Source organism: Tachypleus tridentatus, chromosome 13 (assembly GCF_004210375.1).
Source record: "Tachypleus tridentatus isolate NWPU-2018 chromosome 13, ASM421037v1, whole genome shotgun sequence".
NCBI classification, from domain to species: domain Eukaryota; kingdom Metazoa; phylum Arthropoda; class Merostomata; order Xiphosura; family Limulidae; genus Tachypleus; species Tachypleus tridentatus.
Window position 1 is genome coordinate 91,281,276 of NC_134837.1, and position 54,396 is coordinate 91,335,671.

A 54,396-nucleotide genomic window follows, 5' to 3' on the forward strand; every position below is an offset into this window, starting at 1 on the left:
CTCTGTCTCATAGCATTTTATTTTGTCCTTATACAGTGAAATCATTGAGCACAACAATTTTATTATACTTTCAGAGTGGTGAAGTCTTATTTTAAATTTATCGTGTAGTATTAAACGTTGAATTTATTTATTTAATACATCTGTGTGAAAACTTACACGAGTGTCGTACTACTCTTGATCGAATTCAAACATGAATATGTAAAAAAAAATGAATCATTGTAAGTTTTCTGAACATTACTGTAAACATAAGTAAGATGTGTACAAAATATTTAATTATATTATACATTCATTGAATAGCCATTATTAAAAATTTATTTCTCCTTTAAAAACTGTTTTTTCGTTTAAGAAATGATTTCACGTTTTCTTACACTCTTGTGTGATCTAACTGGGCAAACAAACAGATGACAGGAAATTTCGCCGAAGGGTGAAGTAGAGGGATGTTAGGGTAGAGCTCCAAATATTTTCTCTTTCTAAATTTAGAGTATTTCATATGACGCATTCCCAGTATCCTGTTGTTCTAGAAAAGAGAACAGGCGTAGAGGTGGGGAAAAATGTTCAAAAAATTATCTCTCTTCGTCGTCAGATCATGCTACGCAATACTTCCTTAAGTACTGCTACTTGCTAGTTGATAATTTTGTGGCTCAACTTAAATTGTTCAAGTTTTTATTCCAATAATTATCAATGATACTGACTACTTCTACAAGGAGGAATGCGTCTTAATTTAAAATGTTTCGGTATTGATGGATGTGTTAAATTTTAAACAATGTTTAACCATAATCTACTTCAGTTTTTGTAATATAAGTAAGATTTGTATGTAACTACATAATTAGAGACCTGTCGCTATGTCTGTAACTAACCAAAGCCTGACTAAGGAGTACTCGACTGGCTGCCTGCAGTTGGTTCGACGGAGCTGAAATTCTAGGATTGGCAGAAGACGACGAAAGCAGTATATATTTAGCACTCGAACATTTAAAGAGTTTACAAAATAATTTGTGTTCGTAGACTGTGTGAAGAATCATAACTATTACATTACTTTTGATCTAAGCTTTTAGTTTATGCTTCAACAATAAGGCTTTGATTATAAGAAAAAATTTTTTAAAGTTTATGAGTACTCGACCAAATGAGAAAAATATGAAAGTTTTGGAATGTTTAGGCGTCTTGTTTATGACTCAAATTTAGCAAGATAGTGAACATATTTTAAAAAGTAGGCCTAGTCCGCTATCTTCTGATGGCTTTTTTTTGTTCTAGTCTTAAGTTTAAGTTAACAAATCTTTAAAACTTCGGTGCCATTCAGTTTTTATCAAATCAAAATGGTTGTTCAGGAAAATTTATCAGATAAGAGAGTAAAATCTCCAACAAAAGGAGAAAAGAAGCATCGTCTGAAGCAGCGCTTTGAAGTAATGAAAAAATTGGGACAGGGGACTTACGGAAAAGTTCAATTAGCAGTTAACAAAGAGACTGGACAAGAGGTAAGTTCGAAATGACATCATGTATCATTAAAAACACAACTGAAAATGGTTTACGTAAACTAAAATTATAATTTGGAAAATATTATAATTTTACTCATTTTGATCAGTAATTTCAGCTTTTATATTTTAAAATGTTGTGATATAATAATTTAATATACATATGCTTATATCAGGCATATAATTGTGAGGTAACCACGAACGTTTTATAGCAAAATTTAAGCTTGTAAAACTTGAAGTTCAACAAAGGTACTTATTTCAACAAAGTTAGGTTGAAATACACCAAAAAGGAACGTTTGTATTAAGTTGCCTGTATCAGAGAAATTGATACTTAAAATTGTGACAAAAACAAACAACGTATGAGTTTGTGTATGTGTTTAGTAATTAGAATAGTTTTCACTTACGGTGCTAATGCTAATGGATACACCGCCTAATAACGTGTATTAACCACTACTATCCTTGTCATGTAATAATTGCAATTAATATGTAATACTGAAAGCTTAAAACTGTTAAAATTGATCAGATAAACGCAGTTAAAACTTAAAAAATCATGTCTTTAATATTAATTATTCTTAACGGTTACCATCTGTTTGTATACATTCAAGAATGGAATTAAAAAGTGAAATAAAATGATTAACATTTTTTATTAACAGACTGGGTGTTGTTTTTTTAAATCCCAGCGCCTATTAACAATCACTATAAACAGTTTCCTATTTGTAAGATCGAGTTACTTCATGTTTAAAAAGTTGGCAAATATCAAATAGCAATTAGAATGAACTAAAATAGAATAAGACGAGTTGTGAAGTCGTGTTTATGCAAAATAAAACGGTTTACTACAGTTATGTGTGGACTCAGCAGATAGTTTGGTGTGGCTTTGCTATAAGAAAACACGCACACACACAATTGTGTGACATGTAACCTAGTTATTCATCATAACACGTGCTTTAATACACTTATGTGTAATAAGTAATTACTGTTCAATTTAATTATCGGTATAAAGATCTATATTAATGTAAACTTTTGTGGATATACCTTTCTTAATCATTTTACGAATGGATAAAAAAAAAAAAAAAGGGACGTTCTTTCTTAGAGGTTTAAGTCGGGTAAAGAATGAGGCTCTTGAAATTAAATAGAAAAAAACAACTCCTTGTGTGTTTACGTTGGAGATATTCTTGTGTTCTAAACAATGCGTCATTGTTCTGTAAGTTCCTTGGTAATTTTTATACCTTTTTTGGACAAAATATCTGTGAGCTGTCTGTCATCTTGTTCTCTAGGCACCGGAATATCGGTTTCGTAACTTGTATCTGTTACGTCACCGCACATAGCTGACCACAAACCACTACAATCTGAAGTTAGCGTGTAAGAGAACATTACGTCATAAGAACTGTCAGTAGTTGTGTAAAGAAAACAGGATCTGTTACTAAATAACAAGTGAAGAGCTTATATAGTTATATCAATTCTGTGTGATATGCTAGCCCGTTAGAAAAGTCATCTTAAAAGATCAAAAGAGATGTTTAAAATGTGTTGAATATGACGTTGGAATGTTTACAAATAAACTATTTTTGTAAAGGGTTTATAAGCGAGTTGAGCTGTGATAAAGGATTCTAGAATGTTACATGGCATAATCTCTAGCTAGTGATACATGTCGACCTACGCATTAGGTCGTTACTTAAAACGTTTCTAATTAACCAAAACATCGTATTTTAATTTTTAAGATTATTTATATGTAAAATATTTTAACGGGAAAAATTACATGTCTATAGTTTTCTCGTAATACGAAAATACAATGATTTTAATGTCTTAACAAACTAAGTGTTTCCATGTTTGTCAAATACAGTTGTAATTCAGCTTAGGTGAGAACCGCGCATTTATAAAACAAAACAAAAAACATATTTTATGTTTAATATTAAGATATTTTTTGACATTTCTTATGCTTATTGTTAAACTTTGTACCATATGAGCTTTATACATTAAAGCTTGGAAAAAACCTTGAATGGGTAATAAAAGAAACTATTAGCAATGCACAAAGTTTCGACAAGCTTTTATCATTTTCAGGTACTTGACAAAAGTAGCCCCGAGGGATATTAGTAGCTGGATGACCAAGAGGATTAGTACATCTATTATCTCTTCCTCCCTGCATGACGTTATAGTATAATGCCAAGTAGTGGATGGTCATAAATGGTATACGTGTGAGAGTTTAGAAATAAACACCACTATCACTTGACTGTTGTCATAGTTGCTAAAACCTCGCAGATATTTTATGGATATGGATGTCCGTATATTTAACAAAACAGGCCGGTTTTGGTACAAATTACACTAAGTAACAAAAATTTTGTTCCTGGATAGTATGTGTTATTTCCCAATTGCTTATGTTGTAAAAGTACATAAAATGGTCATTATTCCTTTTAAACTTTGTTTCTATGACCTGGATAATGAAATTTAAAAATTAACCCATTTTCTATGTAAAAACGGGCAAATTTGCACATTTTCATTTACATAAGATCTGAATAAAACAGCATATGAATCAAGATTTACATGCATTTATATTAAAGTTATACAAAAATGAACAAAAATGTTTAGAAGTGAGTAGTTTTTCGATACTTGCGACTATAATCTAAATCACTTTCACGTATCAGCCCTCAAATATAGTTTCCCGTCATGTTTTCGTTATGCGCCACTCGGTAGTGGCGTACAAAGTCCAGTATATTTTGGTGGAAGCGCTCGCCTTGCTCCTTTGAGTATGCTCCCATGTACTCCTTGAATTTATCAAGATGAGCGTCAAAGATATGGACTTTTAGGGACATCCTGCAGCCCATTTTGCCGTAGTTCTTCACCAAAGCCTCAACCAGTTCCACATAATTTTCGGCCTTATGATTGCCCAAGAGGCCCCGAACCACTGTGACAAAGCTGCTCTAAGCTTTTTTTCTTCTTCTTCATGCTGAACTTCTTGGGGAATTCTATGCGCTTCAGGATCTTCTTTATCTGTGGTCCAACGAAGGCACCAGCTTCGACCTTTGCCTCAGACAGCTTAGGGAAGAAGCCTCGGAGATACTTGAAGGCTGCAGACTCCTTATCAAAAGTTGTAACAAATTGTTTCATAAGACCCAATTTTATGTGCAATGGTGGGAACAACACCTTCTGGAAATCCACTGGTAGCTCACACTTGACATTGTGCCTCCCCACAGAGAACTCAGTTTGTTGTGGCCAGTGTTTCCTGTTGTAGTGCGCTGCGGTGTCCCTGCTGTCTCAAAGGCAAAGATAACAGAGAAACTTGTTTAAGCCTCTTTAGATAGATTTATGTGTTCACTTAGGCAGCTAGAACTAAACTAAGTGGTGAGCACCTGTATATTTATTACAATAGAAAGTTCTAGAAAATTCTCGCAAGTTCTACAACATTCTAGAAAATTCTCTATCAGCTACTCAGCACTGAATCTACCTGGAATGTTCTGGAAAATGGGTAAATTTGAAAATTTCATTACCCAGGTCACAAAAGCAAAGTTTGAAGAGAAAAATAGGTATTTTCCATTTACTTTAGGCATAAGCAATTGGGAAATAACACTTTCTACCCATGAACAAGAAAAAGTAAAGATTTTGTTACATAGTGTTATATGTTGAGTTAAGTGTGACCTAACTTTAGGTAGCAGTGCAGTGTAATTAAAGTAGATGTTAATGAAGAAAAGGTATCTTATTATCATTAATTAATTTATCATATCATCCAAAAGATAACTTTTATTAAGATTTTTTCTGAATTATATTTTTTAACTTTGGAGAAGTATCATATAAAAGAATTAGCTTGGCGTAGTTATACATAAATGTTATGGACATAGTAATTAGTACTGTTTATTTTGAATTTCGCGCGAAGCTAGTGACTATCTTCCACCTTGACTTTTTTGCTGGAAACATCTTTGAAAAGTCAGATGTTGTTGTGAGCTGTGACCTCTTCATAGGGTTGCTCTCTCTGAGTGGTTTCGCAATGATGTCGTTCTGACTTACACGGTGATGCTCCTTCCAAGTGGTTGGTTTCTGAGTGATGTCGTTCTGACCTACACGGTGATGCTCCTTCCAAGTGGTTGGTTTCTGAGTGATGTCGTTCTGACCTACACAGTGACCCCTTCAGGGTGATGCGATTCTTACCTAACCCAGACAGTATTTTCAATTTTTTTTATAAGTTTGGTCTGTTTTGAATTTCGCACAAAGCGACATGAGGGTTATCTACGCTAACCGTCCCTAATTTAGCAGTGTAAGACTAGAGGGAAGGCAGCTACTCATCACCATCCACCGCCAACTTTTGGGCTACTCTTTTACCAACAGATAGTGGAATTGACCGTCACATTATAATGCCCCCACGACTAAAAGGGCCAGCATATTTGGTGTGACGGGGATTCGAACCCGCAACCCTCAGATTACAAGTCGAGTGCCTTAACCACCTGGCCATGCCGGACCATATGTTATTTAAAAATTGTAGAAGCAAAAAATATAAACGATAAAATTGCTTATTTATGTATGATCTTTAAAGATTATGTGATATTTCTGTCATCTGGTGAATAGCAAGTTCGAAAGTTAGGTCATAACTAAAAAGAAGCAAATAAAAAATAAAGTTCCATATAAAGAAATGTTAAAGTTCTGATTGTTCCAAAAATAAAAATATTGTAAAGAAAAGAACATTACAGATCACTGATCGTTTCTAATAGCCCCAAATTGTGCTGCATTTGAGCAGACGTTAAACAAACCAACAATCATTAAAGCTAAGATAACATTACGAATGGACGAACTTGGGTTGACATGAAGCTGGGAATAATCTTACATGCAAATATTGTTTGTGTGTGTTTTAGTTATTACAAGGTCATTACAAAATCGTGTAGTGTGTCGTGTTTACACTTAGTACACGTAATTTGTAGAAAGCGTCGAATATCTTGCTTACGAACTTGATCTAAAAATAACACCTTTTATATTGCGCGTTACCACATGATTTCTCTATTGTAACTATTACTGCAGGCACGCGTTACTAAAGCTGTTAGTATTTTAGATACTTAACGTAATAAGTATGAAAGAAGGCTCATATTGAGTACAATCACTTATCTTAGTGTTTTGTATTACAGTAGACTACTGCACAGACGTGGAACTCAACTGAATATTCAAGTTTAATTGGGGAGAGAGGTGGGGATTTGTTGTCACATTAAACTAAAGTTTAGTGCCCCTATTACATTTTATGTTTTTGTTTTGTGAAGAAAAAAAGGAAAAAAAAAAAAGAAAGCCATCACATAAATGTTATATTTTACTGCGTTTTATTCTGCAACCAATCTCGATACTCCATAGTTTGGGAACTGTAGAACGAGTAATCTGAGTACGGTCATGTGGATAGCTTGCTTGAATTGTGTATTTAAGAGTTCATTGTTTGCTTTTCGCAGCTGTAAAAACCTCGGAATTTTCGTTGAGTGTAAGTGGGGTGTAAGAGCGATTGTTAAATCTTACTATATGGTCAGAAGAGAGTTAGATGTGTTTGTTGTTCATTGGCTGCATTTTTTTCCAAATTAAAAGCAATTATGAATAGATTACATATCATATATGGTGCGACAATTTCGAAACAATTAAACAAATGTACGGTAGTAACTTTGGAGCTATAAATTGTGATCTATAAAAAATAACCTTTTCTTCTTTTTTTACAGTAAAATTTTCTGACAATTTAGTTTAAGTGATTGTAAGAAAGAAAAACAACTCGTTTTACACAACGCTATGGAAAAAAATGTAATTTTTGTAAAACTTTAAATTAGTACAAAATTTCTCGCATCATGCGACATTTATGAATTTCGAAGAAAATTGTACTGAAAACATCTTACACAGATTTTATTATGCACCAGTTTGATTGAAAAAAATAGTTTAGGAGACTTATACTCTGTGGCACTGATAATGACAATTTATATATAGATATGTACAGAGTATTGATATTCAACAGTCAAGTAAAATGAAAACAGAACTAAAAAGGACTGATGATATTTTCTTATGAACAAGTTCAAACAAAAATCAAAATGCAGATTTTTTTTTTTTTTGATATATTGGTGGTGGGCGGTCATGACTGTTTGCCTTCTCTCTAGTCTTACACTGCTATATTAGGGACGGATAGCAGATAGCCTTCGTGTAACTTTGTGCGAAATTCAAAAACATAAAGAGTATCATATTTATGATATTTGTCAACAAGATTGATACACACAGTTTTCTTTTTTAATATACAAACAATGATTTATATGCAGAACTTTTCCAAACTTACAAATAATATTGAAGCTTCTATCTGATCTAGAACTACCTTTATCCTGTCAAAGGCTCACGATGAGTGAATAACTTCGAGTTGATATCAGTACAGTTCACTTAACGGGGAGCCAGCTAGCTCTTCCCTGATAACACTTAAGTTGTTCACAACTGAAAGTAGAAAATGTCTTCGAAAAAGACTAACAACCGATGTTAATCTGCTGAAGTTAAATAGTTTGTGATGTTCGAAATCTGTGAACGTTCCTAGTCAAATATATGAAGTTCTCGTTTAATAAGCTTTACTCACAGTTGCAGCTTCTGAAGTTTATAGTACACCAACAGTGGAAAAACAATAATACATACTGTCTCTTGGTGCCTCGCGTTGGTTTAAAACTGTTATGCGAATTTCTGGAAATTTCAACTGGCACAACAATACTGACGATACGTTAGTGGTTACGTAAAACATATATTGTTGATTCTTGCACTCAACAATCTTCTACAAATTTAGTGAATAGGCAGGAATTTTGCAATACCGATATAACAGTATATGTTACATGCATTTATAAAAATATATGTAGCTGAAACAAACATCTATATTAAAATAACTATATAACAATACATCCATCACAATATGTAAAGCACAAATATCTGTGCCTGTTTATTATCTAACTATTCCTAGATCACTGGGTCAATCTTGTTCCAAACTATCATCCCATAAAATTTGATTAAGAAGTATTATCGGGATTTACAACATTCTATCCCCCAGTATTGATGTGAGCATTTATTAACTTTGACATAAGTTAACATTAACTACATTCATAGATGTTGCAACGTCCTTACACCATAAACAAAAAAATAGTTTCTGTTTAACAACATACACACGGTGAGGGTTTGTTTTTGTTTGTTTGTGAATTTAGCTCAAAGCTACATGAGGGCTATCTGCGCTAGCCATCCCTAATTTAGTGAGGGAAGGCAGCAAGTCATGATCACCCACTCCCAACTCTTGCGCTGCTCTTTTACCAACAAGTAGTGGGATTGACCATCACATTATAACACCCCATGGCTGAAAGGGCGAGCAGAATTTGTGTGACAAAGATTTGAACCTGTGCCTCTCAGATTGCGAATTGAGCGCCCTAACCACCTGACCATGTCGGGCCTCATAATGAGAGGAGGGGGGCAAACAAACGTCTTATACATATCTCAGAGTATGCTAGCACTATCTCTGTGGAGAAATGCATTGAAAACTAGCCGCCACTATTTGAATACCACATAAACTCGACTGAATCCACTACCAGGCGGATTTGGGAGCCGTTTGTTGAGTTATACTCACGTCCTACTTTGGTCAGTGACTTTTCAATTTTAGCCCATTTCTGCGGTCAAGGACTGTCAGTTAATCACACGAAACACTATTGAAGGATATTAAGATCTGTGTGTTGAAAGTGAGTAACAGAAGCAACCCTATCGCCACTACTTTTTCCACTACCTTTTCCTACAAAGTCATCCTGATCGTACCCCAGTATATATTATATTTTAAGTAAATACATATTGAGTTCTTAGAGCTTATACAAAACCTTTAATAAGGTAACAATGAATACTGTAATGATTTATAAACAGATTATGTGAAGGTTAGGATTTCTGTATTATTTATTATAGCATCCATCCCCATATTTTTTTCAACTTCACAACCTGAATAAAGGACGAGTACCTCAACTTGTCTAATGTAAACCATTCTTTGATAATAGTTTGAACTTTTATGATGTGTGTCCTCTTTAACTCACGAATTGCTGGGTCAAGTATCACCTAGGAAGTGGCATAATGGAGGAGATGGGAACTGCCTATGTTAACGCGAGGGGAATCCTTGTGTCTTCCCCGTACTAGTATTTGTTAAAATTCAGTGATATGTCAAGTAAACTCGAGCAACCTCGGTGATCACATGATTTAACCCTAAAGTGTATTTAATGGAAGTATTTAGCAATCTTGTTGTAGAAATAGTTTTCAAATATAATTTATGTCTTACAGTTCTCAAAATTTAGTTTTATAGTAATTGCTTAAAATTTCATTTATACGTAAAGATTCATGAAGCAAGACTTCTTTCTTTCTAGATGACCTGTACATAGTTCTTGAGAAGTGCTGGCCGAACAGATTTTGATAAAATTTCATAAACTCTCCCACCATTTGCCTAATCAAATTGAAATGGTATGCACTGGGACACATTTTATGCAGTGTTGGGGTGACAACGTATATGGTCGATCTCTTCATTCAGTCGTGTCTTTGGGTGCAGCTCCATGCTAATGTAGCGTGCGTCTATGGCCGATAGTAAGAAATAATAAATATACACGAAATTCTGTGAGTATCAATAACTAACACACGACCCTTATCATGAATGTCTATTCCTTATCACTACACCAACACATTTGCTTAGGATATTGTTAATGTTTGCATTAAACTACAGTCTGCATGAACTACAAACAGTCAGGTATTGACACAGTAAGGTTGTGGTTGACGTTGTTTAGCATTAAATAACTTGGAATTAAAGTATATGTTGGTGGAAGAAAGGGTCTTAATTCTATCATTATCATGTATTTTAAGTTTGTTAGTATCACCTTAAATACTTTTTACTTGAAATACAACATTGAAGAAGTTTATTTGGCAGAATGCATGGAAACTATAGATGTATATCTGAATGCTGTGTAAACTCTGGATAATATTGAATTTTTGATAACTTGTAATTTAGAAATATTGGATTTGTTCACTTTAGACAAGCATATTTAAATACGAATCTGATATACGCTTTAAAAACTTTTTGACAGGTAACACCACTGATGTTGACAGCTAGGCTTCTTACAAAGTTAATTCTTCTCCAAACTTTATTCTTGATGCTGATTATATGCTTTACCCAAATGCATATCATGTCATAACTAAATGCAATAAATGTAGCTTATATTTTTTACTGGAGTATGGTGTTTTATAAATATACTTGTAGTACCTAATGCTACTGTGTGGAGCAAGGTTCCATACAGATATAATTGTGGTATCTGATGTGGCTGTATGGAACAGGGCTCCATATATCTTTAATAATCCTGCTCCTGAAGGGGCTGTCTGGAGCAGGACTTCATACAGATTTAATTGTGGTATTTGATCTGCCTGTATGTTGCAGTGTTTCATATGGATGGCACTGTGATAGATACAATTGCCTAGTGCAGCGTTACACACAAGTATACTTGTGGTAGCTGATCTGGCTGTCTGGAACAGGGCTCCATATAGTTTTAATAGTCCTGCTTCTGAAGGGGTTGTCTGGAGCAAGATTTCATATAGATTTAATTGTGGTATTTGATCTGGCTGTCTGGAACAGGGTTACACACAAATATAATTGGAGAGTATTTTAAATTTTGTTGATCTGGTGAAACCAGATAACCCTGCCATCTACAGTTAAGAAGTAATCAGGTATTAATTTGTTGGGGTAGCTGCATTATGTACATATACTTTAACAGTTTTTGATTCTTCCAAATAGCCACATCTTCTTAAAATTTAGTAACAATATGCAAGAAGTGTCCAAGGTACTCCTCAGACAGCCACATTATCTGCAAGTTTAGAAGAATGCAATTGTGAAATCAAGTAATAGTAAAATGCTAACATACATAATAGGTAAAATTGGGCTAACTACTCCAGTCTCTGGTAGCTCCAGTTGAGACATTGGATAAATTATGCCATTGTGTCTGAACATTATTGAAAGTTGTCCTAATTAAGAATGCATGTTATATATTGTATTTTGTAAAAAAATATCTTGTAATAGTGTCTGTGAGCTTAATTAGGTAATCTGTGCTTTATCTTAAGTTTTCTGATGTCGTATTGAATTTTAGTTAATTTGTTATTCAATTATAGAAATGTCAGTAATATATAATATATTATCTAAACAATATGCATGAGAAGTTGGTCTGCAACTTTCAGGTTCTGAGATCCTGTGGAATCTGATAATATTGGTTTGTTTTCAAGTGTCTGTAATCTAATCAACCAGTATGTGGGGGTGAAAAAGATTATCTGCTCTATAGATAGTTTGCAAATATTCCCTATTGTATCAAAAGTTGTAGTGTGTTCAGAGGAATTAGTGTTTTTAAATTTGTAACAAGAGTTGTAGTGTATTCAGGCCAGTTAGTTTGGTTTGGTTTAAATTTTGTGCAATGCTACACAAGGGCTATATGCGTTAGTCCACACTAATTTAGTTGTGAAAGACTAGAGGGAAGGGAGCTATTCATCATCACTCACTGCCAACTCTTGGGCTACTCTTTCACCAAAGAATAGTGGGATTGATAGTAGTATTATAAAGCCCCCATGACTGAAAGAGCAAATCTATTTGGTGGGACGGGATTTGAATCCAAGACACTAATTTTGAGAGCTGTGACAAGAGTTATAAAGTTATACTTTATATAGTTACAATAACCTTGCTGACAATTAGGTTGAAAATAATGCAGATTTAAAATAATGTTGCACATAATAGGTCGTCATATCCAAAATGGAATTAGAAGAAACAGGATGCTTTTAGAGTTGAGAATGAGCATGCAACAACAATCTTGATATTGAGAATGAAGGTTCAATTTAGAAGGACTACAACAAAATATATGAAATGAAAGCAAAGTTATCTTGTGTTTACCATGGCACATAAAGTTGTGTCGGATGAACAGATCATTACTGTTACAGCTAAAATTATGTAAGAAAGCTGCCCATACCCAGTTTTGCCTGTTTTGGTTCCTAGAATGTGGTTATGTAACTTAGCAGTGTTAATTAATAAAGCTACAGTGAAAAATTATTCACTAAGAGGTATTTGATAAAATTGTCAGAAGAATCTACATATTATTAATAGATATTAAATGATGCCGAACCCTGTTTTTTGTTGTTGTTGTTTTCAACTTACCCTATATAATATATGGAATGTCTCACCTGTCTACAATTGTGTTAAGAATATTTTTATTTTGAATTAATTTATCCCTGCATATGTATATTTAGGATAAAGAAAATGTATTTTGCTATTTTCTATTCATTGTATTTTTAAGTATGGAAATAACTTTTTCTTTTACTTCTCTGGTGTGTAGTAGAATATTCGTGTCATCTAAGCCTAATATAAAGATGCCTAAATTCATATAAAGAAGGAAAAAACTATTGCCACATAAACGAAACTTACTTAAATCTGATGCTCTAACAGGGATTTAAAACTCAAGTTTATAAAACACCAGTCTAGTAAAATGAACAACAAAAACTGTTATAGCGTTATGTGATACATACATAACCCTTGTGTGTCGTGGCAGAGCATATTTACCTTGATAGAAGTTTTGCTCTGTTGTTTGTAAAGGTATACATTTATTTATATTTATTAAGGGCAGAAAGTGACGACAGCTTTCAAGATTGATCATTTATGTGAATTGAGAATGCATTTAAGAAAGTTTAATGTTGTATAGAAATAATTTCCTCTTTTTTTATTTCAAAATACACATCTTCGGTTATAACATATGGAAGATGTGGTTTTGTATGAAAGGATTGTTAAAAGAAAAAGTTGGATGCACAAGTCTACACATTTAGGTTTACATCACGTGGTCAATGTGAGAAATTAAACCAAACATGGTATTCCTTGTAAATACGAAATTTTGCAGATTATCAGTAACAAAGGTTTGGCATACAAAATATCAGATTTTTAAATTAATTATTTGCTCATGCATTTTTTCTTTTCAGATGTTTACTATCCAACATGTAAAGTAATTTTGATTTTAAGACTAAAAATACTTTTATACATAAACAAATTGCCAAATTCCACTTGTGAAATATCTAATTTCCTGTACGAATGTGATCCATTTGACCGACCTCATAACCACCATAAAAATTAGAAAATAGGTATAAATTATAACACACTACCACAAATTTTATACGAAATAGTATAAATCTCGTAACGTTATATGTACGTATATATATACACGTACATAGTTTATTTATTATTTTTATTTTGTTAATCTTTCAGCCGTTTCCGACAAACATAACAGAAGTTGCACGCGACACGTGCAGCTTCGTGTTACCATATCCTTGACAAAGTGCAACTGTCTTAGCTTTCCATGATGACGATAAACCTAGCTGAAATAAATATGTATTTCAAAGACAGCTGATCTGGGAATTAAAACTTTAATTAATATGAGATACAGAACAACGTTTTGACCTTTGGTCATCTTCAGGTTAATAAGATAGTTGATTGGCACATGTTTTAGGGATTGGTAAAGGCAAGTTAGGATACTTAATAATAGATACCTTAAACAAAGAGTGATAACATTTCCACAGATTACTATAACGATAGGATAGTGGAATTTTAGAGATGAATTACTACCTTTAGATCGAGAAAGAAAAAAAATGGTTTATTTATTACCCGATCCGTTATGACGAGAAACCCACTTGAAGTTAAAATATATTCTCAAGACGACTGATATGGGTGCTAAAATTTTGATTAAAACAAAGTACAAAACAACGTTTCGACCTTCTTACGTCATCTTCAGGTTAAAAAAGAGAGTTTGCAGCTGACCTTTGGCGGGCACGTGTCTAGGGGTTAAGAATGTAAACGGATACGAGATTGTAGGTGACGTTACAGTTATGTGTTAGATTATTAATATAGGTATAAAAGGTGTTCCTTTATATTGGTTCAATTTTGGTTTGAGTTCTTGTATAAGTAGGATTTCTTTGTTTGTATTTGTTTCCCTACTTAATATGTTGATGTTTTCTATGGTTATTTTGTGCTTATTCGATTTGCATTGTTCAAACATGTGCGAAGGTTTTGTTTTCTTCTTGTTCTTTAATATGGTTTTCTTTTTCTACTTGTTTCTCCAATATAGAAGTCGTGGCAGTTGTCGCATTGTATTTTGTAAATAATTTTGGTGTTATTGTTGTCCGTGTAGTTTTTATATAGTATGTAATTTAGTTTTGTGTCTAGTTTTTGAATTGATTTAGTATTTACTGAAATGTTGTTTTGTTGTAAGTTTTTTATCTAGATGTTACGTTTCTAGCGCTAATATATGGTGTGCAACAGTGTGAGATTGTATAGCTGTTTCATTCACTCTATTATTGTTTGTTTGTTGTTGACTGTGTTGTTGATCTAGGCGTGTGTGTGTGTGTATAATGTTTTCAACAGTTTTAGCTTTGTTCTGGTGAACCGCTATTTTAAACAATACAATCACATTTTAGTTATAATATATTACGTATATATACGTGTGTTATTATTATTATTATTTACAAATAAATTCTTAAATTTTAGTTAATATTCTTAAAATATAAACAATAGATAAATAAATTTAAAAAGCTTTTGTTTGTTTGGAAATTTCGCACAAAGCTACTCGAGGGCTATCTGTGCTAGCCGTCCCTAATTTAGCAGTGTAAGACCAGAGGGAAGGCAGCTAGTCATCACCACCCACCACCTACTCTTGGGCTACTCTTTTAGCAACGAATAGTGGGATTGACCGTCACATTATACACCCCTACCTCTAGGAGGGCGAGCATGTTTGGCGCGACGCGGGCGCGAACCCGCGACACTCGGATTACGAGTCGCACGCCTTACGCGCTTGGCTATGCCGGGCCCTTAATTTTAACTAAAGCTGCGTTCAACCTAAAACGTGACACACAAAAATCGATATTTTTATTGATGTTAAGAAATTAACTAATACGTGATATTAAAATTTGAGCTATTATCTACAGATTTATAGCAAGAGCATTGATATACACTTATATATATATGAAAAATACGTAAATAATATTTTGAAATTAAGTTATAAACGTGATGGCATGCTCTATGACCCGTAGTGATAGGGTATTAACCTTGGTTTACAGCATTTCATCAGTGTTATAACTTAAATACGCAACATTTCTTGTTTACAGTCATGGATTAGGGAACGTGCTCAATTTTATCGTTCAGTAATTCGAGTTATAGGGCTTATTGTTGTTTCGTATGTAACTTCTGATCAAAGGATCTTGTGCAGTTAGGGCAAAACTAAAAATTAATTAACATTTTTTTCTTACATAGCCGTCCCCCAGTGGCTCAGCGGTATGTCTGCGGACTTACAACGCTAAAAACCGGGTTTCGATACCGTAGTGGGCAGAGCACAGATAGCCCATTGTGTAGCTTTGTGCTTAATTAAAAAAACAAACAATTTTACATAGCTACGGTTTTGGCCAAAATGTTTCTACTCTTCTGTGTTGATGTTATTATCTACATGCATGAGGTAACTATTGAGTAAATGCCCGAGTAGTAAAAGAGAAGTCAGCTTATGATCAGACAAACACAATACAAGTTATTTTGTTCTTTATAAGTCGTTTTCAGCACTTGTGTGTCAAAGCCCACATACACAGCAGTTTTGGGCTACTCTATTACCAATGAACAGTGGGATTGATCGTAACTTATAACGCCCCCACGGCTGAAAGGGCGAGCATGTTTGGTGCGACCAGGATTCGAACCAGCGACCATTAAATTACGAGTCGAACGCCTTAACCCACCTGGCCATGCCGGGCAGAATTTATTGATTGATAAGAATAAAGTCAAGTATTTATAAAAAATACCAGAAAATTTTCATTTTTTAGTTATTTGATTAAAAAAGTGAGAATTCTTAATTTGTTTGGAATTAATCACAAAGCTACGCAATGAGCTGTTTGTGCTCTGTCGAAACCTAGTTTCTAGCAGTGTGAGTCCGCAGACATTCCGCTGTATCACTGGGGGACGACAGTGTGTAGTTAACGAAATAAAAAAAAAACCGTTATTAATGGATTTAGGGGAGTTACTGACAATTATTGAAAGTAGGAATAATTAATTTAAATATATGAATAAAGCAAGCTATGTATGTAGTAAAACCAAGGGAAATAATCCACAGTGAGTACAGCTTACCGTGAGTTATTACGAATAGGCCGTTTTTACTTAATAATGTGTTGTTTTATCAGTTGGTTACTGTAACTGTTAGCGATATTTGCTGCCAGAATATGTTCAAATGTTTGGTTAGTCCAAGAGGTTTGGACTAGTCGTTATTCGTAAGAATAAGCCAACAATGCGAGATCATCTTTGTGATAAAAAATAATAAAAAGATACAGTTATCAGAAATAGGTGTATTAAGTTTTCCATCTAACACTGTCAACGAAAGAAGAACGCAAGAAAGAATATAGTAAATCTTACTTGTGTGTGGGTCATATAATCAATTTTCTAAATATTTCTGTCGAATAAAGGGTGGGCAAAAGAAGATCCAAAATTGTGGTTTAAACAATAGATGATATATTATAAACAAAATAAATCAACTTGGCATTATCACACTAGACGAGCGGTAAAACTTAATGTAATTCATCACACCATGTTTTTAGCATATCTGTATAATGATTCTAAAGTGCATCAGTAGACAAACTGAGAATAAATTCAATTTCACAACAGCTGAATAGAAGGATGCTTTCAAAAATAAATATTTATTTACAACTAAACAGAAGTAGCTTTATGCTTTGTGAGAGATAAAAGTAAGGATCCATTGCCCGTGGGCACTGGTGCTTTCGCGACTCTGTACATTTGTTAAGTGAAGATGTACAAGTTTATATATTATGCTGAAATTTGGAGTGATAATTTTGTTTGATTTTTAATAATTTTAAGTTCTTGTTTTGTTACTACCAGTTTTCTGTATGTTATCTCAAGTAATTACCCGTAATTAATATTTCTTTATTACCCAGATAAGTTCGGTCATCGCTATGAGAAGTCGTGAAAGGCTGTAGTTATGTTTATACCCCCTCTATGAGAGTGGATTAATAAAGAAGAAAAAAAAAAAAGGTGCTTACGTTGAAAGCGCCAATTCAGCGTCCACAACTGCACCTAGCATGTTTGATATTTGGACTTGCTGCAGCGAATTAACAATCGTATATCCATAAGTATGCACACTAAGCTTTTCACTTTATATTCAAACCTCTGAGAAAAATTGTACGTGTACCTTTTCTGTTGTTGCTGGATAAAGATTTCGGATTCTGAAATATTTGATAATTTTCAGAAAACTTCACGTATTCTATAATCAAATGTAGGCGAAGATAGCGAATGAAAATGTTCAGACCTGTTCTAGACATACATAACTTTCAGAATAAAGCAAATCATTTGCCAGTTTTCATTCTGTAAAAGAATAATATTCGTGGCTATTTTATGTATAATGAGCAAAATGTAAACAGCAAAACTACAGTAGTTTTGTTCCTGCTCAATTGTGGTATTGTGTGATACTAATTTAATTAGAAAACGATCTTAATAGTAAAAATCACAATAATACATTTAATAAATTTGATTAATAAAATTTTTAAAAATTGATGTATTGGATATTCGAAAGGATACTGTTATACTACGTCTGATAACCTGAACAGGGTTAAATATCCTCTTCGACAGGCTTAGTTTGTTTTTCAAGACAGTGCCGTCTTATATTTAGCATTCTTACGTAGTGTACGTGTATTTGCAACTACTGGCTACTGAAGTGAGTTTTCCAAAAATAGTTCGTGAAAAAGCCAGTGACACCACAGCAACTATTTTCTGTTTGTTAAATTTCGTGGCAAAGTAGTTGCTTATATACGTTAGTGAAAGGTACAAGTACTTCTGAACGGTTATTTTGAATGCACATTTCGCTAAATTTCGATTGGATAATTTCTTTTGTTTTTTAATTTCACGCAAAACTACTTAAGGACTATCAGCGCTAGCCATCCCTAATTTAGCAGTGAAAGACTAGAGGGAATGCAGCTTGTCATCACTACCCACTGCCAACTCTGGGGCTTCTCTCTTACCAACGAATAGTGGGATTGAACGTCACATTACAATGCCCCCCCGGCTTAAAGGGCGAGCATATTTGGTGTGACTTAGATTCGTACCTGCGACTGACCTTCTGATTATGAGTTGAGTGCCATAACCACCTGACTATGCTGGCCTATTTCAATTGGAAAGGAAGGTATTAAATATTGAGGAACAAAGTAATGCAGGACCTTCGGTCTGTGCTGTAGCAGTTGATTCATGAACCGATCTCAGTATCTGTTTTTACTTAAAATTTACCAATACAATACACGCTACGCTGATGATGATAAGTAAAATTCGTTTGATTGAGAAATTAAGGAATGACATTCTGACGTTATATCTCTGATTTTGATTAATTCAACTGCATAAAACAAAGATCATGGTTATGTTCCTGGTACAACTGGACATGCTATAATTTAACACATTTCAAATAAGTTGTGTTTTATGTCGTTATTCTTTTTTTGGTAGGACCTTTCCAGTGAATTTTATTCCAAGGCCAGTTCATGTGGGTTGTAGACTGACCAGACTAGTTTATTTTGTCCTTTCATGTCATAAATTCTTGTGAATCTACCTTACAAATGACATCAACTATTTTAAAACAAATCAGTTTTCATGTACAAATGAGCAGGATAGCTAACATAGATCAAAATTCTTCTCGAAAATACGATAACAAATCCAACCATCTATCTTGGGGATAATTCCCATTATCTCTTTGAATATCTTTCAGTTCACTCTGCTCTTGAAACAATTCTACTTTCCACAACCATATGGTATTTATAAATCTGTTATCAAATGTACAAGATGTTAAATGACATTGTTACAACTTTCTAGGTGTTCTAGGCCTATCTCACTAACATTTTAATCAGAACGTTGTCATTAAAACCTGCTTTGCAACTTTCTCTAGCCAATATTTAAATACAGCATTAAAAGTTTAGTTTATAACAGTACCTGAGCTATGCTTATGATCCTATGCATAACCTTTCAAAGATGCTGACACTTGTTTGGATATCAGAATATAAACTTAGTGTTAGTTGGGACAACAATGAACTCCATGGATGATTGTGATTGTTCCATAAATTTCATTAAACATCTGTTTGGCTATAACCATCTCTGATATTTTTAAATACTCATCAAACCTTCCCATGGGCTTTACCAATCATATTGCATCTACCAACACTGAAAACAATTTATTCTAAAGGTAAACCACATTAGTCAAAAATAAAATTACCTAATTTACAAAAAAGCTTCTAAATCTCTCTTTCTCTTGTCCTACCACTCATAGAATTAAAGTTTTAAAAAATCATATTTATATGGAATATATCCCTCTTTATAATTTAAAACATTTCAACCAGATCTTTTCTAACCCTCCTCTTCTCAAGAAAATAAATTAAAGGACTGTAACCTGTTCTCTTATGGCAACTTTTCTATTCCAAGGATCATTCTAGTGGACCTTCTTTGAACCCTTTCCACCAACACAAATCCTATCTCAGTTATAGTCCCCAAGAATGAACACAATACCCTAAATGAGGCTTAATCAAGAATCATTAACCTCTTTTGACTTGTATTCAGTATTCCTGTAGATATGATCCAATATTTTTAAAGTAGCCCACATGCATCACCTTGAACATAGCATAATTAAATGTCATTTACTATTTATTTACCAAATAACCAAACTACTGACTTTCTGTTGCACTATTTAGTTATTTCAATGTGCTTGATGATTTATATTTTTGATTGTACAATGTAAAAATTTGATGAAATCAGATTATCTTTATAAAATAAGTAAAGGACTCTATTGATTTAATTGCTCTGTTGTTGCTATTTGTTTTACATTTTTGTGTGATACCTGTATGTTAATAGAAACATGATAAACAACCAAGACATGGATACGCAAGCACTTTGGTGCATAAGTAGTTTAGAAAAATTTGTTTGGTAATTCTGGAGTCAAAATGTGAATGTTGGTCAAGTCGTGCATGGGCAGTTTAGTAAATCCAAGAGGTTAGTATGGTAATAAGTGAAATGGAATGTGTCTGGAGATAATGGATTAAATTCCATACACACCTGTCTATCAAACACCAGCTAAAGTAGATGAAGAGTGATACAAATAAATGAATCAGCTAATACTGATTAAATACATATTTGTATTAATTCTCCAGTCATCAAAGTATCAATTTAAGCAAATACACTTTTTTCTCTTTGACACTGATGAACTCTTTGTGTTATATGTGGTTGGTTTAGTATGCTCTGCTTCTTGTGTCATTGAACATTATAAAAGTGAAAATATATATTTATATTCTATGTACATCTTTGAGTTGGTTATTGTTATTAATAGAGATGTAAGTACACTTCATACCATCTTTAAAAAATTGGGACTAAATTTTTTTTACAAAGATAAAAAGAACTTAGTTCTCAAATTACCAGCTAATTTTTATAAAATTCACAACTGGTGGTGTTCATGTTAAGAGAAATCATTCATTCTGTACGTAAGGTACATGGGAACTCCCAGCAGTAATTAATGGGATTAACTACCATATTGGTGGCACTTTTAACTTTTTTTTGTAACCTGGTTGTTATTACAGACCTTAAGTAACAAAGTCTTAGACTCAACTGTGGATTAAGACATGGGCTTACTAGGATGAAGCCCAGGGCCTCACACTAATTAAGGAGCCTCAAGCTATGACTATAAATGTATTGCATGTAGAGGTTCTGTATCTATGGAATGTCTATAAGTTGAAAAGCCTAGGACCAATAAAACCCTTAATCCAGCTTTGCTTAGACTTATAGCACTTTGGTTCATAAATTGTTTTTTAATTTATCTAAAAAGTAGATGGGACAATAAGAACCCCCATCCATAATTCTGTGGTTAACTTGGCTAAAATTTAAGAGTTTTTTAAATTTTTTAATGAAACATGGATGTGAACCTTAAGAAGAAGGTATAGTCAGATTTTGTAATTAATCAAGCTTATATTTAAGTAGTCACATGTAATTAAATTGGAAGCAAGGTGCATTTTAATTAACAGTGGAGAACTTTATTTATTTTTCTAAATATCTCTCTTTGTTACTTGCTGTCTAGGTGGCTATTAAAACTATCAAAAAGTCAAAAATTGAAAGTGAACAGGATCTAATCCGGATTAGGAGAGAAATTCAGATTATGTCTTCAATACAACACCCTCACATTATACATATATATGAAGGTAAGTCTGAGTTTGGTATCAGCAACATCACATAATACCATACATTAAGATAAATCTGGGTTTGGTACCAGCACCATCACATACACATTTCCTATGTTGAAATGTTTTATTTCTTTATACATTGCTTATATATTTTTAACTCCTATGTGTGACTGTTTTATCAATGGTTGATAAATATATTTCTACATGAAAAATGCTACACTAAGAACACTGAAGTTTCTGGGTTTTTTTTTCTGACATAATAAATAGAAATGTAAATGGAACAGGACAGCAAAAAGCAGTGAGACTGGACAAGCTGACTGAAATAGCTTGCTATGACACTCACCAGAGGATGGGAGGGTGGGGTTACAAATGTGATAGCCTGGTTTGATACTAAGTTGCCCAGTTACAGCTCTGATAATGAAGAGCTAATTTATTTCTATTTATTCTGTAAAATTTTATTATCTACTAGAAAGGAAAAGGGATATTGGGATGGGAATCAGTCTTCCTAGACACAGACAGAATTCTGTATCACATAAATACAACAAGACAAAATAACAAAGGAAACACTGAATTACCACCCAGATTTGGATGAAAACCTTAAAATGAGGTATACTAGATTTCAACACTGACTGTTCCAAGTGACATGTACCTTAACTGTTACTGATTTATAAAAGCATCTGTTGTGTCATTTCTTGAGATGGGCTTGCCCCTTCCTTGAGGGGTCAGATACTGGACTAAAGTAGTACAAGTTTCTCACAGTTAGTATATGCAGCCTTTACTAGACTAAAAAGATTAGTACAAGTTTGCAACATTCATTTTTAAAAAAATGTCATTCTGCATTTAAAAAAACTTCCATGGACATTTAGAAATATTTATCTGAATAAATACAACAAAAGATTTATTCTAAATTAGCTGGTGAGAGGACCTCTGAGGGAAGGTTCTGTTCTTTTAGTTTACCTCCTGTAGGATCTAAACATCCACCCACGTGTTTGCCGTGAGTAGTGACTTGTAAAGGGGAGGAGAGGATCCTGGTGGTTGAGGGGTCCAATCCTAACACACCACTTTAGCCTTGAATTCCTGTAGACAGGCAGCCTTGGGGTGGCCCTCAGAGAGTCAGTCAGCTGGTCTACTTGGGCTAGGGTCAACCAGGTACCAATCTTGGATGTTTTCATCAGGTGTTGTGGACATTATATCTGATGATGGTGTTTGAGTAGAGTGCTCACAAAACCCTGATGTTGCTGCAGTGTCCTTATTTGGCATTGTAGTGCATCCCCTCATAGGGCTTCATGGTGGGTAGGGTCAGTGGGCATCTAAACATTCTTTTTTTTATCATGGATCCTCCAAATAAAAACTTAAATAAAATAGTGGAAAACCAGTCCATATGTAAACAACCATGTCTTGAAGATTCTGGGCAGCAATCTTCAACATCTGTAACACCTGTACCTCATTTTCTTATATTACACTCTCTTTCAGACAAACCTTTAGGGCAAATGTCTCCATTTTTTATTCAGAAGTGACTAGAGGGACTTGCTGGCTCTCCAAATTCAGTCAGAAAGCTTTGCTCTGGTGACATATTGGTGGAAACATCCACATCTAAACACAGTGAACTCCACTCACATTTAAAGGTGATTGGGGATATACCTATTGAGGTTATGCCCCATGCTACTTTGAATTTCTCACAAGGAGTTATTGTTGAGAAGGATTTAAAGAATATCCTTGACTCGGAGATTCTCTCTGGTTTCTTCACTCAAGGAGTTTCTGCCGTGAGGTGTCTCTCCATTCGCAAAGATAGAATTATGATGCCGACCAATGTCTTCATTTTAACATTTACATCACTGCATCCACCTGCCACCATCTAAACATGTTATTTTATTTTCAAGGTACGGCCATACATTCCAAACCCTTTCAGATGATTCCAGTGTTAATGGTTCAGTCACTCGAAGACATCATGTCATGGTTCCTTGACATGTGCTCGTTGCAGTGGCAAGGACCACAATATCTGTAAGTATCAAACAGACCCTCATTGCATTAATTGCAATGGCTCTCACCCATCTTTCTTTTATTCTTGCCCTAAATGGTTGGAAGAAAAATAGGTGAAACGTTTGAAGACAATTCAAAACATTATTTACCTGAGGCTTGAAAGTTTCTGTCCACCACTTCATCTCGGATGTATGCTGCTGCACTGTGTTCCACTGCTACAGTGGGAGTACAGACGGATTTCTCTGTGCCTCCAAAAGAATCATTCTTAAACCATATGAAAAGTCTTTTGACTTCCATGGTTAAAAATGTTGATGAATTAATGTCAACACTCATCTCTTTGCCTAACATTCATTCCAGCAAACCCAAAGATCCACTTCCTTTGGTTCTGGGTACATCTTCTTCTCCTGCCCCAAGATGCAAAACAGTCATTTGTTCATGTCCTCAGTCGCTGAAATCCAACAACAAAGACCTGCCCAATTGACCCAGGCAAGGATCCATGGAGATCAACAGACCTCCCTTGAATAAATAAAAAGTCATGGTAATAAACAGAAGGGCTCTCCACCCAATTTGCCTACACATAAATAAAAATGGTCATCTTGATACAATGGAACTGTCAAGGTTTACGTTGTAATCTGGATGACATCAAAACACTGATTGCTTCCTATGATCCTGTATGTCTTTTCTTACAGGTAACATTTCTGAAACCTGCTGATACAGTCACCTTTTGGCAGTTTTCATTCTACAGAAATGACAGGCTGTGTGATGGACAATTGCATGGAGGGGTGGCACTGTAGGTTGATCAGCATGTGCTCACTCTGTCTTTGCCATTCGACACACCCTTGGAGGCTGTGTTTCCTTGGGTTGTACCATCATTGTTTGTTCTCTCTACCTGCTGCCTGGAGAGACTTTGATGCTCTCACTGAACAGTTGCTGTCTCCCTTTTTAATCCTGGGGGACTTTAATGGACATAATCCCATCTGGGGAAGTGTTGATATTGATGGGAGGGGTCACTCCGTAGAGAGTTTGCTCTCTGATCACAATTTTTTCTCTTCAGTACTGGTTCTTATACTTATATTCATGCACCTAGTCAGTCCTTTACTGCTATTGATCTCTGAATATTCTCCCACTTTTCATGGAGGGTTGACAATAATAATAACCCATGAAGCAGTGATCATTTTCCTATATAATTTTGAGAGAGATTGGCCATGGTCAATGGAATCTGGATCAAGCCAACTGGCCATCTTTCATTGCCCTCGCAGAACTTGATCCCGCCATCGTCTAAAAGCCATCAGTATATGAGTGCATGGCAGCAGTAACTGACTGTATTATACAGGTAGCTGCTCAATGTATTCCTGAAACTACAACATGTTTTCCATGATATCCTCATCCATGGTGGAATTCTGCCTTCCATATGTCACGGAAGGCTCAAAAACAGGCCTGGGATACTTTTTGTATGTATCCCACACTCTCGAACCATGTTGCTTTCCAGCAGGCCAGTGCACATACTCTGTGGGTAAGATGTCAAAGCCAGAAGGAATCTTGGATTAAGTTTACAACCAGCATATCTTCAATCACCAGTTCCAAAGTCATATGTGACAATATTCAAAAGGTCAGTGAGCTATATAATTTTGCTCCCTCTCTCGATCTTGCTCTCTGATGGCCAGGAAGTAGCTGATACCAGGAGTATTGCCGATACTCTAGGTGAAAGCTTTTGCCAGGTATCTAGCACTTTTGCTTCATCCTACACCTTCTTAGCCATCAAGACTTGGGCAGAGTGATCACCTCTTTCCTTTTGAGCTGATTGTCTCTGTGACTATAATTGCCCCTTTACACTGGTGGAACTCAAACTAGCTCTTCATTAGTCAGACCTGATGAAGTACATTACAAGATGGTGTGCCATCTATCTCCTGCTTCTCTTGCTATTCTTCTGATTGTTTTTAACCAGATCTGGCAGGAGAATGTTTTTACTGATACCTAGCACCAGGCTATTGTTCTACCTTTCTCTAAGCCTGGGAAGGATTCCAGGATTCCTTCAAACCACCATCCAGTTGCTTTGACGAGCTGTCTCTGTAAGACCTTGGAAAGGATGGTTAATGCTCGTCTTTTTGGTTCCTCAAATCAAACAACCTCCTCTCGTCCACCCAGTATAGGTTCCAACGACAGTGTTCCACCATGGACCACCTGATTTGACTTGAAATGTCAATCAGAGAAGCCTTTCTTAAACGACAATATCTTGTATCAATATTCTTTGACATTGAGAAGGCTTATGATACTACATGGAGGTATAGCATTTTGGGAGACCTCCATTTATATGGGCTACGTGGTCATTTACCCTGTTTTTATTTTAAAAATTTTTAATGGACAGACGATTCCAAGTTCATGTGGGTTTGATGCTTTCCTGTTCTCTTCTACAAGAACTTGGAGTCCTTCAGGACTGTTGTTTGAGTGTCACCCTTTTCAGTGTAAAGATTAAGTTGTCCTAACTATACTACTAATTGGCCACAGTTTTTTAACTCGTTTTTTTAATTTGCGACTGATGCCCCAATGTGTTGTCTGTGTGACACTCAGGTCACACTAAGCCACATTTTAATGTCTTGCCGTCGTTACGCCTCTCAACAATAGCACCATTTTAAGCATGTTCCGAAGTTTATCCATAATGTTAGACAGTGTTACTGGCAATGGTGACACTGTCCACCTTACAAATATTTTTAGTGTTTTGAAGGCCATTAATCTTTTTAATCAACAATAGCACCATTTTAAGCATGTTCCGAAGTTTATCCATAATGTTAGACAGTGTTACTGGCAATGGTGACACTGTCCACCTTACAAATATTTTTAGTGTTTTGAAGGCCATTAATCTTTTTAATGCTATTTAAGTTTTTAATTTATAAATTAGATCTCTTAATGTGATTCCCTTTCGAGAATTAAGGTACATCTAATTATATCTGAAATTAGAAAATGGCCATAATGTCAAATAACTCGAAACCAGGACTGGAAAGGCCAACTTCAGGTGACAAAAGCTGATTTTTGAACTTACACATTACTTATCCTGGTGAGTTATGATAATTACAATTATGTTACAGAAAGCCCTTTACAACTTGTATTACTGTAGTTTTTTCTCTTACTGCTGTAGACTAGATATAAAAAGTGGATTTAATGCTATTTATGTTTTTAATTCCAAAATTACACTTTGTTTTGTTTTACCTTAATTTCCTTTTATGAATTTTACTTTAATTTTAACTTTTTACCAAAAATTTTATGCAGATAGCCTAGTTGCTTTGCACCATAAAACACCAAACCAACCAACCAATCTAAACTAGCCATGAATAATGTGTGTTTCAATTGTTACAACTGTTCTTTAGCAATAGTTTGTGAGCCTGAATAGCCCTTGGTGTGGATGCCTTTACATGGTGAGGGGGACCTCCCATAGAGGGTTCTGTCTTTTCTCTTTACCTCCTGTGGGATCTAAACATCCAATCACATGTGTGCTGTGTATGGCAACCTATGAATAGGAAAAGAAGATTCTGGTGGTTAATGGATCCAACCCCAACACACCACTTTGGCCTTGAATTCCTGTAGATGATTGGTTTTGGGGTGCTCTACCTATCTGGTCCTTTGGAGCTAGAGTCAACCATGTACCAGTATTGGATATTCTCAACAGGAGTTGTGGAACTTGTGTCTGATGCGGGTGTTTGGGTATAATGTCTACAAAATCCAAGTGTTGCTGCTGAGCCTCTTGCTTTCAGCTTTGTGGCTTATCACTTTGTATGGCTCCATGGTGGGTGGGTGTCAATAGGCTTTGAACTTTTCTCTTTCTCATGGCTTTTTATACTTGTCACCCACTCACTGATAAGGTTAAGTAACCCTTGATTGGTAAGCAACCATGCTTTAAGGGCTTTAATACTCTATTCTAAGCTACAGTTGATAATGTTTCTTGATTTTTAATTTTACATTTGCTATCTGAAAAGTCCCTTGATCAGATATTGCCATTTTTGTATACAGAAGGGATTGAAAGGGCTCACTGGCTTTCCCAAATCTGTACAAAAATTAAGATCTGGAGACATTCTGATTGAAACATCAAAATCAAAACATGCCAAGCTTCTCTTGAAGTCCAAGACCTTGGGGAATTTGTATTTTCAGATTACTTTCTATGCTAACATGAATATATTTAGAGGAGTTATTGCTAAGAGGGATCCTCTTAACATCCCTTAGACATAGATTCTCTTTGGTCTCTCCAGTCAAGGAGGCTTGGCTGTGTGACATATCTCGTTTTGACGATCACTCCTCTACATCCTTTACATCTGTGAAGACAGGTTACTTACATTTTAAGGTTCATCCCTATATTCCTTATCCACTCCAGCATTTCCAGTGCCAGCAGTTTTGTTCCTGCAAGTCCTCTTGTCTTTGCTCATTGTGCTATACCTTATGTGGTGGCAAGGACCACAAGGCAGATTTATGTGACCAGGAGCCTTATTGTATCAACTGTGATGGCTCCTACTCTTCATGTTCCAGTTCTCATCCTGAATGGATTGAGGAAAAAAAAGATACAAAACCATGAAGACTGTCAACAACATGTTCCATTATGAGTCATGGAAACTTGTCTTCCATGCCAACAAACACATGAGCTGTTGCCCTCCACTGTACCACCTTGGTGGATGTGAACACTGACCTTTCCATGCCTCCTGAGGAGTCTTTTTCCTCCTATCTTCAGAGTTTGTTGCCCTCTGTGTAAAAAGGGAATTGACAGGTCCACATTAATTCCTGTCTCTGTATCTAATTCTGTTTATGGTGGCTGCTTGGGTCCCTCTCCAGTGGCCCAGAGGTGCAAAACCATAAAACAGTCACACCCACAGACACTAGATTCACCATCTTCTGACAGAGACCTGCCCAAGGTAAAGCAACATTGTCACAAGCCAAAGGACTCTTCGCTTTCATCCCTTACTAAATAACAATGCTCACACTGACACAGTGGAAATGTCAAGACCTACATTCAACTTGGATTAAATTAAGGTCCTGATTGATTTATGTCATCAAGTCTTTTTCACCTTACAGGAATCTTTCCACCATCCTGATGCTGCTGTCATTCCTTTAGCAGTTTACCCTCTAGAAAAGACAGGATGTGTGATGGTCAAACTCATGGTGGTGTGGTTTTGCTGGTCATGCAGTGTGTGCCCTTCACACCTTTGTCACTAGTCATTCCACTTGAAGCTGTGGCAATTTATCTCTCTTTGGGTCATACTATTACAGTTCATTCCATCTACCTCTCTCCAGGAGAAACTTGTAATCAGTTAGATTTAGATGTTTTTTTAGATCAGTTTCCATCTTCTATTCTCATCTTGGGTGATTTTAATGGACATGCCCCTCATCCAGGTGGTGCTGATATTGATTGAAATGGTAGTTCTCTCTATTAAATTATAGTTCTTTCATCCACATAGTAAGTCTTTTACTGCTATAGATCTACCTATCTGCTCACTCTCACTTTATTCTCATTTTTCTTGGAATGTGGAGAGTGACCCACATGGCAATGTAAGTTTCCCATCATCTTGAAAGAAACTGGCCATGATTCAAACCACCCAAACTGCGTGCCACAGTGGAAGTTGGACCAGGCCATCTGGTACTCTTTCACTATTCTCTCAGAACTTGATCCTACCATCATCTGTCTGCCATCTGTTGATAACTGCATAGGAGCAGTAACTGGCTGTATAGTCCAGGAAGCTGCTCATTCTATTCCTGTGACCTTAACATGTTTTATACATGTTACATATTATAATTTATCTCAGATGAGTCTTCAGTCTATTACATTATGTATTAAGATTTCAAATTGTTTGAGTTTTAACTTGGATTTCTAACTAATCTTTATCATTCAACTCTGATTGGCTAGTAGAGACACTAAAGTATTCCTGTAATGCTTCCTCTGACAACAGATCATCATTAATTAATATTTCAACAACATGCTTTTTTCAATCATTTTTTTCATTGATTTTTTTAACCTCTAGTTCCAAAATCTAGGTAATTTCAAGCAGTTCACTTTTGTTATATTTTTCTAGTTGTTTTGGGGAGGGAAATTCAATAAAACCTTGATAATGAGACATGATCAAATCTTATAGGCATTGGTAAATATAAATCAAATTATGATTTGAATTTAGAATGAATTTTGTCTGTTATTCAGGTCTAAGACACGAGCCCCCAATTTGTTATGTTACATATTATAATTTATCTCAGACAAGTCTCTGATTTATTAGATTATATATTAAGATTACAAGTTAATAGAAATTTTAATTTTAATTCAGAAGTTTGTTGAATGTCATTGTGTATCAAATTTATTGTATTTGCCAACAAGATAGACATCCACAATTTTCTTTCTTAACACAAATAGATTTTAATATAAAAACAACAATACAATGTCTAATAATAATTATTGCAAATGTTGATTTGTATACAAGGGTTTTACAAACTTACATGTACATATTCCTTCATTTACACCAACAAATTATCACAACTGCTTTTAAAACATTTTCACTCAACCACTGGAACAAAGACCTCAAACAAGCAAAATTGACACTGATACATGAAACAACAACATAACATTACACTGCAGTTTATCATTTATCTCTGACATCACTTCAGAAATAATAAACACTTGAAGAAAACTTGCCATTAAACATAAACTTCTGTATGACTTCAAATTCACCCTAAAACCTAGCTCAAAACTAAAATCATATTTAAAAAAATTACATAAAAATCACACAATAGCAACATCATATATAAGCCAGAATTCTACATCAGAGTAACCAGTAGAAAATTGGATACATACAAACAATACCATGTTTATCACCATTACAACTAAAAAAAACCTCAGTATATCTGTACAGAACACTAATTTTAAACAAAAATCCAAACACCAATAAATGCAAAATAAAGGAAGCTGTCTTAATTGAACAAAGTAGCTCATTCCTAAACAAAAATCCCAGGGTACCAAGATACTTTACTAAGCTATGAAGTAATCTCCAGTCATGTGATCCTTTTTTTTCTGTACTGTATGTATCTGTGTGTGTGTGTATATATGATATATATATGGACCACTTTGTTACTGTTTGATATCTGATTCAGTGATATGGTCCATTTTGTTACTTCTCTTTGCTGATTTAGTTAATTTATTATTGTATATTAGCACTTTTAAAATATGGGCTATTTTCTTATTGATTGTTAGCTGATTTAGTGATATGGACGAATTTATTAGCTACTTTAGTGATGTTGACTGCTTTGTTATTGTTTGATAACTGTTATAGTGATATGAACCATTTTACTGTTCCTTAAGTACTATAGCAATGGAGAACACTGTTACTGTTTTTTGGCTGATTTAATGATATGAACCACTTTATTAATTATTTTTACTGGCTCCTTTAATGATGTGGATCACTTTGTTAATGTTTACCAACTGCGTCAATTGTGTTTACAACTTTGTTATTATTTGTTACCTGTTTAGAATAGTTAGCAACTTTGCTATTTTTATGTTAGTTGATTTAGTGATGTGTAGCACTTTTTTATTGCTTGTTAGCTGCCTTAATGATATTGCAACTTTACTATCATTTCTTACCTAAGTTAGTGATGTGGACCATATTGTTATTGTTTGTTAGCTGTGATAGTGATGTGAGCCACTTTACTGTTTAATAACTTATTTAATGATGTGGACCACTTTATAACTGTTTATTAGTTAGTTTAATGATGTGAGTTACTTTGGCTGTTTCTTAACTACTTTAGCAATGTGGACCACTTTTCTACTATTTAGTTACTGATTTAATAACTTGGACCTCTTTTGGTAGATGATTTAGTGATATGAACCATTTTACTTTTTCTTAACTGTTTTAATGATGTGAACAATCCTATTATGTTTTTTTTAGTTGCATTAAAGACGGCAGCAACTTTGTTTCTGTATTTTAGCCACTTAAGTGAAATTGGGTACTTTGTTTATTAAGTGCTTCAGGGAAGTGAACCTTTATTTTATTGTTTTATAGTTGATTTAGTGATGTTTGACCACTTTGATAGTTGGTTTAGTGATGTGATCCACTTTGTTACTAGTTGGTATTAATTTATATATATGCAAAAACAGCTCGTTTGGGTTGAGAAAATATTTTACATAGAAGAGCGAACAACGTTTCGACCTTCTTCGGTCATCATTAGGTTCACAAAGGTTTTTTTGCATATATATTTCTCTACAAGTGGGTTTTCTCGACATCACTGGTATTAATTTAGTTATGTGGACCACTTTATTACTGTTTAGTATCTGTTTTTTTTGTTTTAGTGACATGGATCACTTTGTTACTGATTGGTAGCTGATTTAGTGATGAGGAATTCTTTATTACTATTTGATATCTGGTTTAGTGACATGGATCACTTTGTTACTGATTGGTAGCTGATTTAGTGATGAGGAATTCTTTATTACTATTTGATATCTGGTTTAGTGACATGGATCACTTTGTTACTGATTGGTAGCTGATTTAGTGATGAGGAATTCTTTATTACTATTTGATATCTGGTTTAGTGACATGGATCACTTTGTTACTGATTGGTAGCTGATTTAGTGATGAGGAATTCTTTATTACTATTTGATATCTGGTTTTGTGATATGGATCATTTTGTTGCTCTTTAGTATGTGCTTTAGTGATTTGTACTGCTGTCTTACTCACTAGTAACTGTTTTGGGGATGTGAACCATTTTATTACTGTTTTATAACTTATTCAGTTATTGGGACCATGTTTATACTGTTTGATAGATTATTTAGTGATGTAGGCTACTGTGTTATGCATTGGTAAATGATTTAGTGATGTGGACAAATTGTGTTATTGTTAGTTAGTGCATTAATAATGTGGACCACTTTTTTAACTGTTTTGTAGCTGATTTAATAATATGTGTCATATTGGTATTGTTTGGTAGATGATTTAGTGATGTGGGCAAGTGCTAGATGATAGAAAGTAGGATAATGTTACTCCTTTTTATTAATGTTACATCATTTATGGGAAAAGTTTGGGAAAGTCTGATAAAAGATACCTTAACCCTTCAATGGCAGCCTTCATCAGTTGATGCAGCCACCTACAACATTCCTACTGTTTAAGGATTAAAAAGGTTACTGCTTATACAGATGAGAATAAGACTGTAGATTTGGCATATCTGGATTTTCAGAAAGCTTGCGAGCATATTGCCACATAAAAAAGCTTGTAAAAAGATTATACGTATGAGGGATAAGTTAGATAATTAAGTAGAAGAGTGGCTGAATAGAAGAAAGCAGAGGGTTGTTATAATTGGCGTTCAGTCAAACTGGATTAATGTCATAAAGTGTGGTACCTCAGAGCTCAGTCTTAAAACCTTTGCTCATTTTGATTTAGCTCAATGATGTAGATTAAAAAGTAGTCAGTAAATTACATAAAGTTTGTAATGATATTAAGGTTCTGAGTGTTGCTTGGCTGTAAAAAGGATACTGCTTATTTACAGAAAGATTTAAATCATTTTGTGAATTGAATATAATTGGCAGGTGGGTTTTAATTGTAATGCAAGTTAATGCATCAGAGTTACTATAATTTGAATTATAAGTATCATTTGGATGGGAATAACCTTAACAATGTTACAAAATAAAAGGATCTTTGTGTAATGGTAGATCAGTCTCATAAATCATCCAAGCAGTGTACTGTTGCCAGTTGTCGGACAAATAGGATTTTAGGTTGTATCTATGAAAATATTAAATGTAATTCAAAGGAAGTTAATATTTCATTGTATAGGTCACTGGTTAGGCCACGTTTTAAGTATTGTGTTCAGTCATGGTATACTTACTTTAGAAAGGACATTAAATTGTTGGAAATGGTTCAGAGGTGAACTACTAGAATGATATCGGAGAAGGAGGGGTTGTTGTACTAGGATAGGTTAAGATATCTTTATTTTCTTTTGAAAAAAAGAAGAGTTAGAGGGGATCTCACTGAGGTGTTTAAAATTACTAAGGAAATTTATAGTATTAATGCATTATTTTTTCCATACTTAATGGTAAGAATGACAGGACTAGGGGACACATATAAATTTTGGCAGATTAGGAACCAGCTTGAGCTATGACAGTTGTATCTTTCTAATTGGGTAGTTGGCCTTTGGAATGAATTTACCTTGTATGTTGTGGAAACATTAAATTTAAGTGAATTTTATGAATTACAAGGGCTGGATTTGAGGCTTTATTATTTTTTCAATAGTTTTAGTTTAGTTTAAAGCAGTGATTCCCAACCTGGGGTTCCCTGACCCCAGGGTCTGCTTTGTAAAGGTGATACCATCTAATTAATGGAGGAAGTTTTTTTAACACTGCTGTTTTTAATTGCACACTCAATTATACATGCCTTTTATTTGATAAAAAAAAAGAAAACAACTTAATTATTAGTTAATAAAAAACAGTTTGTTTGGAAGACAGAATCTTTCAAAATATGGGTTCTGTGAGGAAAACAATAATACTAGGAGGGGTCCTTGGTATTAAAATGGTCAAGAACCAATGGTTTAGAGGATAAGACAGCCTATGTGGACCAATAGGTCCCTTCTTGTCCCTAAGCATTATGTTATGTTACCATTTGTTAGCTACTTCAGTGATGTAGACCTCTTTGTTACTGTTTACAGCTGTTTTAGTGATGTGGGCATGTTTTATGAATGTAAACCTGTAATGCCCATGCATAAGTGAGAAAATTAAAAAGCTGTACTGTAGGGTGAAGTTCTGGCCAAAAATGTATTTTAGATGTTTAGAGTTGGAGTTAATGTACTTTTCAACACTGCACAGCCTAGTGATTGTAGATGGCTGAGCAGTTACACAATTTGCATTGAAAATTATTTTTACTGGATGATTCACACACAATGCATGGATATTTCTTTATCCATTCTGGATTGAACTTAGTATTATACTTTGCAGCACTTTGATATCTTGTCAGTGTGAGTTGTTTTGATGTTGATGGATCGATACCATACTGCTTACACTTGTTCACTAGATTGACAACACACACGTGATTATATGTGATGGCTCGTTTCGTTGATTATCAAGCAAACATAGAACAAATTACTCAATGTGATATTCGTGTGTAACAACTACAGATCTATTTTATACTTGTCCTTTATACTTGCTACCCGCTGTATATACTTAAAGAAAAATACTAGGACCATTGTAACAATTTTTTGAAGGTAATTAGTTGTTTAATACCATATGATGAAAAACAAAAAATTAAACTGATAATCATTAGATCTTTTAGCAGCCAAATGTGACAACTTTATATATCTTCAAAATGCACGAGTTTCACACAGTGTGCATGACAGTTGATAGGTATAATATTTGTGGTTTTTATTTGGGAACTCAGGACTCATGCACTTTTGTGGAAGAAAGGAGTGAAAGTGTGCAATTTGTTTATAGAGCTTGCAGGTTGAAGAAGAAATTTGAGGCTATTCTAAGCAGAGTACATTGCAGGTATTAGATAAGAGATGAGTAAACTGTGGGAAATGCCACAGGATTTGAAAAGGAAGTTAAGCTTTTATATGCAAAAGATACAGCTAGTATTTACTTTTAGGTATTACAATATACAGTGGAACCCCTCTAAGCGGCCACCCCTCACATTCGGTCACCCCTTGAAATCGGTCATTCAATCACAGTTCCTTTTTTTGTTTATATAATCCCTAATTATGTACAGTGGAACCCCTCTAATCAGGCCAGTTTGTCTCAGTCCAAAAGGTGGCTGCTTTAGAGGGGTTCCACTGTATACTTAAAGGGATAAAAGTAGTGGATATAATTGTAATGAGAAGATTATATTAAATAAGAGATTTCAACATTTAGCTTGTGCAGATGAGAAGCTATTGGAGGGATGGAAAACAGACATGGAAATGGTAAACTTATGAAGGTTATAGTTATAGGTGGATTTCTGTGTGTTTTTTTAAAGCAGTAGATAGGAGAGTCTGTAGGGCAAATTTGAAGAAAAGGTTTAGATTATATTATCAAGGATCAGGAGTGGAGGATATAACTGACTGAGCAAGTGATACAGTAAATTGTATTAACAGATGATCTAACTGATAAGTACAAGGAATTAATAAAGACATTTAAAGTAAAGAGCCATAATAGCTTAATTCTGTCAAAGATACTATTGAGACTTATTGGTAGGTATTAATCTATTAGTAGGTTACCAGAACTGAATACTAGATGTAGGTTAATATGCAACAATGAATGGGTTTTGCTGGTAAACTTTGTAGGATCAGTTCAGTGAAAAAAGATAACGTTTTTAGAATGGATGACTTACATTTAAATAGGGTAAGACCTGGCTTGTTTCCAAGGGTTAACTCATTTGTGAGGCAATTTTATACTAGGACTGACAGTTATGAGATTTGGAATAAATAAACTAAATGAAGAAAGAGCAAGATGTAGAAAAAGTTATAATGTAGGAACAAAGCACACAAGTAGTAGGCTAAAAGCTAGGCTACACTGTTACTATTGTGAGGAGAGAAATGTGACAAAACAAATTAATTTAGAATACTAGCTGGGGCAGGATTTTGATTTAATGGGATTAACTTTGTTACACATGCACAATTTTGATGCTGATATTTCTTTGAAATACAGAGTTATGAATTATTTAACTGAAATAGAGTACTAAAATGAAGGAGAGAAATGGTTTGTTATGTAAATGGGAGTTGAACCCTGTTCAAATTTAGGATATCAAAACTAGTAGGAAGGAGGCTGAATCTGTTTGGGTTTCTGTCAGTGGCTAGAAGGGGAGGAGACAATTAATTGGAATTTATTACATACCACAGGATAAAACTGATGAAATTAATGAACAAATTTGAACAGTGGGTAGGTGCTCTATGATTGAGAATTGGCTAGTGTTACTCCTCTTTTTAATGGAGATGAAAACATTGTCCCAATAACTGTAGACCTGATAGTCTTATAATATTGAAGAGAAAAGTTTTTGAAAGTCTGAAAAAATATGCTTTGTAAAGTCATTTAATGAAATTTAAAATTTTATTTGATAATCAGCATAATTTCACTAAGGGAAAATCATGCCTTACTAACTTTTTGACATTTTTTTAAATAAGTGCAATGCTATGCATGTGAGATATCACAATTTGAATTATGAGTATAAATTTTATGAGAATAACTTTAACAGAAAAAGACCTTGGTCTTTTGGTTCATTAATCTCTTAAGCCATCTAAGCAATGTATTGTTGCTAGTTGTAGGCCAAATAGGATTTTAGATTGTATCAACAGAAATTTTGAATATAAGTTTAAAGAGATGATATTCGACTTGCTTTGAGGGTCTTATTTATGTAGTTTAGATTAGTGGATGCGGTGGCACAGATGGACCAACAGGTCAGTTTTTGTCTTTAAGTCATATATGTTAACTGCTTTAGTGATGTGAACCACTTTGTTATTGTTTGTTAACTCGTTTAGTAATTTAGACCACATTGTAACTGTTTATAGGTAATTTAGTTATGTGAATCACTTTATTACTATTCATTAAACATTCTAATGATGTGGACTATTTTGTTACTGTTTAGTAGTTGCTCTAATAATACGGTTACTTTGTTACTATTTGTTATCTGCTATAGTGACATAGGCACTTTATGTGAGCTGATTTAATTACATCAACTGCTTTTTTCGTTTTAGTGTTTGAAAACAAGGATAAAATAGTCCTAGTCATGCAATATGCAAGTGGAGGAGAACTGTATGATTTTCTCAGTGAGAAAAAAGTCCTTTCTGATTCAGAAGCTCGCCGAATATTTCGCCAGGTTGCCACTGCTGTGTACTACTGTCATAAAGTGAGTTAAATAGTATATTTCAAGACAGCTCTGTATGTGTTTCTTTATTTATTAAGGTGAATTTGTGTCATCAATATATCCTGAGTAATTGAGATTATATGTTTAGTTTTATTTATTTTAAGATCCTTCTAAATCAAATGAGATATTATAAGATTGCAGTAAATAAATTGTAGTTTTTTTATGAACTTGATGGAAAGTCTACTGGTTTTTAATTTTTATAATTTCATCTTTTCTATTGAATATATTATAATTTCTTAAACAGGTATTCAACAAATTTACTAAGATTTATTGGCTAAAATGTAGACTACAGCAAAGAATAAAGTGTTTTTTTTTTTTTTTTTTCAAAGTTGTTGATCAGAAGTAATTTGTAATGAGTTAGGGCTAGTATGATGCCATAACTTTTAAGTGATTCCAAGTTTGTCAGTGACGTTACAGAACTTTAGGTTCTCTAGTTAAATTCATTAATAGTAGTACTTCTAAAAATATTTAAAGAAAGCTAGAGTAGTGTTTTGCATAAACATACTGTGAACATTTTTAATGACTTTTAAGAGGTATAATTAAAGTATATTGTTTATTGTGCCTTCTTTGATGAAGTAACTTCTAGTAGACATATATTTATTCTAAATCTTTAAAACTGGGACCATATTTGGGATTATTGTATTTTATCATTTATATTAATAATTGTTGTTAGGCTTCCCTATTATGGTCATTCTTTTCATTTCATAGTAAAATCTGATCTTTAATAGACTAATATTTGAGTTAAATAGTTAGAGTTAGAACTAAATATGTGTTTTATTTGATTAGTTGTTTGATGTACTACTACATAACTGGTGTTAAGCTTATTTAATTTGATTTTTTTCTTTGTTTCAGAGTAAAATCTGTCACAGAGATTTAAAGCTAGAAAATGTTTTACTAGATGAAAAAGGAAATGCAAAGGTACAGTGTTATAATATTTTTAGATTTTTTCAAATACACAAGTTATTAGATATTTACTAGCTATAGCTGATATACCAAAACTCATTACTATCAAGAAAAATTGATACATTTTAAGGTAATCTTTAATTTTAGTGGTAATTATAGCAATTTTCTTATCGTGAATATGTTAAGCAAAAACATTTTAGAGGAAAAAAAATCCAGGTTGTGAACTATAGACCGTGTATGAGTGAGAGTCAGAACACAAGACTACCTTTATATACATATAAATCAATCCAGTGTAGTAAAGTAATTTAAGATTTCACTAAATTTCCTGTATATTTGAATGTGTTTAGTGTTACGCAGTTTTTTAAACAATATATTTTAATATATTAATTAATACATTTTCATAACTATGTTGTGTTAAAGTATTTATTATTAAGTTTAAATTAATGGTGCAAGCTGTTTGTTATTACTTTGGTATGTGGAGAGACACTTAAGTTCTCTTGTGGACAATTTTCAGGTTCATTTTGAGTTCTGGAAAGATTGTAATGCAAAATGTATTTCATTCCTTTATTGTTTCTTAACTGCCATCAAGTTGTCAAAACTTGTAATTAAAATTTATTGATCTGGCTGTTATACAGAAACAAACAAATATTGAAACATTAGTCTCTGATAAAATGTTTTTTTCATTTAAATCTTTTTGTCTATTTTTTTTCAAATTTCTCATTATCTCTAGATTGCTGACTTTGGTTTATCCAATGTTTTTGATGAACGTCACCTGTTGAACACTTTTTGTGGTAGTCCTCTGTATGCTTCTCCAGAAATTGTCAAAGGCACACCTTATTATGGATCTGAGGTAACCTAAAGAAAAGTCTAAATGACTCTGAGAAAATATACATGTGAAAAAACAACTCCTAAATTAATTTATAAGATTAAGGCTTGTAATCATGTGTATCTTTCAATTAATGTTGGATAATACTGTGTTAAATAATAATTTAACTTAACATTACCTTATATGTTTTATCTAATTGAATAAAACCTACACTAGTTGGCTACTTATAAGTAGCAATGTTTATGTTTACTTATATAATATCTGTTGTTGTGGCTTATTACACATAATTAATTGTTGTTTAGGACAACTTAGAATTGTTGATTGATTTGAAGTAAATTCATAAAAATATGCAATTTGAAATTACCATTGCAGAAAATTGTTTGTTAGTAAGTTTACCTCAATTTTAATATAGTTCAATTACTAAATTAAACTACATAAATTAAGTAAACTGTATATTGGTACTTGTAAACTGTTTTTCTGTAGGTTGATTGTTGGAGCATGGGAGTTCTTCTCTATACTTTGGTTTATGGAGCCATGCCTTTTGACGGAAGCAACTTCAAACGACTTGTCAGGCAGATATCAGAAGGGGATTATTATGAACCAAAGAAAAAGTCTGGTATGAAACTAAATTAAATTGCAAATCACCAACTTCCTCAAACAGTTATTTGTTTTATTCTTTTGTGAGATACTGAATTTGGCAAACTATTAACCATAAGCACCCTAACTCATAGTGTAGGCATGACATTGTATAATATATTTAGAAATCCTCTGAAATAAACATGTCTTTTTGTGATTTAGTCATTGTATGGTCTCATCCTCTTTACCAGAAAACATTGAATTTAAAGTTTAATATCATTATTCTTAATTATTCTTTTTATTCAAAAGCTGGAATTTATAACCAAAGTTTAAATTAATAAACTTCAACAGTGTGAAGTCTTGAACAAAATATGTAAGTCCTGGAGCTATAGAATTTTAAATAAATGTTTATAATTCCTATAACTGTAGAAATTTGAACAAAATATTTATAATATGTAGTTGTGTAATTTGAATAACATGTTTATAATGGCTGTAGCTGTGAAAGTTTGAACAAAGCTGTACTACTTTTTGATTCTTTGAAAGCCTTAGTGCTGCTATAGTTTGTTTTTTTAAATTTTGGTAATTGTAACCAATTATCAATACAACTTTCTCCTAAGATTATTTTTGTCTTTATGTATGTTCAATGTATTCAACTTTGTAAGTATCCTTAAATATAAACATAAAAGGATACCAACCACATTTTAAGATAGTTACTAAAGTTTTGTTTTGTTTTTTGTATGAGAATTAATAATATTTTATATATTTAATAGATGTCAGTAAATATTATTGAATAGTTCTTTACAAATAGTGTTAGTTGATACCTTTCTCTAAGCCATAGCTGCAAAACATACACTTAAAAAAACAAAAAACATTTAAATTTATTTCTTTTTTTTCATTCTGTCATAAGAAGTTAGCATTACTGTAGGGCAAACTGCCACTTTCATGCCCTAGTCAGAAAATAGCAGTCTGAAGATGTTACTAAAAATAAGCAAGTTCACAAATCCTATCTAGAACTGTGATGAAATTGACATTAATTTGAACTATAAGTAGATAAATATACTGAATTTTTAGCATTAGTAGTTGAGTCTATCACAGCTCATTGTTTGGCACTGCATTTAGAGAAGAATTACATTATTTATTGTTGAAGATATCTTAAATAAACAAGTGCAATAACCATTTGATGGTGTTCACCAATGTTATCACCACTTCAGTTAATGAATGTTGATTGGAACTAATCATTCAACATGAACAGCCCAAGTTATGAAGTGTATGTTTTATTTTTACAAAAAGATGAACCTGTCATAAGGCATTCATTTTAAAAGTGTATTACTAGCAACTGTTCAAATTATTTGGTTAGTAGTAAGTTTGACTGGAAGGCATGGTAAATGTCTATGACAGATTTAGAATTTTTAAAAATACTCTGTGTTTTAGTCATTCTAAAACATATTGCTGTAGCAACATATTAAGTAATGAGTTAATTCTAAAGTGCACTGTTGCTAATAGCATATTGGTAGTGACTTAATCTGAAGACATAATGTTGCTAGTAGCACACTGGTACTGACTTAATTCTGAAACATACTGCTACTAGTTAGCAAAATATTATTAAATTTAGAAGTGAGGAGTCTCCACTGTCAACACAATCTTATCTTGAACAGAACAGCTAAATTTTAACAGGTTATTTATCAATAGTGTTACCTGTCCTGAAAATGCATGTGCACACCTTACTATCTAAATGTCAGTATGTGCATGCTTTATTTCAATGGACGTAATGTTTATTAGTGAATTAGAATTTCAGACAATCATTGAGGTATTTTATTGTAAAGCAGCAGTATAAGTAAGGTCAGAGAGCTTTCAACTAATGATGAAAACTTCATTTCATGTAAAGCATTCACTATTAAAGTTGTAGTTCTAATTCCATCAATACACACTTGAATATAAAAGAAAACATTACAGAAAATAATTTACCTATGAAGTATGGGAGTGGGAAACTTCTGCATGTAAAGTGGGTCGTCAGTGCTCCTGCATGACTATACCACTGCTGCTAGTGCATAGTAAGGATAAGTTGTTCTACACTTGCTATTCAATGTGTGTTACTCATGGCTTTTAAAACATTGGTGGTAGAAGTGTGTTGTCATGACTTACCAACTACTAGTGTTAGGCAACTTTGATTTACTCATGAAAATAGTACTGCCAGTAGAGTATTAGTACTAACTTATTAGAATAACAGTATTTGAAATATGTTAATTAACTTTTTTATTAAGATACTCTTTCATTATTGTTACAGAGGCATCAGAACTTATTCGTCGTTTGCTTACTGTGGACCCAACAAAGCGAGCAACCATTATCGACATATGCACAGACTCGTGGGTAAATTATGGCCATGAATTATCATTACTTCAGGTGTCCGAAGACATGGCTAACCTCACACCAGTACGCATTGATCTCCTACTGGCTTTAGCTCCTGTTTCTCCACCTCCCCCTGAATCTGGTAAGATGGAGGACCATCCACTAGCTGTACCTGGAGTAAAAGATGAAATAACTGAAGAACCTTTACAATCTGAAGATCAAGTTGCAGAAGCTGATGGTGAGGAAACAAATGAAGAGGATGATGGTGAGACAGTAACAAACAGTTTTGCTTATATTGATGCTGGAGCAGAGGATCAGTTGTGTAATAGTTCAGCTGATTTCCAAAATGCCTCTCAACTCTTCCAGAGTGAGGCAACAGATGATGACTTCCTCCCATCTGCTGTTGCTGCAGCAATGGAAGATGGAAGTGGTAAACGTCCTGCTGAGAGATCTTTTGATGGTAGTCTTGTGAGAATCTCAAGTCTTGCCCATCAGTCAAAGAAACCCCGTAAGTCTGACTCAGTTGCTCAGGCTGTTCCCAAACTGACTGAAAACAGAAATAAAGATTCTCTATTTGTTGAGTCTACAGCAAATAATGCATCAGAAGTTACCTCATTGTCTTTGAAAAATGAAAACTTTATTGAAAAAGAAGACAAGCATGAAAATGGAGAAAAAAAGATAACAGATAAAAAGCATTCCATTACAAATGATCAAAGAAATACACTTGCTGAGAAAGAAATTAATGAAAAATGGAGTAAAGTAAGTGATGAAGAAAGTAATATTAAAAAATATAGTTCATTAAAAGATTCAAGTAAGCAGGATGAAGAAAAGGCTGAAAAAAAGAACTTTAAATTGTCTAATGAAAAAGAGGACAAAGAAACGTTTTCTAAAACCGAGTTAACTCAGCAGGAAAATGTTAAAAAAAACTCAGAAGCAGTCTGCCAAGATGAACCTGTTATAAAATCAGATTCCAAAGTTATTGCACGAAAACCTGGTAAAATTGCTATACCTAAAACATTTGAAACCTCAGTAGCATCTCCATCCTCACAGTTTGCAGATGTTAGTAGGCTTCCACCTGTTAAGAAGGTTTTACAGAATAAACTTTCATTAGGGGAGCAGAAAAATGAAGGAGACTACCCAAATGAAAATGTTAATAACCATGAATTAGAAAAATCTTCAAGTAGTTTGCAAGTAGAAGCAAAAATTGAGCATTTGCAGCCAAAACTCAATGAAAAAGAAATGATAGAGACAGTTAATGATCATAAAACAACTCAAGATATCAAAAAAGAAAAAAATATATCCACTCAGACAATCCATCAGAGAGCAGAAGAGTTTGAAAAACATGATGAAACAGAATATCTAAAAGAGGAGACATCTAAGTCAACAAATTTAGACACTAATGACACCAAACAAATGACTGCTCAAGGAATAATTAACAATAACAAAACTAATGCTAAATTGGGTGAAGAACTATTATCTCAGCAGAAGGCTATAGACTCAGTGAATGAACAACCCCCAATGAAAAATGCAGAATTTTGCCAAGGTCAGTCTTTCTTTAATACTTCTAAGCTTTACTCAAGGCAGGAACCTCAAAATTCAACTCAAAGTAAGGCTGAGGTTGAACTTGGTTCAAAAGGTTTATTTAGAAAATCACAAATATCAAAAGATGCTACTGAGGATACTTACCTAGTGAATTCACCTTCTGATGAGAGTGAATCAGTTTGGGGAACACTTCTCTCCCCAAATGCTAAAAAAGAAGGTCTTGTAGGGGTGGCACAGAAACATCCAAAGAATGGCCAACTCTCTTCATCTTTCAAAGATGAAGTGAGTTGGAGGAAAGAAGTTGAAGCCACTCTAAAAGGGCTTTCTCCTGACAATAGTGAAAATGACCAGAGTACTTTATCTCAAAATGTAGAACAGTCAACTGTAAGAAGGAATTCTGGAGGTCCACTCCCCATTACTCGCAGCTATAGAAAGTTCACTTTCAATAAGGATGGCTCATGTGTAACAGAAACAGGTAAAGTTTACACAACACCTGCAGCAGATGGTTCATGGACAAAAGTAGAAAAGAAGACAAGGATTACAAAAAAATCAAGCCAAAATGATGATGACTTTGATAAAATAGAACATTTACAGTTTAGAGAAACTTCTGATATTCAAAGATCAGATAGTGAGAGCTCATCAGGATCAAATGATATATTTGATGATATCTTTGACACATGGACTGGAGACAGTATGGTTTTTAACTTTATGAAAAACACTTTCAGTAAAATAGCTAGGGATCCATTTTTCCATAAGGAAAGAAGGAGAGATCCATTTCGACAGATGAGGAAAGAAAGGGAACAGAGAGTTAATGAATTATTTGGGAGTGAACTAAGAAGTGGAAACTCAACTGACAGAGATTCTTCAGACTTAGAAGATGACTTTGATGTTCATTTTGATGATTCTCACCCTGTTATGTATGGGTCCCAGGGACTTTGGCAGCTTCTGCAATCTGGTAATCGTAATATGAGTAGTCGGTTCAGATCACTTGGGAGTTCTTGCCTGACCCCTTCAATCCACAGCTTAGGCCGAAGTTCCCAGGGATTACGAGGTAGAGATCAATTTCATCTCAATGGTCATTTAGGAAGGGAATTCTCATCAATGACAAGATCACTTAGCCGAGAGAGAAATCAGTCTCCCAGAGAAACAGTCTTGAGATTCGTTCTTGACCCTATGAAACGTCAGTCATCTGTTATTGCTAGTGAACCTTCATCTCCAAGACTGAAGCCTGAATCTTGGAAGTTCAAGGATGGTTACTCTTCTACAGCTGAGAACACTGCCCATAGAGATAGTGGTGTAGAAAGTTGTGATGGATATGAATCTGAATTCTCAGCAAGAACATCTAAGCCATCCAGCAGATTTCAAGATGACTTTACAGTGGGTAAAGCATCTTTATATGGAACCATAAGGCCCAGAACATATCAACAGTATATCAAGTCCTTTACAAAAGATTTGCCAAAGTCCAATTCTTCAAGTAATCCTACATCACCCAATAGTGGCCAAGTAGTATCACAGGAGACTGGATGTGAATCTTCTCAAACAGAAGAAATGCCTGAAAGCCAAAGAAAAAGAGTTGAACAATGGCTACACATGTCTGACAGCTTTAATGTGGAGAATCCTGGTAATGAAGTTTCAGAAAATAGCAATAGATACACACGATCACAGAGCAAAGATAGTTCAGCGTCAGATAGTGCTGTTGTTTATGGAACAATACGTCCTAGAGGTTTTATAAGGTACAATCGTTCTAAAAGTGACAAGGCTGTTGATCCTATTGAACTAGTCAGTGAAACAGGGCTGCAAGAAGATAGGAGATCCTTTAGCATACAGAGCTTAGACAGAAAAGGTTTAGGAACTCATAGCCAAAGGGCTGTAAGGTCCACATTCAAAACTGTTTCTGAAATACAAGTGAATAATGAACAAGAAAGTGGAAATCAACATTGCAAAGTCCAAGCAAGTTCTCATTCAAGTAGTTTGGGTAATAATGTAAAATCGTCCGTAAAAAATCCTCAGCATACTTCTTCAGGACAAATGCACTTTGTTAGATCATTGAGTGGCACTCTTCATCAGAAAGGTGGGCAGAAAATTAGTGCTACAATTCCATCTACTGGGCAAGGGCGCCCCATGTTTCATATGAGATTTTCTTTCAATAGAAATAATCCAGAAGGTCAAGTTTTGGTTACTTCTCACCAAGAAGAGTACCAAGAACCACTGGGCAGTATCTGGCAACAACAAAATATTGGAGAACAACGTGGAGTAAATCAGAAGTTTAGTGATCCATTTTCTACACCTTCCAGTTCAGTGAGGAATATCATTACTCAGTCTCAAGCTAGTAGAGGTGAAAACACACAGCATATTACAGTAGAACTAGAAGACAACAGAACAGCAAGGTCTTCTGAAAGATGGACAAAGACATCCTCTCGCAACATAGGTGGGATGTTTTCTGATGGTAGCAGAGATACAGACAGCAACCAAACACTGGGTTCTTCCAGTCCAAGTGAGGTTCAAAGAGGTAAGAATTCTCTTGATGATTCTTATATTTGTCACAAGTCAGAACATTGTGCACGTGGCATGGATTGGTACATAAAGACTAACCATTTCAAACAACCTTCACTTTGGATGGAATGTAATGTCACAGTAAACACTGTAAGAAACAAACTAACAAATTTAAAAGTAGACAGTAAAAGAAACATTTTTCACACCTTGGAAATGGATACACAGTTAAGTGGAAAACTAGACTCAGGCAGTGTAGAGAATGTTATGTTTGGAGAAAGTCTATATTTAAAAACTTGAAAAATTATAAGTGAAAAATCTGTTGGTGAAAGAATAAATCGAAAAGCAAAAAATACAAATGTAGAGAAAATTTATATTTGATAAATCAAAAAAATTAATGAATTGAAACACATATCAAATTGTCAAATCAGAAAGAAATTAACTTGAAAAATACAAAATCAGACTAAGAGAAGAACTCATTGAAGATGAAAAAGTTTGAACTTCTTGATTGTGCATGCAAAAAATCTCACTTGGATAAAAGTAGCTTTCTTCTGAAAGAAGGTTTGATTTTTCAGCTTCAAAGAATTGAGGTTAAAACTACCTTGAAAGGAAATTACAGATGTGTTCATTGTGAAATCCAACTGAGTTAGTATTTTTATGTTTTTTCTCATTTAAGAAATAAATGGTAACAGAATGAAACACAAATTTGTATAGTTTACCAGTTGCAGAGATGCTGAAACTAATAAGTGTTTTAAACAGATGGTATGAGTATTTATCAAGTATTAATAATAGAGAGGCATTTTTAGTTGGCTAATAATTATTTATAGTAATTGTAGAAATGAGTTTGAAAAAAAAGGTACATTGTCATAGTGTTTTGTGAAATCATTAGTGCAAAAGTCAATTATTTGTTTTTTTCTTCCACCTTGGTCATTTTTATGAATTGGGCATGACAAAGTAATAGAAAACTATTGATGAAACTTTTCACAACCAGAAACTTAACATTGGTTTCTCTAGATATTAACTTTTATGATATACTTTTAGATATGAAAAAATCTGTTTTTATAAGGATATATTTGGAATGCTTTTAAAATATTATTTTAACATACTTTTAATGAAAATATTTTATATAATTTCTTATTGTTGATTTTTTATACATAACATCAGCTAGGAATACAAAACTTTTACCTATTATTTAAACATGGAAATAGATAAAAAATGTTCTCTCTCCAGAAGCTTCCATAGTTTTTTGAAATGATTACTTTCCTTCTCATTAAAAAAAAAGTATTTTCTACAAAGTTAATCTGTTCATGTTATATTGATAGAAGTATGAAGTATGGTATTTTTTAAAATCTTAAATAATAATTTCTTTTAAGATATTTAAAATTTATTGTGTCTTGGGTCACAACCAGCCTTCATAACTTGAAAAAACAAACATAACAATTATATAATTTAGCAGTTTCCCTAGTAGTAAAAAAAGTGTCACACTGTTGGTGTTTGTTGCATTTTAGAAAATTTTACTTTCTTAAATTCAGTTATAAAATATAGAATATTCAAGTTGTAAAAATGACTTATACTGACTATCAATAAATATAACTATCTAATCACAAGTTTCCATTTTGTGTCTAAAATGCCATTACAAATAAAGAAGAAACAAGATTATTGAGCTTAACATAAGTTATTTGCTAATTGTTTTTTAACTTTATAAAATATATTTCATATTGTTGTTTAACCACTTAATTTTTTTTGGTGACTTGTGAATTTCTATATCACACAAGAGAGAGAGAGAGAGAGGGAAACAACTTGCTGAAAATAACTTTGGCTAGGAATAGCAAATGAAACTATACTCTGGCTTAGTCAGCATCCCAGCTTGAGTCATTGTTGAAATAACTATAAAAAGTTGTGTAGCATTTTTAATATGTACTAGTGGAGTTAGCTACGTTTGTTTTAATGAGTTAACTTTTGTTGCATAGAAATAGCTCTCAGTTTTATGGGTTTTTTTATCCCTGCATGTAAGCAACAGTTTTATTTTTCTGTGTTAAAAACAAAAGCAAATAATTATTTTTTTTAATAATTGAAACATTTTGTAACTGTACATATGTATTGTATGTAACACCAAATAAACTTCTGCATGAAAGAGACAGAGAGTTAATATTTCAAACCTGTTTTTGGGCCCGGCATGTCCAGGTTGTTAAGGCACTTGACTTGCAATCTGAGGATCATGGGTTGAATTACTTTCCCACCAAACATTCTTGTCCTTTCAGCTGTGTGGTTGTTATAATGTTATAATTGTCAATCCCACTACTCATTGATAAAAGAGTAACCTAAAAGCTGGAGGTAGGTGATGATTACTAGCTGTCTTCCCTCTAGTTTTACACTGCAAAATTAGATATGGCTAGAGCAGATAACCCTCATTTAGCTTTGCAGCAAATTCAAAACAAACAGACAATTCTATAAAGTACTATAGTAACTTGTCAAAACTACGAATTATTAAAATCTTTCACTTCATTGTTCCATTCATTACTTTCTGTATAGCCTAGAATAAACTTAATTGCTCTAAAGAATCTTTAAATTTCCAAATAATTTGGAAAGAAGTTAATATCGAGCTTATAATGCTACTCTCAATTCTAAAACATATTGTCAACTATTTTGCACCTGTTGTAAATATTATCTTAATTTTAATATTCTTAATAATTTATTGTAAGTCTGTCTGATGCATATCAAATTTTGGCTTATAGATTAAGAAGGGTATAGGTACTTGAAAGCTACAGCTCTAAATTGCTCTTTTTTCCTAGATATAGGTCAATTTGATAAGCATATAAACAAAATGAATGCTTATTTTTAAAGGACCATAAGTGTAAATTTAAAATTCTAAAATATGAAGCCTAATCTATCATTTGATTCACTACTTTTGCTGAATTATATTGGTTTCATGGAATTCAACTTTTATCAGTAACTCTAGACAAGAGCAAACTGAAAGAACAAGACGAAGGTGAAGTGTGTATTGTGTATATTGTTTAAGTTGTTTTTTACTCACCACAATGAAGTTATATTGTTTAAAAATGATGTAAATAATACTACCAACTTATTCTTATATTCCATAGATATGCTGTTTAAAATATTAAAAATAAACGAAATTTTATTTTGTCTATAAATAATTCAAATATATAAATGTGGAACGTATGCTTGAGGATATTTGTATTATTGTTTAATAAAAATATACAGGGAATGATGATTTTGTTTTTATTCAATAGTTCAACTCAGTCTTTGGATGCCGAGTTCTGAAGAAAATCACTAGGTGGATGGTAATCACAAAAGAATACAAGTGATAAAACAATGTAATTTGTCTGAGTTTCATTTGAAGGCAGGTAGATCTTATTTTCCAGAAAAATAGTGAATGCATATGCTGTTTTCATTTATATTTAATAACTACTATGAAATAATTATGAGTGCATTCTCCCCGTGTTTCATTTCTTATTATACGTGTTGCATGTAATTAATATTTATGGCAGTCAGTGCTATCCTTCAACAAGTATATGCTCTTTCTGATATTTTATTCTGGCCATTTACAATCATAATTGTTACAAACTCACAATAACTTCAAAGATACTAAAAACATTTTTTTAAGTATCAATTTCATACTGACAATCACATCTTTTATTTGATAAGGAAAATTCAAAACGTAATATGTAATAATATGTAGACATATTTTTTCATTCTTTTCCTTTTCGTAAAGAGTCAACCTAAAAAGCAGCATTGCCATTATTTCCCAACAGTGTGTGAAGGATTTACTTTTTATGTCACAAAAATTAGATTAAGAAAACACTGTTCTGTTTGTTTGCTGTTGTTATTTGTGCTGTTCTTTTTTAAAGCACTGTCTATTATGTCATACAAGTGTGATGATTAAAAGCCTTGTAATCAATTACGGAAAATCAAGGAAATTAACTTTATGCTACACTTATAAACGTTTTTTTCTCTCTGTCTCTAAATTGTATCTTCTTTCTAAGTTAAAATTATTTTATTTCCACTGGACTATGAAAGAAGTTCGATGGTATAAATTTTGAATTTTCAATAAATGTTACTTAGTTTTAGCAATTAATAAATTACTGTTTATAATATAGTATGTTTGGCAATTTGTAGAAAATAAAAGATAAAATTATGATTCAAAACATTCACTGATATATATTAGGTAAATAATGTTGCATATAATTAAAATACAAATCGACAACACACACACACATATATTACAAAACTAAACCACAATATTACATCCCCCACTGGTACAGCGGTAAGTCTATGGATTTACAACACTAAAATCTGGCGGTTTGATTCCCCTCTGTGGACTCAGCAGATAGCCCAATGTGGCTTTGCTATGAGAAAACAAATGCAAACCACAATATTACAACAGATTCCCTGTGAGAACTTGCAACACTAAAATCCAGAATTTGATTCTCTGCAGTAAAGATGGCAGATAACTTATTATGGCTTTGTATTAAAATAAAATTATAATGAGCATCATCAAATGATGTAATGTATCACTATTACTATTGCAACTAAATTTAGTTTGTGCATACTAAAAGATTAGTTGTATTATGAGTTTACTAACAAGTTTATGCTAATACTACAGAAGAAAGTTGCAACACTTCTGTTCATTTATAGCAGAAAAAACTTGTATCATACGTTAATGTTACAGTGTATACATAAATTTAGGAAAGTCACAACACAATATACTATGTTAGTATTAAAGAAACTAAACTTACAAAACTTTTACTGGTATTACATTAAGTAAACATTTACTTTGTTAACTTTAAAGTAGCTAAAGTTACAACACTTAGTGTACTGATATTACATTATGTAAACTCAATATTTAGTGTGTTAACTGTTACATCAATCAAACTCACAATGTAATATTAAATTAGCTAAAATTACAACATTATTGTACTAGTATTACACTAAGTAAAGTCAATATTACTAAATTAAGTATTACATTAATAAAACTCATAACACATAACAGCTAAAATTACAGCACTTACTGTACATTACTGGTATTACATTAAGTAAACTCAAGCATTTACTGTTTAGGAGCTATATAATGCAAACTCACAACACACTATACTGTGTTAATATTAAAATAAACAAAACTACAACATTTACTGCATTGATATTACATTGAGTAAAGTAATAATATTTTACTGTATTAGCATTACACTAAATAAACTAAAAAACCTGTAATTCTATCAAAAATTACTACAGATATTGTAATAGTGTTGAAATGAATTAACTCTTAACATTTTGTGTTAATATTATAATAAAAACTCACAATACATGCTCTATTAGTATTAGAAGAAGTAAATTCTCTGCACAACTTAATGTGTTAGTATTACATTAAGTAAACTCATGACATTTGTCCCATACTTGCTATTTTAGTGCTAAAAACTAAAAACTTTCAGTAAGTGTATTACAGAAAGGAACTCACCACACCAATTGTGTCAGTGTTACAATAAGTGAGTTCACAAAACATATTGTAATGTTAGAAAAGTAAATTAATATAACAGCTTACTGTGTGTTGTTATAAACAAACATAAAACACTTACTGTATAACTATTACAGTAAAGGAACACAATACTTGTTATGTTGGTATCTAACAGTAAGTTTTAGGATCTTAAGAATGAAAATAAAGCAATGTATTAAAATATGTGAAAGTGAGTATATTTGCACAACTTAATGTTGGTTAGTGTGAGTAAACCTATAACACTTACTGTATTATTATCATTATTAAATAAACTAAAAAGACTTGTTGTATTACTATTACTGTAAGAAAATCCTCAACATGACACACTATGTTAGTGCTACAGCAACTAAACTCCCAACTTACTGTGTTAGTATTGCAGGAAAGGAAGTCCCACTGTGCTAATATAATTAATGTTATGAAATTAACTGCAGTAGTATTGCAGTAAAGTGAATAATGTTAATATTAAAGTAAATAAAATAAAAGTACCTGTTGTATTAGCACTGCAGTAAGTAAACTCGAGCATATTTTTGTGTTAATGCTACAGTCAATTTACAACATAACTTGTTTTGCTAGTATTGCAGTAAATATTGTATCATATGCGATTTTTCATTTATTTGATTTAGAAAAGAAAGTATTAATATCAGTCTTTGATTAATATGGTCAAAAATATTGTTTAAATTTTAATTGTTTAATACCATGATTTTGTTTGAGTATAACTAATTGATTAGTAAAGAAACTGCAGTTATCTTTCCATGAAAGATTAGGTTGTGGAAGAAGAAAATTAAAATGATGAGAGCAAAATATACATGTAAAATAAATACATCTCCAAAAATAGAAAAAGAAGGGTCTTAACCATCATTAAATTCAATATCAGAAAATTGCTCAGAGATGTCAAAGGTATACAATAGATTGTATATTAAAAATATGTAATTCACATTTTTATTGCAAATATTAATATTTCTGGTGCTTTATCAACTGAAGCTTGTTTTATCAGAAATTATTACACATTATATTGATTTAATTGTTATTTTAAATTCACTATTCATTTGGAAGCCATTTTTCAATTTAAAGTTTAAAATGTTTTAGTACTTCCTTGATCTCTTAACCTAAATTTTGAATTAAAATAAAAAAAATAATCTAATGTTTTATAAAAGTTTCATAAACTTTGGTTTTAATAAATGCAATCTGAATAATCTAAGGAAATTAGTATGTTACTAAAGTAGTTAGTTTACCAATAGTCTATACTTTTTAATAAACTTTCATCAAATTTTGTTGAAAATGCAGATTGTTTTCTACATGTTTTTGCCAATAAACTTTTATAAACATTGTTGTGCTTGGAAATAAGGTAATTTAAAATTCTGAATTCAAATGTACATCACGTTAGAAGTATTACTCAAAAAATAAATCCTCCATTTCATGAAATTTCTTTGTTTGTAAATGTAGATTGTATGCAGTTTCTCTCATTTATATTTTTTGTTTGTTTTCTGAAATTTAAACATATTTTGTACTGCCACAGGTGTTTTTAATGTGCAATATACATTTACGTTAATCCAAATGATAGTTAGGTAGCTGAAGAAATGTCATACATTTCAAAATACAAAATTTGTAACATAAGTTAATTAATAACAACCGTCGAATCTAATCCTACTTTAAAATGCACAAAGTGTTTAAAATAATGCGTAATAAACATCTAAAGGTTTCATTACAAGCATTTATTAGATATCATCAGTACTTTCAAGTAATTGTTATATTAAATTTAATTTATGTTCTTTACTGTGAGAATTTGCTTTCAAAACCTTTCTGCAAACTAAAAACATTTTATTTTTCCATGTCATACATTTTAGAAATATTTTTTTTCAGTTTACACGAATGTAATGTTATCTATTACCTAATCTAGTGTTATACGTGATACAATATTAATATTGTGCAGTCTTTTGTACTATGTTTTATCCAAGATATAAAACACGATAGTAAATTAATGTCAACAAAAAATTTCATTGTCAGTTACAAAATTAAAATACCCGTAATTCTGTTAGTGTATTTCTTACTAAAATCCCTATAGGATCAAGCTAAAAAAATAAATGCGTCGAAATATTATTGAAATTTGTTTATAAAATATAGAGAATGTTACTGGCTTCATTAAATCTATATGTAATATAAAACATTTTCATTAAGTTTGAAATAAAATGAAAAATTAACTTATGTTTTTGCTGTGTTAAATCAAGGTAATTGGTCAATTTCCTCAAATGTTGGTAAGCATCCAAAATTCACAAGCATACAAATATTTTTGTTTCTCAACAAGATATTTTTTTTTGGTATTTTATTTAGCACAAACATTAAGACAGATTTGGAGTTGTATCACGTTCAAACAGTCAACGATTGCACAAGGAAATTGTATAGTTGATCCAAAACTACTATCATAATAAGCTGAATCTTAAAACCTAACATTCAACTAACGGCAACGTACTTTCAAACATTTGTTTCTGTAGTTATCAGTTTGTAACAAAATTTATTTAAAAGATTGCCATAGACTATGGTTACGTAGTAACTAAACTATACCTATGTATCAAAATGTGCAGATTTCTTTTGTCTCAGATAATTATTATACTTATTGTGCAAGTTAAATAACACACTTTCTTTATTAGATAAGCACAAAACATGCAAGAAAATTACATATATTTATAAAAAAAGTGTAAGGTAACTTATAACACATACAGC

The 54,396-nt window shown here is 33.0% G+C and overlaps 1 protein-coding gene across 3 annotated transcripts; it reads left to right on the top strand.

Annotated features, from left to right (window-relative positions):
- The first annotated feature begins 372 nt into the window (after window positions 1–372).
- Window positions 373–53,878, top strand: LOC143239989 (uncharacterized). 3 transcript variants are annotated; one of them, XM_076481722.1, is made up of 8 exons: window positions 373–1,469; window positions 21,581–21,701; window positions 37,317–37,468; window positions 38,339–38,404; window positions 39,120–39,239; window positions 39,699–39,831; window positions 42,076–46,188; window positions 49,421–53,878. In XM_076481722.1, the coding sequence occupies exons 1-8, from the start codon at window positions 1,311–1,313 to the stop codon at window positions 49,462–49,464; spliced, it is 4,908 nt and encodes a 1,635-aa protein (XP_076337837.1). In that variant the 5' UTR covers window positions 373–1,310; the 3' UTR covers window positions 49,465–53,878. The 3 variants fall into 3 exon arrangements, with proteins under 3 accessions (XP_076337837.1, XP_076337839.1, XP_076337838.1); XM_076481723.1 differs by lacking the exon at window positions 373–1,469 and adding an exon at window positions 17,598–17,618; XM_076481724.1 differs by lacking the exon at window positions 21,581–21,701 and having other exon boundaries at window positions 999–1,469.
- Window positions 53,879–54,396: the final 518 nt, after the last annotated feature.

Excerpts from the sequence above, each read along its gene's own strand:
- LOC143239989 (XM_076481722.1), top strand. The coding sequence starts at position 1,311 with ATGGTTGTTCAGGAAAATTTATCAGATAAGAGAGTAAAATCTCCAACA. Across the intron at positions 1,470-21,580 it reads ACAAAGAGACTGGACAAGAG|GTGGCTATTAAAACTATCAA; the intron begins GTAAGTTCGAAA and ends CTTGCTGTCTAG. Across the intron at positions 37,469-38,338 it reads CTGTGTACTACTGTCATAAA|AGTAAAATCTGTCACAGAGA; the intron begins GTGAGTTAAATA and ends TCTTTGTTTCAG.